This window comes from Triticum aestivum, chromosome 4A (assembly GCF_018294505.1).
Source record: "Triticum aestivum cultivar Chinese Spring chromosome 4A, IWGSC CS RefSeq v2.1, whole genome shotgun sequence".
In the NCBI taxonomy this organism is placed as follows: Eukaryota; Viridiplantae; Streptophyta; class Magnoliopsida; order Poales; family Poaceae; genus Triticum; species Triticum aestivum.
The window spans coordinates 595,541,586-595,606,339 of NC_057803.1; the positions used below are offsets into that span (position 1 = coordinate 595,541,586).

General features: G+C 44.4%; 6 protein-coding genes across 8 annotated transcripts; 4 read left to right on the plus strand and 2 right to left on the minus strand.

Moving 5' to 3' along the window:
* Nucleotides 1-1,651: 1,651 nt before the first annotated feature.
* On the plus strand, nucleotides 1,652-2,608 carry LOC123082465 (auxin-responsive protein SAUR71). The gene has a single exon (XM_044504795.1). The coding sequence runs from the start codon at nucleotides 1,943-1,945 to the stop codon at nucleotides 2,252-2,254; it is 312 nt and encodes a 103-aa protein (XP_044360730.1). The 5' UTR covers nucleotides 1,652-1,942; the 3' UTR covers nucleotides 2,255-2,608.
* A 3,967-nt stretch (nucleotides 2,609-6,575) lies between these two features.
* LOC123082466 (auxin-responsive protein SAUR71) lies at nucleotides 6,576-7,313 on the plus strand. The gene has a single exon (XM_044504796.1). The coding sequence runs from the start codon at nucleotides 6,750-6,752 to the stop codon at nucleotides 7,059-7,061; it is 312 nt and encodes a 103-aa protein (XP_044360731.1). The 5' UTR covers nucleotides 6,576-6,749; the 3' UTR covers nucleotides 7,062-7,313.
* Nucleotides 7,314-21,354: 14,041 nt separating this feature from the next.
* Nucleotides 21,355-29,702, plus strand: LOC123087342 (membralin-like protein At1g60995). 3 transcript variants are annotated; one of them, XM_044509336.1, is made up of 16 exons: nucleotides 21,355-21,753; nucleotides 24,024-24,086; nucleotides 24,238-24,400; nucleotides 24,494-24,660; nucleotides 25,044-25,125; nucleotides 25,280-25,341; nucleotides 26,503-26,597; nucleotides 26,807-26,886; nucleotides 27,088-27,171; nucleotides 27,436-27,552; nucleotides 27,634-27,719; nucleotides 27,818-27,924; nucleotides 28,170-28,261; nucleotides 28,360-28,436; nucleotides 28,794-29,053; nucleotides 29,192-29,702. In XM_044509336.1, exons 1-16 carry the CDS (start codon nucleotides 21,589-21,591, stop codon nucleotides 29,262-29,264), a joined length of 1,773 nt encoding a protein of 590 aa, XP_044365271.1. In that variant the 5' UTR covers nucleotides 21,355-21,588; the 3' UTR covers nucleotides 29,265-29,702. The 3 variants fall into 3 exon arrangements, with proteins under 3 accessions (XP_044365271.1, XP_044365270.1, XP_044365269.1); XM_044509335.1 differs by having other exon boundaries at nucleotides 24,238-24,268; nucleotides 28,794-29,702; XM_044509334.1 differs by having other exon boundaries at nucleotides 21,356-21,753; nucleotides 28,794-29,702.
* A 902-nt stretch (nucleotides 29,703-30,604) lies between these two features.
* LOC123087344 (uncharacterized protein At4g15545) lies at nucleotides 30,605-33,545 on the plus strand. Its single transcript, XM_044509337.1, has 10 exons — nucleotides 30,605-31,026; nucleotides 31,121-31,171; nucleotides 31,920-31,973; nucleotides 32,087-32,153; nucleotides 32,241-32,312; nucleotides 32,405-32,659; nucleotides 32,753-32,798; nucleotides 32,885-32,963; nucleotides 33,059-33,182; nucleotides 33,273-33,545. The coding sequence occupies exons 1-9, from the start codon at nucleotides 30,757-30,759 to the stop codon at nucleotides 33,149-33,151; spliced, it is 987 nt and encodes a 328-aa protein (XP_044365272.1). The 5' UTR covers nucleotides 30,605-30,756; the 3' UTR covers nucleotides 33,152-33,182; nucleotides 33,273-33,545.
* Nucleotides 33,546-33,730: 185 nt separating this feature from the next.
* Nucleotides 33,731-37,213, minus strand: LOC123087345 (LOB domain-containing protein 4). Its single transcript, XM_044509338.1, has 2 exons — nucleotides 36,878-37,213; nucleotides 33,731-34,328 (listed from the first exon to the last, which is right to left on the minus strand). The coding sequence occupies exons 1-2, from the start codon at nucleotides 37,052-37,054 to the stop codon at nucleotides 33,984-33,986; spliced, it is 522 nt and encodes a 173-aa protein (XP_044365273.1). The 5' UTR covers nucleotides 37,055-37,213; the 3' UTR covers nucleotides 33,731-33,983.
* A 14,801-nt stretch (nucleotides 37,214-52,014) lies between these two features.
* On the minus strand, nucleotides 52,015-55,557 carry LOC123087346 (pre-rRNA-processing protein TSR2). Its single transcript, XM_044509339.1, has 4 exons — nucleotides 55,174-55,557; nucleotides 54,421-54,512; nucleotides 53,223-53,336; nucleotides 52,015-52,512 (listed from the first exon to the last, which is right to left on the minus strand). Exons 1-4 carry the CDS (start codon nucleotides 55,367-55,369, stop codon nucleotides 52,336-52,338), a joined length of 579 nt encoding a protein of 192 aa, XP_044365274.1. The 5' UTR covers nucleotides 55,370-55,557; the 3' UTR covers nucleotides 52,015-52,335.
* Between the last annotated feature and the right edge of the window lie 9,197 nt (nucleotides 55,558-64,754).

Sequence of the window (64,754 nt, forward strand, 5' to 3'; positions counted from 1 at the left end):
GTTTCTAACATTTTTCGAGGATCGAAGCTAGCATTATGTTTGTACGTAAACTAAATTATCGTATTACTTCCATAGAAGTTAATAGTGTATGTTGCAAAACAACTTTACTTTCCGGGTCAAAGTTACCGTAGTATTTCCACGTAAATTAACGGGATCGCGGTGCGTAAAAATACCGTGATATTTACATAGAAGTTACCCGGGTATATTTTCAACAACTTGATTTTTCTTGGGTCAAATTACCAATAAAATTGTTTGTATGTATGCCTAATTCCGCAAGTAATATGTACGTAATGATAGACTAAAAAAGCTCAACAAAAGAAAGGAAAACGGAAAAGCTATTTTCCTCAATAAAACAACTAGTCTGATGGTGTATAGCTATTTTAAAGCCAGACAGGTCAATAAAACAACTAGTCTGATGTTTTCCTCAAATTCGTATTAGAAATGATATACAAGAAGTAAGTTACCTACACCTAGTCATCAAAGGAATTTAGTCGGCCTGGTTGAGATCCTAGCAAGTCATCTAGTAGTAACTCACAGGCTTAAATCCAACTAGCATCCACTTTTTCTCTCGCATTTAGTATAGCTGGTCAAATAGTACACTTGGTTCAAAACTTGCATCGACGACGCATTAGCGGGCTGGTTGTTCACCATGTAGTCTTTCGAAGCGGTCATGGTTCGAATCCTACAAGAGGCATATATTTTTGCGGGCGAGAAGCTGTCACCTGACGATGATGAAATCGGGGCCGTGCGATCGAAATCCGATGACTCTGGCGTCGTGTGGATCTGACGCGAACTGCCAGTCGGCAGGATTTTAGCTTTCTCGAATAATTATTGCCATGAAACTATCAAGTACAGATGTAAAAAGGTGGAGCAATAGTTTAGTTGTGACTTTGGAGACCTGGTTCGAGCTAGGGTGCGAATGGTCCTCTCAGGATTACTGTTCAGTTGTTGGCCTAATTGCCGTAGAGTTTGCTTGACAACATGTCATGGTGCATATCTTGATGAACAGTATCAAAGATCATGTGGCTAGGGCGTATGGGTCAGCTGATTATACATTTTCACCGGACGGCGGAAAACAGCGGAGGTACAGCGGGTGGACACCGACCGAGCCCATGACCACTGGCCGAGGAGCCACGGACGTACCCCGGCAACAGTGGTAGTAGCAGGAGTAGTTGTTCGGCCGGTCACGTCGTCGCTCACCTCGATGGTCAGCTCAGCTCCTGCATGCCCATGTTCCTCCGCGCGTCAAGATTGAAAAGAGAGGCCAACATCTCCGTCGATCGGGGCCATGCCATGCTGGTGCGGCGTCGCGCTCCCGGCGCTCGACACGCACGTCTCTCAATCATGGGCCCTCTCCTCTCCTGCGGGAGTGGCCGTTGTTGTACCTGGGGTGACAGTGGCACTCCACATGTGCGCACAGTGCTCGCGTACCCGTAGAGGTAGATGGCCGGCCGGCCATGTCTCCCAAGCACTCGGGCACGCCGACGCTGCTGGACAAAGCAAAGCATCTGGACGTGCAGTCTCCCACGTTTACAATGAAAAGAAGCCGCAAAGACAATGGGAGACACCGTGAATTCCGCACGCCTGAGCACCTGTCGAGAGACGCAAAAAGTAATAATCCCCGACGATCAACGAAAAGAGGAGATCGTACCGGAGCACGTCCGGGCATGGCCATGGCATGGCAGCAGTCCCACTTGAGCTTGTGCCCTCCACCCGCCCCCGACCCGAGCAGACAAACCCAGCTGCGCGCATCAGCCGACCCGCCCAAACCCAACCTCCCCTTCCCCGCCGCCATAAATAAGCTAGCCAGCCGCGGCGTCTCCGTCTCCGTGCGTGTGTTCCACTCCGCTGGTCACCTCCGCTCACTCTCGCGCGCGCGCAGGGCACTGAAGCAGCAGAGCCAAGTGGAGACGCAGCGGGGAACGACGCTCCGATCATCGGGATGAGGCAGCTGATCAGGCGGCTGTCACGCGTGGGCGACGACTCCTCCCCTCCCGCGTCGTCGTCGAAGCGGCGGGGAGGGAGCGGGAGCGGGAGCGGGATGCCGGTGCCGGAGGGCCACGTGCCGGTGCACGTCGGGGACGGGAGCGAGACGGAGCGGTTCCTGGTGCGGGCGGAGCTGCTGGGCCGGCCGGCGCTGGCGGAGCTCCTCGGCCGCGCCGCGCAGGAGTACGGCTACGACCACCAGGGCCCGCTCCGCATCCCCTGCTGCTCCCCCGCCGCCTTCCGCCGCGCGCTCGCCGACTGCTGCTAGCCATCCAGCAGCCAACGGAGGGGAGCTCGGTCCGAACCAACCCCAGGCGCACGGGCCGGCCGGCTTTGGATTTGGCCCTGTTTTCTTTTACGTTGTTATTATTACCGTTCGGTGTAATGTACCACCTGAAACGACGCGTAGTGTACTACGTAGAGTACCAGTAGTTGTAACTCTACAGAACTGGAAGGCTACTGGCTTATGGAGCGCTCTGTAGTTTCCCTTCAAATTCGGTGCTGCTTGTCTCCCTTCCGTAGAGTGTAAATGCTTCGTGTGTTGCCTGGAAAAATATGGCGTCGGAGAAAGTGGCAAAGCAATGACAGTCTATAGAGAGAAAAAAAATACGAAAATCAATCTCTGCACCCGAGCTCATCTGCATCCGCGCTGATCAAAACAAATGCTAGAAAAATTCAAAAAGTTCCAAAAAAAATTTATGTGATGGAAAATTTGATGTGTGAGGTACGCTTCAATTTTCAAATCATTTGGACATCGGAGGTGCTCTCAGCAAAAAAGGCAAATAGGGGATCTGTAAAAATGTTTACTGTTCATATATTGTTTTGGCCCGATTTGTCTATTTTGCTGAGAGCTGCTCAGTTGTCCAAATGACTTGAAATTTGAAGAGGGTCTCATGCATCAAATTGTCTATCGCACAAAAAGAATTTGAAATTTTTCGATTTTGTTTTGAATTTTTTACGAATTGTGTTTCTAACCAGATGGAGATGAGCCTGAACACCAAAACGCCCTACTTGAAAAAATATGCATAGTTTTTGCAATGGCGCCTGGCTACTTTTGTAACACACTCTTTTCTTATAATTAAAGACATCGCTCACAGTTTCTCGGAAAAATGGTCGAGTAGGAAGGAAAGGTACACAATACACAAACTTGTCAGTTTTTTCTTCGATAAAGGACGCTTTTATTATCTCAAAATGTAGTATCAAAGTGATACAAAGCATTAAGAGTATCACCCGGCCCCTGCATAATTAGGATGCACACAAACTTGTCAGTTAAATGATACTCCCTCTGTTACAAAACATTGTGCATATAGACTTTTTGAAAATTCAAACCTCATAAATTTTGAAAAAAAAATATAGAGGAAAAATATTTACATCTTGAATGCCAAATATATATCATTAGATTCATCAGAAGAGGTAGTTCCATATTTTACATATTTTATATTGTATATATAAATAGTCCTTTCAATAAAAAAATTCAATGTTTGTAAAGTTTGACATTTAAAAATTCTATATGCACTACGTTATAAAATGAAGAGAGTAGGCGACAGTGCGCTGCGGCTCCGTGCTCTCGATCGACGGGCTACCCACCCAGCAGAAAGCAAACAAAAAAAAGGTTACGGGCTTCCAGGACGTCTACCGTGGTACATGCACGTACATCGGCAACGAACAAAATGCAGTGCATGCGTGCACCGGTTGCTATTAAGAATGCAATAGTTGGAAAATTCTTGCACGTTGACTGGACGACACTCAGCTTTTGAGCAACGCACTTGATAATCAAGTCTACATACTGCATATCTTGAGCGAACTTCTAAAGACACTATGACAGTCTGCATATCTTTTTGTGTTGGAAACTATTTCCTCCGTTCCAAATTACTCGTCAAAGAAATGAATATATCTAAAACTAAAGTACATCTAGATATATTTATACTTGTAACAAGTAATTTAGAACGGAGGAAGTAAATGCCACTGGTGCGAGACGGGTAACACTTTGAGCTTCCGGGCCGAAGACAGCCCGTTTTTGTACCGTGCAAAAGCATATGGACTACTAGTGGACATGCCCACATATAAGACGACACAATAAGGTTCAAAAATTAAGGCTAAGCTACCACGCACCAAGCAGAAATATTTGACCAAACACAAACCACCACTTCAATCTATTAAAAAAACGTTAAAATGTTCCTTTCTGCAGCCATACTTTTCTCGGCGTGGGCAGTTCTCGTCAACAACAACTCGTCAAAAAAAAATTAGCGTAAAGAGTTTTATTCCATAAGAATAGGGTTACTATCGAAAAGCAAAAATTCCTGTATGCACGATGGTCCACGATCTAGTCATATAGCAGTCACATTCTCAATACGACTATACAAAGCACGTCTTAGATTCTCAGGATTACTGTTTACTGGTTGGCCTGAGTGTCGTAGAGTTTATATTTAACATGCATGAGGGCATCTTCAACGCCGACTTTCAGACCGCCCCGCATACTATCGAAACCATGAGGTCCGAACCCATGAAGGTCATTCAACATGGGTATGTACCGGTCCATTCGGCGGTCCGGACACACTCTTTCCCGCAAAGTTGAGACAAAAAATGTGTGTGTGGGGGGGGGGGGGGGGGCGGGGGCGGGGGGGGGGGGGGGGGGGGGTTGTCGGAGTCCGGACAAGAGCCAAGTTGGACACGAAAACCCAGGCCCACTAAATCCCCCCCCCCCCGTCTCATTTTCCTCCGCCGCCACTGTACCTCTCCGGCACCCACACAAGCATTGCCGGACGTTCGCAACCAGCACCGACGCGTCTGCTCGCCTTTTACAACGGCGCTGTCCACCCTGGAGCCGTTTGTACCCAGGTACACCCGCCACCCTATCGACGACCTGGCGGCCACTACGCCCGGCCGGCAGGTGTTCTGTCAAATGCCATTGAGCTTATTTTCGGACGTCACGTCGTTTTTTTCAGAGTAAGAAGGATGGGGGTTTGCTCAACCGTGGAGGATGAGTTGTTGTGTGATGCTGGATTGGTCGTATCTGTGGATTTCGTTGACAGGAGCAGAGGGTTGACCTTTTGGCAGCAAGTGTACGAATCGTTCCACGCACGAAAGCACATTACGCACTATGACATGCACATTATCCATGATCGCCATATGAGTCCGTTATCATATCGATGGTACGTCATCCAGACCATCGTCACCAAGTTTTGTCACGTAGTTGCTTAGTGGAGGCAAGATGACCATTGCACGCGGCAGAGGAGAACATATGTTTTACTTCTTCTTGCTCAACTTGTTGATTGAATCATTCATTTACTCAATGTTGTTGTGCACATTTTATAATCTGTATGCCTTGCCGTGACGTACCACACGAGAGAAGGATGAACATTTATGTACATGCATTGTTGGATGAAACTGAATGGGCGGTATGTGTGGGACGATATGATAGGTTGGAAAACTTGGTGGACATCAAATTTGAGGCATTGTTGTACTAGGCTTATTTGCATGCATGGATGATTTATGCTATTTTCTTTTCGAATTTTGGTGAATATTAGTCGGTTTACATGACTTTCATCTGCTAAAGCGAAACCTGGTTTGAAATGTATGCGGACAGTGTTGCATGACCGTCTCCCGCATTCGTATCTACAGACTGGTCTCCTGTTATGGACGGATGCGAGAGAAAATTTTCGGGTATGACGTATCGCGTATATATCTATGAGAAGTATGAAGTACTCCCTCCATTCCAAAATATAGTGCGCCCACGCTTCCCGAGGTCCAACTTTGACCATAAATTTAACCAACGAGACCAACTGCGGCGGGAGAAAAAAAATATATAATTGAAAACTTCTTTTGAATACGAATTCACTGATATAATTTTTGCTCCTGCCGCACTCGGTCTTGGTAGTTAAATTTGCGGTCAAAATTGAAGCACGGGGATAGAGGAAGCACTACATTGTGGAATGGAGGGAGTATGAAGTATCCTGTGGCTAGGACGTATCGCGTATGCTTACATGAGAGACTTGTTTAAATTTTACTAGTAGTACAAGAGTGGACGGTCCATGTCAGTTCCAACGAAAAGCTCCCACGGTTAATGAGTAACTGTAACCGGTTCCTCGCAATAGAAAAAAGTAACTGTAACCGGTAAGCACGGGTTGAGACCAGACGGCCGGTACAGCGGGCGGACACCGAACTCACAAATCACTGGCCGAGGAGGCACGGACGTACTGTGCTGGCCGGTCACGTCGTCGCCCACCTCGTCAGCTCCTGCACCCGCCGCTCGACACGTCCGCCGGGAACGCCTGTTCCAGATTGGAAATCAATGGCGACGACGGGTCCCGCCGGCCGGAGTGGCCGCTGTTCTCCACACGTGCCTGCGCACAGTGCTCGCGTACCGGCCATGATGAGCCTGTCCGTGATCGTGCGGAATGCACGTCGAAAATTTGAAATGAATACAGGCCCGAGCTAAGCACAAAGCAGAGCATTTCAACGTGCAGTTCTCCCACGTTAATCGTAAGAAGAAACAACGAAAAATGGCACGGCAGCAGTCCCACCTGAGCTTGCGCCCTCCACCCACCCCCGACCCGACAAACCTCACTGCGACCGGGGACTCACACCTCCCCGGCGCTATAAATAAGCGAGCCAGCCGCGGCGTCTCCGTCTCCGTGTCCGTGCGTGTATTCAACTCCGCCGTCAGCCCCACTCGCGCGCGCACCGGGCGCACGCAGCTGCAGCAGCAGCAGGCAGCAGACCACGCCCGTCCGGCGCTCGGATCGTAGCTTAGCCCGGTCGGGATGAGGCAGCTGATCCGTCGGCTGTCACGCGTGGGCGACGACTCCTCGCCGCCCGCGTCGCCGTCGTCGAAGCGGCGGGGCGGGGGCGGGGGCGGGAGGGCGGTGGTGCCGGAGGGGCACGTGCCGGTGCACGTCGGGGACGGGAGCGAGGCGGAGCGGTTCCTGGTGCGGGCGGAGCTGCTAGGCCGGCCGGCGCTGGCGGAGCTCCTGGGCCGCGCGGCGCAGGAGTACGGCTACGACCACCAGGGCCCGCTCCGCATCCCCTGCTGCTCCCCCGCCGCCTTCCGCCGCGCGCTCGCCGACTGCTGCTAGGCACCCGAACCCAGCCCAGGCACGGCCCGATTTAGTCCTCGCACGGGCCGCCTGGAAGATTATTAATTAGCTTTGGGCCTGGCCTTGTTTTCTTTTTCCGTTATTATCGTTCGGTGTAATGTACCACCTGTAAGGACGGGTAGTGTACTAGAGTACTGCCAGTACTCCAGTAGTTGTAGTACTCTACAGAATTGGAATGCTACTGGTCTATGATGAGTGTGATGCTTGGAAGAAATATATGTCGTTGCACAATTGGCAAAGCAATGGCAGTGAGTCTATGCATGGCCGTCTTGCTCTGTTTTTGCAATGGCACTTGGCTTCTGCTCAAACTACGAGCAGTTTGGGGTCCATCATGCAGCGGTCAAGACTCGACAACGCTCGTAGACTCGTAGTCTCTCATCAAAATAAAATAAGAAACCATATCGACAAATTTGGATACAGAAACCCTTTTTTTAGGGGAACACTGTCACTGTGACGCTGTGAGCGGCATGGTGTTTGGGAGTCGTTGGCCCGGTCCACCCCCACATCAAAGCGACTCCTCGAGCGGTGAGAGGCAGCGAGGGAGGCTAGGACCTAGCTTTGGCTTTGGGAGGAGCCAACAACCGATGATCTTGGCCGGTGGCTCCGGTCACCGACGGGTCTTGTCACTTCGCTTTGCTTGCGACCGTCGCCAGCGAGCGCGGAAAGTAACCACGACGTCCGAGGCAGCAGAGCAAAGCATACAGTATCACACTTTGGGTGGGCAGATTTCTTATTTTTGATGATGATCCGTCGTCCCTTTCCACGAACTGTTTTTGATCAGGGCCGCCTTTTCTCTTGTCCGGCTAACCCTAATGGTGCAGCTTAAAGTAGTAGTACGATATTGCCATGCACCCAATCTGCTCCCTTCTTTCCATCGTGCATAGGATGAGATGCACCATCACCATTACGAATTTACGACCTCACTCTCGCCGGAATGAGGGGAGACGAAAGCGACTGCTCGGAAATTACCGCCCGCTCCGTCTCGCTCGCTGCTTGTGCGGTCTATCGGGAAGGGCTTGTCGTTTCGCAACGCAATATTTATCTCCTCTCTCCCTCCCGGCCGGCGTCGTCCGTCCGTCCGTGCGTGGCTAGTGGCAGCAGGTTTACAGGCATCGCATCGATCCTGTCGTCGACGGGACGGTGAAATCGGTGGCGTCGTCGCGATGCTGCTCGCTCGCTCGGTCGTCGCCTCCCCTCGTCGGTTTCCCCAGGCCTATGGCACGTAGGTGGCCGTGAGCGATCGTTCTCGGCCAGTGTGCACGCTGGACCTCGTTGTCTGGCTTGTTTGTTGCCGTTTTTACCGTCTCGTTGGATTCGACCGTGCTACACTGGCCGGAGTCGCCGGGGCGCCGCGACGGGGCCGCGTGACCCCGCTCGTAGTCCGTCTCGCCCGCCCGCCGGTCCCGGGCCGTTTTTTGGCCGGTTGTTGCGCTGGATGCGTTCGTGGCGGTCGCAGCGGCGCACAGGACGAATCCCGGCGAGATTCTCCGGGGCCGGCTGGTGGTCGCTCCCTCTCTCCCGCTGCTTGGTCGGGGGCCGCTGGCGGTGGGTCGCGCGTACTGCTCCGTTGATGCGCGGCCGCATGCATGTGCACGCTTGGGTTGAGTGCTGGGCGTACTTCATATCACATGTGTCCCGCTCCTGATTTCCTCCGTGCTGTACGCGGAGTACTGGTCCGCGCATGATACTCCCACTCCCTCCTACAGCAAATCTGTCTAGTACTGCTGCTACACTCCTTCTCAACTCGTACCCCTCCTGTACTCCACTGCTATTTCGGATCCGTTACGTGTCACCAAATCACAGAATAGCCGGACACGGAGTTTCTTAGCCCGAGCTCATATATATGAGCCCGGTGAACAGTAAAAAAATTAAAAACCCTTTTAACGCTTGCAAAATTTTGAATTTTTTAGAGTTTCTCAAAAAACAAAATCGATGCTCCAAAACTGCCATTCAATACATTTTTTTAGTTTTACCGTTCACCCAACTCATTTTAGCTCGAGACTAGAAGAGTATTTTCGCAACCAGACTGCCAACTCTTGCAATTTCTTTTATGGGGAAATGTGAAGGCATGCACCAATAGCCCATTACTGGTGGTCCCCTAGACCATCGCTGGGCTAGTCTTAGATCATGGCAAATCCTAAATGGCGCCTATAGGGTTCGTTATAGGGTTAACGGTGCAAAGCGCACCCCCCCCCCCCCCCCCCCCGACGGGCCAGCCCACATTCCTTTTTTTTTCTAAGCTGATGCAAAAAAAAACGGACTGAGGCGGATTCGAAACCACACCACAGCAGTTCAATGCACCACACGGTAACCACCCCGCCACTTCACCTTTTGCGATCATGTACATGTTCTTCCTCTTTTTTTTTCTTTTTTCCCTTTTTCAAATTCGATGAAAAAAGTTGACTGGATTTTATGAACTTTTGTCCAACTTCAATGAACTTCTTAAAACTTTGATGAACTGTTTTTCAAGTTCGATGAACTCTTTTTCAAAATCGACCAACTTTTTCCCAAATTTGATGAACTTTTTTCAAATGTGATGAACTTTTATTTCAAATTCGATGAACTTTTTTCAACTTCTATGGACTTTTTTTAATTCGATGAACTTTTTTGAAATTCGATGAAATTTTTTCAGACCCAGTGAACATTTTTTAAGTCAATGAACTTTTTTCAAGATTGATGAACTTTTTTTTTCAAATTCAAGAACTTTTTTGGAAATTGATGGTTTGTTTTTCAAAATCAGTGAACTTTTACAAATTTGTATACTTTTCTGAATTCAAAAACCTGAGGCCGGTTTTTTCGTGAACCAACAGCACAATACAGCTGGGAAAACCCCAAAATGCGAGCAATGTTATCGAGCGAAAGAAGCGAAGCGGGAGCAAAGCGAGGGAGCGATGGTTTAATGGGCCGGCCCATGAAGGGGGCGCCCGTGGGCGCTGGTTGCTCGCAGTGGCGCTTAAGGCGCCACTTAGGAGTTCCCATAGATCATGACATATAGGCACCTAAGCACACTAGGCCTAGTCAGACTGATGGAGGCCAACCATGGGTTTGGAGATACCAAGCCTAGAAGCTTAACCTGCTTTTCATTTTTCTGCCAACGAGAGTGTTTTCAAGGCGTGAGAAATATATCTCGCTTATAACGAGTTTAACTCTCGCCCCCCCCCCCCCCCCCCCCCAAAAAAAGCACGAGCATATAGAGCTGTCCCAGTAGCTCAGCTCACTCGCTCACTCATCGGTCCACGTACTGGTTTTTGGTCCCTTTTTCTTTTTGTCTTTTATTTTTCCTTTTGATTTCCTTTTGTTTCTTCATCTATTTTTATTTGATTTTATTTTTTCCTTTGTTTTTTACACCAGTTTTCTTTATTTCTTTAATGGTTTTTATTGGTTCTCTCTCTTTTTTTTTCTCTTTTCTGTGTTTTCTTTCTTGTCTCGCCGGGTTTTTTGGTTTTCTTTTTTTTGGCTTTTTTTTTCTTTTCATCCGTTTCTTCTCTCGGTTTTCTTTCTTTTCTTCCCAACATTCACTTTTTCCATTCCCTTGCATGGGTGTTCTTCGGTTTCCATTTTCTTTTCCTGGTTTAATTCGTTTTTCTCGGTTTTCTTTGGTTTTTTAAGTATGTGATTAACATTTTTTTCAAATACATGTTTTTGATGACTACTTTTGTTTCATACATACTAAACCATTTTTGTATACATCAACCATATTTTTTATACATGCTTTGCATTTTCAAAAGCATGATTAATTCTTTTCTAAAATACACGAGTTTGACGACTACATTCTTTCATACATATTGTATATTTTTTGTATTAATAAGGAATATTTTCTACACACGTTTAACATTTTTCAAATGCATGATGAATATTATCTCAAATGCATGATGAATATTATCTAAAAATATATGTTTGGTGACTACATTTTTCATATACATTGTACTTTTTCATATATATCAGAAGGAAGCGACTAACCACCAGTCGACTGGTTGCTAACCATCAGATCCGCATGATACTTTCGATGGCTGAAACAACGCTTCACATCTAGGTGCAATCTCGCATGCAGCGTTGCGGTGCAATCTCCCATACACATATTTTGGTTTGCATGGAGTGCACGTCCTATTGAACCCAATTAACAATGCATGCATGTAGATAAGAAAAGAAGATGATGTCAGCAAAGATTCCATTAGAAATTAAACTTCAAAATGTTTTGTAGCTCAAACCGTTGGTCCGATTGAAAAACCATTTTCACATAAAAGATTCGTCGCGACGAAACCTTCAGAACTAGATCACATGTTGGTATGTTTTGATGATTTTTTTGGGTGAAAAGTTACCAGACCTAGGCTAAGTAAGTTATCACCTGTGTGGTACGTCAGTTACCATCATGTTTACATGGAAATTACCGGGGCGTAAAAATTGCTCCTCCAACATTCTCTCCTCATGCAAAAACAGTAGAGCACAGAAAACTTGATGTAATTGTAAATCCTCACTATTTCGAAAAATGTTTTATAGCTCAAACCGTCAATTTTGATTGAAAAATCATTTTCACATAAAAAATCCACCACGATGAGAACTTCAAAACTAGATCTCGTGTTGACATGTTTAGATCACTTTTTTGGTCAAAAGTTACTGTAAAGTTATCAGTTATGTTATATGTATATTAACATGTTATTTATACAGAAGTGACCGGAGATGTGTTTTAAACGACTTCTTCCCCCTGGGTCAAATTTACTGTGGTATTTGTATCTAAGTTATCAGCTCCCGGATGCATACATTACCGTTCTATTTGCACATAATGAACCGGGGTATGATTCAATAAATTTTTATTCGGGTATAAAGTTATCGCGTTGTTTATACCTAAGTTATTAGGTCTATGATGTGTGAGTTACCATGATATTGACAAAAGTTAACGAGGTATATTTCATCAACAACCCTCCAGCACTCCTCACCATCGTCGCCAAACTTACCAGGACTGGGGCACATAAATTATCTGATCTGCGATGTGTGAGTTATCATGTTATTTACACAAAAATTACCATATATTTCATCAACCACCCTTCGCCCACCCAGTCACCGAATTTACCAACGAGTGGGGTACATTAATTATCAGGTCTACAAGGTGTGAGTTACCGTGCTATTCACATAAAAGTTATCGGGGATATATTTCATCTCCCCTCCCTCGTAAAAAGTACCAGGACCGGGATGCATAAGTTTCGGGTCTCTGATGTGTGAGTTACCATGCTATTCACACGAAAGTTACCAGGGGATACTTGATCACCACCCCTCACCCCCACACACACACCAAAGTTATCAGGTCTATGATGTGTGAGTTACCATGATATTGACAAAAAAGTTACTAGAGGTGTATTTCATCAATAACCCTCCCCCACCACTCACCACCGTCGCCAAAGTTATTAGGACTGGAGCACATAAGTTATCAGACTGTGATGTGTGAGTTATCATGTTATTCACATGAAAACTTATCAAGGATATATTTCATCAACCCCTCCCCCCCAAAACAAGTTATCAGGTCTATGATGTGTAGGTTACCATGATATTGATAAAAAAGTTATCGGAGGTATATTTCATCAACAACCCTTCCCCACCCCTCACCATCGTCGCCAAAGTTATCAGAACTGGGGCACATAAGTTCTCAGATCTGCAATGTGTGAATTATCATGTTATTCACACAAAAATTTACCAAAATGTATATTTCATCAACGACCGTCCCCCCACCGAGTCACCAAATTTACCAAAAGATTGGGGTGCATTAGTTACCAGGTCTACGAGGTGTGAGTTACCGAGCAATTCACATAAAAGTTATCGAGGGCATATTTCATCACCCCTCCTGTCGGGGATATACCCCGCGGTGTAAACCGGCCGGAAGGATAATCCGGCCGGACTTGGCGATTCACCGGCGGCCTGCACAGACCAGACGGTTTATAGTTCATTGGTAATCCGACAGGCAGGCCAGAGGAGCAACAAGACCCGGCGGCCTGTCTGGCGGTTCATGAAGGCCGGTTCAACCATTGTGGGCCGGTCCATGAGGAAAGGAATATTTGCCTTACAAGGAGTAAGACTAACACTTGTATCCGGTTTGTATTAGAGATAGACTAGTCCTAATCCTAATAGGACTCCACATGTAAACCGCCCCTTCAACATATATAAGGAGGGGCAGGGCTCCCCAAAGAGGGACAAGCTACAAGCAAGAAGAAACAATCTTAGGGCTAGACACAAAGAGGAGAGCCGGTTTACCGCGACTCCCTCGTGATGATAATGATACCTAGCCTCAAACAGCATGTAGGGTTTTTACCGGATGATGTTCCCCGGGGCCCGAAGTTGTCTAAACCCTTGTCTCGCGTGTTGATCCGCCCTGCGTCTCTCGTCCCACTCAACCCCTCTCAAGCTACCACATAGATGCATTGGCCTCGCGACTAAGTCCTGACACCAAGAACATCTGTCGTGACAAATCCACGACACCTCCCCCACGAAAAGTACCAGGACCCGGGGGCATAAATTATCGGGTCTCCAGTGTGTGAGTTACCATGCTATTCACACGAAAGTTGTCGAGGGATACTTGATCACCCCTCCCCCCTGCCCCCGACAAATTTATCAAGACCAGGGTACATAAAATTATCAGGTCTGTGATGTGTGAGTTATCGGGGTGTCTGTATGTAAGTTATCAGGTTCGCGGTGCGTTAGTGACCACGTTATTCACACAACATTATTGCGGGATGTTTCAACAAAAAAATGAGGTCAAAAGAATCACGTTAGTGGGGAAATCATTGACCGGACCACTATTTTTTAATGTTCAAATTCGTATTAACCAAGAACAAATATCATGTAAACTTGTTTCAAAAACAGCAAGTCTGAAGCCGGGCTAGTGGTTTGTGTCGTAGAAATTACTACTTGAGGAACAGGGTTCGATTCTTATCCAGCACAGAAAGCTATCAAATTTTTTTAAACGTGGGCAAGGATGCGATCGGTAAATGGTCCTCTTAATTTAGGAACATGGGCCGATAGGATGTGATGATGCGAGGAAAAAAAAGTAGTGGGAACGAGCCTGCATCGGGGAAAAAGGAAGAGGGAACGGGCCAGCGTCGGGATATACGTGGGTTGTGTGGGCGATTCGGACGGGCTACTTGGGGTCGTGCGATCCACAACGAGCAACGATCAGGTCGTACAGATCTATCGCTAACTTCCAGTCGAGCTTTAGGAATTGGCACAAGTACTATACCATGCAACAATTCTTCAAAAAAAAATTCATGTCCCTCGTCACAAATCTTGAGTCTGGAGTTTGACTCTAGCTCCCAGGAAAAAAATTCTGGAATTAGCACAACTCTTATTTTGATGCTATGAGGTATAAATGGGTTAAGTTCTCATGTTTTCCACTTTCAACAACTAAGAGGCTGTAGCTTGTTGGTCAAAGGGAGCATGCGGAGCCTGTGCGTCCTGGGTTTGATTCCCATCGGGCGCTTTATTTTGCTTCCTCGAAAAAAATAGCCAGCGATATACCAGTGTGGGAGGTCGAACATGGATCGTGCGTGCTTGTCGCTAATGACCAGTCGGCAGGTATTTAGCTTTGTCGATATCAGAAACATTATTCATAGAAGTTTAACATTTTTCTATACTAACTCCATTTGGAAATACTTGACATGGTCCTAGTTTAATTTGAACTAAAACCACATCAAGTGTTTCTCGGCGGAGGTAGTATATTGTTAAAATTCTTTTATACACAATCACCATTTTTTAAAGATTTTTTTTGAAACTATGATGATTTTTATAGCAAATTCGGAAACTATACACCCTAATGCAGAAAAATCAAAAGTATCACCCTGTCGACTTCATGTTGGCCGAAGAGAGACTTTTCAGCCAACCGTTGGCCAAAAAGGACTTCTTGGCCAACCGTTGGCCAAAAAGGACTTTTCGGCCAACAGTTGACCAAAGAGTCCCTCTTCGGCCAACACCTGCTCTACTGTTTTAGAAAATTCATATCAATTAGGATTTTTAGTATTTTAATTTGATTCTTTTTGCATTAGGTTAGAAATTTTATGAAGTTTCTGTAGATATCAAGTTTAACTAGATTTGAAAGTTTGAATTTGAATTTTCATGAATTTGCTCAAATCACTAGATTGCCTGTAATTTGAGCTGGGAGTATTTTTTTAGATGATTCTTTTTGCTACTGGTTCTTTGTGACTTTGTTTATCAGTAGTAATTAATTGGCGAATTTCATAGTTATTTAAAATCATGTTTTTATGAAAACAATCATGTTTTAGTGTTTTATAGGTTTTATGCCATTTCTTTTAATTTTAATTGCTTTAAATTGTTTTCTTTAGTTTTTTGACATATTCTTTTTGTTTCTGTTTAGTTATCAGTAGCTATTTTATTTGTAGTATTTTTGTATTTTATTCCTTTTATCCTACTAGAAAACTTGTTTTGAGCTTCATAGGAGTTTATATTTAAAAGTTCCTTATAAATCCTCTACAACCATTGCCGTTTTATACATGAAAAAAATACTTTTCCACAATCTTTTTCCCTCCATTTTCTTTCCCGCCATCTTCTTTGCCGCCATTTTCTCCCGCCATTCTCTCCCGCCACAATAAGGAGTGTTGCATCGACGGAGGATGACTATGATGCCTTCATGTGGAGTGTGAAACACTATGTGAGAGAAGTCATAGGTGTGAAACACTCTCCGATGATCATGACGAAGCTGTAAACACTTATGACTTCTCTCAGACAGTATTTCACACTCTACCAGCAGCATCGACGCAGGAGACACAGACCGTGTCAGACGATGTTATCTATGGTCGTGGACAACATGAGCTCGTTTTATAAGTTGAGAAGTGAAGATGGCGAGAAAGAAGATGGCGAGAAAGAAGATGGCAGGAGAGAATGGCGGAAAAGAAAATAGCGGGAAAGAAAATGGCGAGAGAGAATGGCATGAAATAAAATGACGGGAGAAAATGAAGGGAGAGAATGGCAGCAAATAAAATGACGGGAAAGAAAATGGCAGGAGACAATGGCGGCAAAGAAAATAGCGGGAGAAAATGAAGGGAAAGAACGACGGAAAAGAAAATGGAGGATAAAAGAAATAAAATACAAAAAGATACTACAAATAAAATTTCTACTAATAACTTAATAAAAACTAAAATAATATGTTCGGAAATAAAGAAAACATTTAAAAGCAATTAAAATTAAAAGAAATAGCACAAAACCTATAAAACACCAAAACAAAACTGTTTTCGTGAAAACCTAATTTTAAATAATCCTAAAATTCACCAATTAATTACTACTGATAAACAAAGTCACAAAGAACCAGTAGCAAAAAGAACCATCTAAAAAGAATACTCCTAGCTCAAATTATAGGCAATCTAGTGATTTGAGCAAATTCATAAAGATTCAAATTCAAACTTTCAAATCTAGTCAAACTTGGTATCTACAAAAACTTCATAAAATTTCTAATCTAATGCAAAAAGAATCAAATTAAAATACTAAAAATCCTAATTGATATGAATTTTCTAAAACAGTAGAGCCGGTGTTGGCCAAAGAGGCTCTTTGGCCAACCGTTGGCCGAAAAGTCCTTTTTGGCCAGCGGTTGGCCAAAAAGTCCCTCTTCGGTCAATGGTAGGCCGAAAAGTCCCACTTCGGCCAATGGTAGGCCGAAAAGTCTCTCTTAGGCCAATAGGAGGCCAACAGGGTGATACTTTTGATTTTTCTGCATTAGGGTGTATAGTTTTCGAATTTGCTATAAAAATCATCATAGTTTCAAAAAAAAATCTTTTTTTAAATACACATTCTACATTTTTCGTGCACATCATAATATATTTTTATACAACTTCAACATTGTTTTAGGAGATGATCTTTTTTTGTGTTTGACGACTACTTTATTTCATACACATTGTACATTTTTTCTTTATATAGGAACATTTTCATGATTTTTCTAAATATATGTTGAACTTTTTTTGATACACGGTCATTTTTTTAGAACTAGCAAAACAATAAAAGATTTACCTACATATATGTTTCTAAATATGTGTTGAACTTTTTTTTGATAGCCGCCTTTTTTTTGTTTTGTTTTTTCGTTTCTTCATCGAATTTTCTTCTGCTTTCCTTTTTTTTGTTATTCCACAGGTTTTCTTCATTTCGTTTACATTTTGAATGGCTTCTCTTTTCTTTCCTTTTCTTTGTTTCATTGATTTCTTTTCCTTATTTTCTTTCTTCGTGTTTCTTTGTTTCTTCTTCTGGTTTTCGTTAGTTTTCTTTGTTTGTTCGCCGCTTTCACTTTTTCCATTCCATTGTACGGGATTTCCTTCGTTTTCATTTTCTGTTTTGGTTTTAGTTGTCTTTCTTTCCATGTTTTCTTCATTTCTTCAAATACATTATTAACATTTTTCAAATATATGTTTTTGATGTCTACTTTTCTTTCATGCACACTATACATTTTTCATATTCATCAACAACATTTTTCAAACACGTGATTAACATTTAAACAAAATTATGTTTGATGTCTACTTTCCTTTCATTCATATTGTAATTTTTTGTACATGTTTAACATTTTTCAAATACGTGATTAACATTTAAACAAAATTATGTTTGATGACTATCATTTTTTCATATACATTGTACTTTTTCTGTATATATGGGGAACATTATTTATACAAGTTTAAACAATTATATGTTAGAAAAATCGGTACACTATCAGTATTTTTTAAAATTGACTTTTCGATGTTCAATTTTTTATATACACTTTCTACATTTTTATATGCATCGATAACATTCTTTTATACAGTTCAACATTTTCTAAACAGATCATTATTTTTGTGTTTAATAGCTACTTTTTTTTCAACCACATTGTACATCTTTTGTGTATATATATCATGTTTTGTGATACATTTTTCAAATATATGTTGAACATTCTTTTTGATACAAGATCATTTTTTTGTGAAACTTGCAAAAGAATAAAAGATTTAAGTACATATATGCTTAACAGAAGAACCAAAAAAAGATTAGAAAAAAGAGATAGCTGCATTTTTTTGGATTTCTTTCGTTTCTTCATCGGTTTTTCTTTGGCTTTCTTTTTTCTTTGTTTTTCCTCCGGTTTTCCTTGTTTCTTTCATGGTTTTTACTTGTTTCCTCTTTTTCTTCCTTTTTTCTTGTTTATTCTTTGTTTACTTTCTTGATTTCACTGCTTTTTTTTCTTTCCCTTTTTTCTTTCTTGGTTTCTCATTGTTTCCTCTCTTGGTTTTCTTTCGTTTTTTTCGTTTCGTTCTCGTGTTTCACTTTTCCTTTCTTTTGAATGGGTTTTCTTCGATTTCAGTTTTTTGGGGGTTTTATCTATTTTTTCTTTCTCGGTTTTCTTTGAGTTTTGAATTTTGTTATTAACATTTTCAAATATATGTTTTGATGTCTGCTTTTCTGTCATACACACTATACATTTTTCATATACATCGGAAGCATCCCAGCCCAAGGTGGGGCCCGGTAGCACGTTAGGAATGTAGAACCATTCCTCTTGCCACTTCTTGTTGGTCTCTGTGAAGGTTCCGCTTAAATAGCCGAAACTAGGAACCTTGCTAATGGATGCGGCACCGCACTCGCATGGCTCGGAGCATTAGCCAGGAGCTTGACGCAAAAAATATTTGCGCCAGAAGGCCGAGGTGGGGCGTGCAGTATAAAAATGCATCACACAGCGTGACGAAACAGACGATGTGCAATATAAATTTTGGGGCAAGATGGTGAAGTTGAAGGCCATATAAATGAAGAAGGCCCCTGAGGAGGCGATGGATTAAAAAGCTGAGGCCGTGCAAAAGGCGGGGAATGAAACATACCCACTTGTTCTCAGCTGCGCGCGACTTGGGGATCGCGACGGACCAAGAGCCACCGTTCCTGGTGACCAGCGAGGAGCGCGCGGAGGTGCATTCCGGTGACAGAAGATATGCTTCGGCTAGCCAGTTTAGCCAGGCTTGGTCCATGGTGGATGGCCTCCATTTCCCATTTGTGAAAGAAGGGTCATTGGGCCTTGTTGCCTTTCATCTCGGCGGCTGTCGCCTTCCCTCCCTTGCTAGGTTTCCCTGCTCCGGCCATGCCATTGGGGGTGAGGACAAGCTAAAATGCTACTCCTGGGTGAGGAAAGTGGGAGGGCACGAGGGGTCTAGGCGTGAGAAAGAATAGGGACCGAGGAATGAGAGCGTAAAGTTTTTCCCTTGATGCCTCCCTTTTGTATGTAGGGTAAAAATGAAACGAGGGGTTAAATCCGTCGCATGGCAGTAAATTGTCCTATTTACCCACATCTATGCGTTAAGTACGCCCAGGGATAGTGGAGGCAACTGTTTAAGGCTGGTCACAATGGGCAAGAACATAAGCTAGTAACTTACACACTTCCCTAGATTATGTTATTACCTCCATAGTGGGTAGGAACATCTATGTAGTGTCATGCAACGATGTATTTATTAGGTTATAGACTCATTGTTTCTTGGAGTGTGTGATGTTCCGGTAACTTAGCTAGTTACCACAAGCACCTCTCTCTTCATTAAATACGTGCCACATAAGCAAAGTTGTATTGGAGTGTGTGATGTTACTCCTAAGTTCCTCCCCACTGTGACCAGCCTAATCACCAGGCGTTTCGATAAACACGATCTCTCTTGATGGGACGTGACCTCGTGGGTCCCCCACCATGTTTGCATGTCATATTGACAGTTAGGTCAAGAACGCCACACGATTAGGTGGGACTGTGGACAAGACATGTCTATATGGTCAGAACCAGGTCGTATATTTATCATGTTGGAAGCGCGGGAATACTCCGACACTGATCAGTTGCAAGGGAACACATGCAATGTGCAGCTCGGGTCCAATTATAATGGCACCAATCAAAGACCCAAAGTGGTGAAGGGCCCAATTATAGCCGCACCGACGACAGGAAGGGGAAGGGGCTGACGAGGAAATGGTGATTTCCTTTTCCCTGCTTTGTGTGTCTGTTTTATCTACCTTTTTATGTTTAAAACTAGTACTATTCGCCGATGAATACTTATTCTTTTGAAATATGTTGAATTTATGTCTGAATTATGTTCATTTGTTTCTATTGTGCTGATCTGCACAATTTTATGTTTTATGTTGCATGAATTGCATGGATATGAGGGTTGAGATACGAGAGAGATGCTTCCGAGGCAACAAAATCCAGAGTGACTGATCATGGTCCGTGGAACATTTGAGGGACCGCATTAGCTACTCGCGGTTGTAGATGCTCTAAGTTAATATTGGTGAGCTTAAATTACAAGCATCGAGTTGCAAGTTAATATTTACAAGAGATTTATAGTAAAAGGGGCATGTGTTAGATTTTCTATTTATCACTATTGTCTATATATGCCGCAATGCCAACTCTTGTTGGACAAGAAAAAAAATGAAGCAGAAGCTCCATTGCATTGCTTGAAATACTTGATGATCAATGAGCAGAGATTTGTATGCTTGTACGACAAGCATCGGTGCCCTGGATATTTCTCCTATACCACTACTAAACAAACACCTTGGACCCGTCCCAATCAACCAAAGGAGATCTGCATGGTTGTGCCACCGTGTAAACAAACACCTTGGATCTGCACGATCAACTTTTAGCAAATAAGTTGAATTGGTGAGAACATTTTTTTGTTGCAAGCTTAATTTTATTCATATTTGTACAAAAAAAAATAGGACATTTCGGAGAGATTAGTGCACTTGAATCCACAACCTTTTGTTGCTGGCACCACAAACACTCACACCCTCGAGCTCCTTGGGAAGAGAAACTTATTTGTTCGCAAAGACAGCGACGAGCATCATCGAGGTAAGATTGGTGTGTATACATCAGGAGGGGACACTCGATTTTAGCCCGAGAGAGTGTCAATAGAAACTTCTTTCGAATACGAATCCAACAGTGCTATGTTTGTGACATACAACTTCTATTTTGCTTGTCAATTCTACGGTGAAAAATCGACACAAAATCCGATGGGACCGATAAACCCAGATGAAAAAAGTACTCCTTCTCCACTTGACTAGCTAGTATAAAGAACTTGGTGAAAGTTCTTGCTGCCCTATAACAAGATGAACATTACCAAGAAAATTTACTTATTTTTATAGAAAGAAAAATCACTTAATTTTATATGGGAAGAAAAAGTAACTAGTAACTCCTCGCAGAAGAAGAAGCGATGTGCGCCGCCGGCAGTACGACTTGCCGTGTGCGTGCCGCCGCTTTTACACACGCTGACACATGCCACTGGCCCCTTCCCCAAGAAAGTCCCTCCCTGGACCTGGATTATCATCATTATCATCGGCGCAGGAACGCAACCAACACAAACAAACCGAAAAAAATATATCCAGGCATCACATGCGAACTGCCCCGCAAAATTCAAATCCCCAACCGATTCCCCGAGGCCCGGAGGATTAGGAGAGCGAGGAGCTCGCTCCCGGAATCCCTTCCCGATCTGCCTTCCCCCGGCCGAATCGAAGCTTCGGCGCCGGCGCGGCGGGGCGGGGAGGAGGGGGAGGGGGGGAGGGGATGGATCCGGAGCAGACGTTCCTGCGGGTGCACGCGCGCCTCTCCGGGATGCTCTCGCAGCTGCTCACCCCGCGGATCCGCCTCGCGCTCGAGTACCTCTACCTCGCCGGCGCCGTCGCCCTCTTCTGCCTGCTCGTCGTCATGCACACCAACTTCGTGCAGCAGGTGACCCACCCCCCTCGCCCCCTTGCCCCTCTGTTTTGCCGAAGGAGGAAGAATTAAATTCCGTGCCCTAGCTAGCCTTCTCATCTTAAATTAGAACAGGGCTTCTGTTGAATTCCTGCTCGCCGCCGCGGTCGATTCAACTCGACAGTGCTGCTATTGCGCTGCCAATTCAATTGGTACAAAATTGGTCAAATCGGCATGATATTCTCATGCTGCTGCGCTGACGATTTCGTGTCAAGGAACTTATGAACCATCTTCATTTCCTACGAGGGTCTATGATCTGTGGATAGTTGTTGCTAGACTAGTCCAGTGTTGGTTACTGAATAGGCTGCTTTAATAACTAGAACCTCACATCTCATATTCTCATGTCCTGTTTTCCATGTGTTTTGGTCAAGCGCTCTCCCTGAACACCAAGCATTCTGACCTAGTAGTCCAGCAGAAAAAGCCTCGGATGTACTTTTATTTTCGCCTTTCGTCAAATCATTAGCGCCTTAATTTCATATATATATATATATATATATATATATATATATATATATATATATATATATATATATATAATGCCCTTTGCTTTCGTTCCCTCGTTTGCATTCATGGCAAATGTTTCTTCAAATTTCTCTGCCAACTGCTTAGGTTTTACTATGATACAGTCTGCACCTCAACGAGAAGGTTTTAAGTACTGTTGCCTACTTCCTCCGTTCCTAATTAGAGGGCGCTTAGAGCATAATTGGTTTGCTACCAATATTTTGCTTGCCAAATGTTGGCACTGACAACTATTGGCAATACCGAGACTTGCCAACTATTGGCAACTTTATGTGAGAGAGGCAAAACAACTCGTAGCCAACCAAGTAGTTGCCAATATTTGGCACAATGCCAAACATTGGCATGCCAATTTTTGGCAGCAAACCAATTATGCTCTTAATTTTCTATTTTGTTCTAGTTTAGAAGGCGCCTTCCCCTCCCGCGGCGCTATTTCCCCGTTTATACCTTGTTTGCCAGCACGCAGCAGCGCTTGCGACGCTTGGCCTCCAGGTCGCATTAATTGCTTGAGCCGTTGCATCGAAATCAACTTGACAGTACTGCTATTGTGTTGCCAATTTGATTAGTACAAAATTGGTCAAATTGGCGTAGCATTTTGACGATTTCGTGACAGGGAACTTATGAACCACCTTCGTTTCCTACGAGAGGGTCTATGGACGGTTGTTGCCAGACTACTCCAGTGTTGGTTGCTGATTAGGCCTCTTTTATTCATCCCATGTGCTGTTTTCCATGTGTTTTGGTCAAGCGCTTTCCCTGAATACCAAGCATTCTGGCCTAGTAGCAGTCCAGCAGAAAGTCTCAGATGTACTATTATTTTCGCCTTTCGTCAAATCATCAGCGCGTTAAATTCATATCTATTATGTCCTTTGCTTCCATTCCCTCTTTTGCATTCTTCATGGTGAATGTTTCTTCACAATTTTCTACCAACTGCTTAGGTTTTACTATGATACAGTCTGCACCTAAACGATAAGGTTTTAAGTACTGTTGCCTACGCCCTCTGTTCCTAATTAGAGGGTGCTTAATTTTCTGTTCTGTTCCAATTTGGAAGGCGCCTTTCCTAATTAGAGGGTGCTTTCCAATTTTGAAGGCGCCTTCCCTCCCGCGGCGCTATTTTTCCGTTCATACCTTGTTTGCCAGCATGCACGCAGCAGCGCTTGCGACGCTTCGCCTGCTGGTCGCATTAATTGCTTGAGCCGTTGCATCGAAATCAATCGGCCACTATATAGCCCAACCAGCTGCAACCCAAATGCGAAATCAGTCGGCCAGTATACATAGCAACTCAAATACGAAATCAATCGGCCACTATATAGCCCAACCAGCTGCAACTCAAATGCGAAATCAGTCAGCCAGTATATGGCCCAACCAGCTGCAACTCAAAATCTCAAATACGAAATCAATCGGCCACTATATAGCCCAACTAGCTGCAACTCAAATGTGAAGTCAACCAGCCAGTACGTTGCCCGCCCGCATGTGGAGAGCTCATCACGCCCCGATTGGCCATGCTGCTGTATGCACTGGAGCGCGAGCGTTAATTGCTGCAGTGCCTGCGGCTTGACGCGTGTGAGGGGCGAGATGGCCTACGCTAGATTAGTAAGAAAACGACAAGAATACCAAGCCATTCTATTTGGTGCTCAGTAGCTCATATTGTTCCTTCTGAATTTTTTTGGGTCCATAGTTGTCCAGTGTGTATGTGTAGCCTCTAATCTTTGAGTTGTCTTTTCCATGCGAAGCCGGGCTGCTCAAGTGAGTTCACTGGGATTGAATTTGGTGAAGCACAACTTGTCCAAATCAAGGTATGTATTTATGCTTTTCCTCCTTGCACACTTGGATTTCCAGTATAATAATGTTCCCCGTGATTGTTGTTCCTATTTGCAATACATGTCCATGTTTCCTATTGGTGTTATTGTATCGTCTGTAAAGTGCTACTCTGCTTTTGAGTTGTAGATAATCAGTGGCGGACTATGGGCCAGCAAAGGTGCGTCTTATATTATGGATCTCCAGAACCTGGGGCGTTCAGCTGAGAAAATTCTAGAGGTTAATGGTGATAAGTTCAATGTTTTGGCATCTAAGTTTTTGTCAACTTGGGTTGGTCCTGGAGCTAGAAGGAGTAAGATTATGTTTCAAACTTGGAATGGAGACAAAGAATTTGAACCACTGTCAGAGAATGCAGCTGATGCAATTGTTACTGCAATCATTCCAGGGGTACCGGAATTGAAGACAACCGGAGAGGGTTCTGTACATCATCCTTTATCTGCTAAAGAATCAATTAAAGCAGCGGTTACGTACTTATCCAGAAAGTGGTACTCTCGTGCTGCCTTATTTTGGAGGAACATAAAGCAGGTTTCAGATAATGCCCTCCAACTAATGGTAAGAAGTTTGATCAGTGTCATAAACTATTTGCATTTGTAGCTCCTTTCCAAAATTTTCTTCTACAGCTAGTCTTTGAAGGATCATGTTTGCAAGTAACAGAACTGTTAGGTGCTATTAAAAAAAAACTCTTAGTCTTAGGTGATTCGGTTTATTGTATGAGGAGCACTTCTGGACATGCAAGCTAGCAATATCATTTGATTAATAAAAGGGATACTTATTAAGATAATTCTCCATGTTGAATCCCATAAAACGAGATCATGATTTTCTGTTTTGGAGTTGCTCTTTATGACTGGTGCTGTGCTGATATTTGTGTTTCGTTTATTGGTCATGCATGTATTCTAACTAGGGGTTGATATTTTCTTCCCATATATGAATGACAGGTCAGATCGAACTGGGATGACTTTCTCCACCTCATTAAGGATCTTCAATTACCAAGCATGGATCATCTTCTTTCGAACATTGGTAATGTTTTCACTTTGCTGTAAAATGGCCATATTCTCTGGTTCTTCCTCCTACAATGGTGCTTGTAGAAATTTTAATAACCCTTTCTACTGGTTGCTAAACTTCGAGTATTTATTTTCTCGGACTTCTCACTAGGTTATGTTGTTTGTTACAGTGAAGTGGTTTGAGAAAAGAAGCAAATCGTTTGAGCCTACCTATTTATATGGTGTGGAGAAGGTAAGGTTCTTGGCTTATTGGTGTCATCTAGTCATTTTATCAGTGCACCGTGGTGCCTGACGACTTATTGAACTTCCTAGCTGCAACTTTTACTGAGAATGACTGGGTTTGTAGTTCGTTCTTAATAGAGAAAAGGGCATCACATCTCCTTAAAGTTGTGTGGTTTTCCACCTACCTCTCAAAACTTTAATTGATATTCTGTGCTTCATACATTTGCATTCGTTTTGATAGGTCCAAAATGTCTCTCCTAAAACTAACTCACACACACAAATATGATTTGCTAACGGTCTATGTGATCTGGGTGCTGGCAAGGAACGACAGGAGGGATATACCTTCTTTCTTGAGACAGGCATCACAGTGGCAAAGATGGTCCTGTTGTGGATAAGACACTACTGTAGTTTAGGAAGAGAAGTAATTGCGTGGAATACATGGGGATAGCAACAAGAATGCTCACATGTAAACTCCCGGCGGTGATGAGTCGCACCGTCTCCTCCACTTCATTGGGCTAGTTGATCATGGTGCCACACTGACACGGCTCTCCGCGACCTCGCTGTCGAACTCCTGCCCGCTGCTGTTCATCTGCATGTTCATTTCGGCGATGATCTGGTGCACGGTGTTGAGGCCCCCATGCTGTGCGGCGAGGTAGAGTTTCGTGTCGCTGTGCTGACTGGTCGCTTGCTTGACATACTTATACTTGGGAGTATGGCTCAGATGTAGTCAATTTGAAATCTTAAATTAATACAGTTGTAAATTTAGTGTCATGACTTCTCTGCATAGACCCCTGTGTGTAGCCACATCATACCATGTGATGCCACAAACTAGGCTCATTGGAAGCCATGCCAATGAGATCTGTTAGTTAACTGCAGATGGCAGTTATGGAGCAAAACAAAGCAAGCTTAGGTGCGCAGAATGTAAACTAAGTATTCGGGAAGGAAAGTGAGAGGATCACAACAGTTTAGAGAGCTCCAGTGCATTTTTCTCTTCTTAGTATAACTGCATGAAGGCATTCATGGGTTGGGGGCCCATTACCATTAACTTCAATGATTGATTGATTGTACTTTCAGAAGAAAAAAAATCAATGATTGTATACATGTGCTGGCTTTGTAGTTCTGCTGTTATTCACTGTAAGAGCTTTCTTATGTCTTACTTTGTTTCCTGCAGGGATATTTCTTGCTTTCTGAAGTAGCCAAAAATAGTCATGGTATCCGAACTATAAACATCACGATTTCTGCTCGAAATCCTTGCTTTGGGAACAGGTAATTATTAAGCACTTTACCCCCCGTATGCAGGGTTAGTATTTTTTATGCTTAATACACAACTTGCATGTATGACAATAATATCGTTGATCATCTGATAACCTTGACAATTGTTTTGGTAGGACACAAATTTCGGGTAACACATTTATTTAAGATGAAGTGAACTGCAAGCGGATATTTACATCTCCTTTCCCCCTTTTTCTTTTCAGGTGGCAGCAGCTTTTGATAAACAGCATTGTTGGTTATGATACTATACTTACAAACAGCTTAGTGAATTCTCCTGGTCAGGGTATGCTTCTGTTATGACTGCTTATGCTGGTCTTAAAACTGTCATAGTTCCTCTATGTAATGTTTGCTAACTTAGTCCTTGATAAACGCACAGGACTTGCTTGGAAGCATGTCAAATGTCAGATGTTAGCAGTCTATCTTTATTTGTTCTTTAAGACAACCCATTTTGATAGATGGGTTTCCCCCTTGGTATAATATGCAGGTTATCTATATAACTTTCAGACAAAGGAGCTTTATGATCTTAGTTATGGGCATGAACCGCCAACAGGTCCTACAAGATTCGGAGGTCTGTATATTGTTTTAACCTGTTCTCTCAAAATTGACCTGACTACACATTGTGTCTGTCTTTACGGTGTATTAGTGGCATGAATGTTTTTGTACATGATGAGATTTGGACTGCTAATCTTGCAACATAATGTGATTAGAAAATGTGGAACCACAATATTTTCAATTTTTGCAACAGCCCTTTTATTGCTTTACATGTCTCACAAGATTCCTTTCTCATTTATGTCTATTGAATTCTGATGTCTTGTACATTTGCTGTTTGCAGATTACTTTGTGACGAAATGTGGTGTCCTTCTAATGTCACTCTTTGTATTCTTTACAACCACCATGTCTGTTTCATTTACCCTGAGGGAAACACAGTCCCGCATGCTTAGATTCACAGGTTTGTGTTTCTTGCTGTAGGTTGCAGAAACTACTTTCATGAATGGATAATAAATAATGCATGTTTCACTGGAATTTTCAGTGCAGCTTCAACACCATGCACGCCACCAGCTGCCCACATTTCAACTGATATTTGTGCATGTCATTGAATCACTGGTTTTTGTTCCGGTATGGCAAAATAGTAATGTATTTAACTAACTTAAATTCTTGTTGAAAATGTATAACTGTATACTTAACACGAATTCTTGGTACTCTTGTCTCTGCAGATCATGATTGGGATCCTCTTTTTTCTGTTTGAGTTCTACGATGACCAGTTGCTCGCATTTCTTGTTCTGACTCTTGTGTGGTTATGTGAGCTGTTCACAATGATCAGGTGACCATAGTGCTGGAATGCTTTATATGATTACTTTCGCAAAATTAGGATCTTACTATAGTATGCACATGTAAATTTGTGCAAGTAATAACTAGGATTGTTCACTGAACTACTGCCAGAGCAGTTAGATTTACTTCGAGATAGAGAAAGCTTTACAGGCAGTGTTGGGATTCACTCACAGGCAGTGATGTCATGCATACAGAGTAACTTTAGACTAAACTACTTTTAATTCTTTTTTTTTGCAGTGTGCGCACATCTATATCAATGCAGTTCTTTCCGCGCTTTTTCTTGTTGTATTTCCTGGTTTTCCACATCTACTTCTTCTCATACACCTATGGTATGTAGTTGGATATGTTTTTCTGGAACATACTATTGACAAACTAATTTAGGTATCCTATAGCTACATGACTTGCATATTTGTGTTTTCTTTATCAGGCTTCTCGTACCTGGCTTTCTCTGCTACGGCAGCATTCATGCAGCATCTAATCCTGTACTTTTGGAACCGTTTTGAGGTGAGTTGATCTGACTGTCTCTGTAGCGTTGTACTTTCATCACTCTTCTTTGTTCAGGGCTTGTTATTGTCTTGTTTCATATTTGTGCATGTAAATACCAGTTGACATTTTGTTCTCTCCCGCACGATGAACTTTTCCATTAGTAGATTCTGAAAACTGCTTAAGATGCATCTCTTGTCACACTTTTCATTCATTATAAATCGCAAAGATTGCTTTGATCTCATATAGCTACCGAGCTAGATAGGGTGCACATAGGATGGTGGGAAGACTGTATAATGGCTAATGGGTTCAAAAGCCCCGACAGACGTCTCCTTGTCACCCATGCTATTTACTTGAGATTGGCTTGTTGCGTTTCAGGTGCCAGCCCTCCAGAGATTCATCAGGAGCCGAGCTCACATTCACCAACAGACTGGTGTTCAGATCACATCCTCTACCATCTACACTTCAACATTACATATCGCGAGGGTAAACGTGAGGGACCCCGGCACGATGAATGACGACGTTGGTGCAGCTCGTGAAGCAGACCCCCTACTGGCCCAGGGCGAGCCCACGAGGAACCAACAAGAGGGTGGCCAGCAACTCAATGAAAACGCCGAGGCAGCCACCAACCCTCTCCAGTACGAGGATCAAAATCTCGAGCAAGCCGGCAACGCCCCCGCAGCCTCGGGCTCGTTGAACCCGTTCGGCTCCCTCTTGCTGTGGTTGTTAGGAGGCGGTGCTTCTGACGGCATAGTTTCCTTCTTCTCCATGTTCAGGGACGTCCGTGACCACCACGGCGGTCAGGACTACGCCGAGCCGCCTCGGAACGAGAATGAGCAGGTGACATAGAAAAGAGATGAATCTGAAGGCGGACTATATAAAAGATGAAATGCCGAAGGCGGCGGCGGGTGACTGGGCAGATGGATGGTCCTGTGTTGTTAAGCTGATGATACTAACCCACTCATCAAAGGATAATGACGAATATGCATGCATAGCAGCTTGCGGGCCGGCGTCGGCTGGAAATGCCATGTTATCTCCCATATATGTCTCTCTCTTTTTGGTTGCTGGGTAAGGCTGCATGCCTAATTGTGTCTGGCATATGTAAATTCCTAGTACCGTTCGAGCCTTGTACAAAAAAACGCTCTTGATAGTGAGTGTTGTGCGATTCTTTTTGTACTCCAGTGGGTGGGTGGGAGGTGTACCATGTAGTGGTAGTAGTTCCGAATGCTGCAGACGAATGGAATGACCTGTTGCACATGTTGTCCCTGCACAAGTTTCTTTTTTGAGCATAAGTTGTCCCTGCACAAGTTTAGGCCTCCTTTGGTTTGGAGGAATTTTATAGGATTTTCATAGAATAGGATTTTTATAGGAAAAATTCCTTCAGAGCTCTTTGGTTTGTAGGAATGAAATCATATTCCTATGGAGGAATTCTTTCTATCCTCCACATTTCATAGGAAAATAAACATTAGCCTGAACTCAATGGAAAAAATCCTATGATGTGAATCAAAGGGCATCTCCTTTTCTATTCCTATGCATAGGATTTGAGATGCATGTCATTTCATTTCCTGTGACTTTTCTATTTCTATGATTTTTCAATCTTATGAACCAAAAGAGGCCTATTATTCACCTGGAAAGGGTACCGACTGACTCGGTGTAACGCGTGCTGCCTCGTGGAAACTGAGAGAGGTCTATGGTTCATCGGGAAGTCGAAAGTGGCGCGTCTCAGGCCAGTTGCATAACCAAGCACTGCTATGACAATTTAGTGATCGAATAAATGGCCTGGTGAAAAAGGCCATTTCATCTGGGCATATCTGTAATCAGGAGCATTTCAAAAGTAAATCCTTCCCCAAAATAAATGGAGTTTAAACCAGCTTCGAGGCGAGGGGGACATGGAGGACACCATCACGAGCGCCGTTCCTCCGTTCCAAAACGATTGAAGTTCTACGTTTGTCTAGAGTCAAACTTGTTTAAATTTAACTAAATTTATAAAAAAATATGGTAAGATCCACGAAATGTAATAACAATATACATAGTATGAAAGTATATTTTCTTTAAATTTTTGATTTAAGAAAAAACCTAAAACTTTGCTACAATGGGGCTGGCGTCCACCCAAACACAAACAAGAAACAAACACAGGACCGAGGCGAGGCGAGGTCCCTGCCCCGCCCCGTGCCCACCCCAAAACAAACAATTCGAAACCTCGCTTCCGCCGCCGAGACCGAGCCCCCCAATTTCAAAATCGAAACTTTTCCACGCGCAGCGGCGAGGCGGCAGTGGTCCCTTTCGGCCAGCTCTCCTCCCATCCCCTCCGAAGCGGCCGAGATCTCGTCGCGCCGCGGCGATGCCACCGGCGGAGGGCGCGGAGGGGCTGGGGGTCTCGGAGTTCGCGCTGCCGGACGGCGTCCTGGCGGTGCTGCCGCGGGACCCCTACGAGCAGCTGGATCTGGCGCGCCGCATCACCGCGCTGGCCGTCGCCGGCCGGGTGACCGGGCTCGAGCGGGAGGGCGCCGCCGAGCGGGACCGGGAGAACGCCGAGCTGCGGGACCGCGTCGCGCTGCTCGACCGCGCGCTCCAGGAGACCAACGCCAGGCTCCAGGCCAGGACAATGTATGTGGGTTTTTTGATTCCCGTTCTCCTCCGCTCTCGTTTGGTTCCGCCTCCGTTGGTTGGCTGACGAGGCTTTTGCTGTTCGCTTGAGATTGCAGATTCAGCTGAGCAAGGAGCGGGACTCGCTGGCGCAGACCTCCAAGAAGCAGGCGCGCGACCTGCACAAGTTTTGGCCCTTGCATCTTTTTTCTTCTCGCTATCCTTGCAGTAGATGTTGGTGTATGTAGTGATGTGCAACCCTGGGAGGGAGGTCGGGACTTGGGTCAGGTGGTGCAGCTGAGATCTCTGGTCATGTGATCGGTTTAGTGGTGGATGATGGCTTGTAGTACGTAGTAATGTACTTGCTCACTGGGATTGTATGCCTGAAACACGTTCACTAATCTGGAGTAGTACTTAGTACACCAATTTTGTTAGTACGAGTACCAGGGAAGAGCGAATTCTAACTTGGGCAGGTTACAAATGAGAGTCAGGTTTAAGTTTAACAGAAAATTGGGATTCTTCACATATTTAATGCCATGTGCAAACAATGAAAGAAAATCAAGGTCGGCCCCTCTTTTCTTTCAAGAAAAAGATAGCGAATCAAGGGCTAGTAGGAAGGTAATCAACTGCATTTATTCTTGTGAAACTGAAATGCATTTCACCAAATTAGCAACTATGTTCATTGGCATTGTGGCGTGCCAGAATTAGGAAGATTGGAGCCTTACAGGCTTGCAGAAATGCATGCAAGGGCTGAGCAAATGTGTGCATTTTTATAAATTTCCATGACAAATGAAAGGAGAGGCACTCTTTGCTAAGCAAGCTATTTAAGGAATAAGTCACATGATTGCTTCTCAGTTCTATAGATCCTTCAACTTTTTTTTATTCGACAACATTCTGAACTATTTGCTCCATTATCAGCTGGAGTCGTTCAAGAGGCATCTGATGCAGTCACTCCGTGATGATAGTACATCGGTGCGTAATAATCACATTATTATCCAATCTCTGTCCGTATGTGTTATTTCTTGCTAGTCTGCAGCAATGTTTGACTGTTTTCCCTTGATTCTCTGCTGAATCTTTCCAAGCAGCCGCAAGAAACGGTTGACATTACAACATGTGATCAGTCAGTATCATCCAAAACATCGTCCTGTGGAGGTTTATCCCAAAAAACCTTGTGTTATATTTATCATTGGAAATACCTGACATGAATCCCTGACTTCTATTATCTTTTAAATATTGAAGACGGATCTATCAGCCACACTGCAGCAAATTTGTTGAATGGGTCTGGGGATCTTGGAAGCACGACAAGAGAAGGTCTTCTTAGCTTCCCATTGATCGTCTATTTTGATGTTCTCAAGCTATCTATGATTTAATCCTCTGCATTTTGGCTAATCTGTTTGGTACAGTGGCAAGGCCTCCACTCCAAAAGTATGCCCTCTCCCCACACATCAACCAACGCCTTACGCCAGAAGCCACACCAAATATAATGTCCACCTCTGCTTCTCCAAGAGGAATGTCTACCACAGCAACACCAAAGTTGGTATCTGGAGCTACCTCGCCTTCAAGAACTCGAATTGAAGGACACATGTCAATGACACCATGGTATTCAAGCAAGCAGTCGTCTGCAGCTAACTCACCTCCAAGGGGACGTCCTAACCCAGGTTTCATTTATTCTGAACTCTGAAGATATGGTGTGCCTTAAATGATTGTGTACAACATGATATCATTAATATGGTTGATGCTTGGGTTTTCAGGTCGCACTCCTCGTATTGATGGAAAAGAATTTTTCCGTCAGGCCAGGTCAGTTGATCTCCTATTCTTTACATCTTCAACATCAGCTAAGATGGGTGTATCAAAATCCCTAAAGCACACAATTATTATTGCAGGAGCCGTCTATCATGCGAACAGTTTGGAGCGTTCTTAGCGAACATCAAAGAGCTGAATGCTCATAAGCAGTCACGAGAGGTTGGTTGTCTGCATCTTTTTGCTAATCAATGAATTGAGTCTATGTTGTGACCTGAACCTCGATAAATAACTTACCATATTGACATGTGAACCAGGAAACCCTCAAGAAGGCCGAAGAGATATTCGGTCCAGACAGCAAAGATCTATACCTCTCTTTCCAAGGCTTACTAAACCGCAGCTTGCCGTAGGGTGTAGGATTCACAAAGTGCTCCGCTTCTGGTAAGGCTTCCTACAAAATTAAACAGTTCCATGACCTATGCGCTGAGAGAGTTGTGTGGTAACAAGTATTTTAATCTGTTGGGGTTGCAGACAGTAGGAAGTCACCACGGTGGATAACTTATGTCATCTAGAGTGGTATGCAATGTTCAATTGCATTTTTGGCATTAGATCGTGAAATGGTTGGATCTGCCCGAACTAAAGCGGTTTACAAGTTGTAATCTGGTAAAATTTGGTTCTCAACCTTGTTTCTTCAGATCGTTCATTCTCGGGGGCCAGTACTGTAACAAAAAACAACCTGAAGCTATTTCATGCCTTGTGATAACTTGAGCTGCATGCAATATATGGTTATCTGATATCTACCAGATAGAGATGTTTCTCTTGTCGTGCTCGGCATGAACTAAAAATATAGCACTGTGAAATTGCAGAAAACCAGTGGGATATTAAATTTCAGCTGCAATGCTCATCATCTGATAAGAAACAATTGAGACAAGACAGGCATAAACATGGCAATCTGCATTTCTATAGCGGAGTCCGACTGTCCAACTAAATAGAATTCAAAGGGCAGCAAGGTTCTTGCAATGGGGTAGCACAAAGCACACACCAAAATACCAAATGTCTGTAGCCTGTAGGAGTGTCTCTTCTACCTTGTCAACACAAGCACAGCCAAAAATCCCCGGACATGCTGGATTAAGTATAGGTCACCATTTGCTACTAAATTTACTGATACTTCTATATATACCAAACCATCACCTGATCACGCACTAAATCAGCCTAAGTAGTAATATAGCTTGTCGTCCAGCTTCAGTAGGCCCAGAACCTGGAGCACTCCAGCTCCAGCTCCATCACGCCGGACTGGTCCACGGCCATGTCGTGATGGTCCGCTGTCTTGGTCGGCGACGACATGGAGGACGGCGAGCCGCTGGCGGTGCTTCCACCGCCGTTGTGGCGCGCCGCCCCGTAGGCGTTGGCCATCCTGAGCCTGACCATCTCGGCCTGCGCCAGCGCGAGCTGGGTCTGCAGCGACTCCACCTGCCGCTGCAGCGACGTGATGGCGCCGACGCAGCCGTAGATGGGGTCGCGCACGCGCGCGTTCGCCTCGTACACCAGGCTGCTCACCGTGTCGCCCCGGTGCTCTGCCGGAATCTCCTGCAGGTTGCACACACACACACATCATGCTTAGTTTCAGACGGAAGAAGAAACAAAAAGTGGTTTCCTACCTAGTAGTGATAGATAGTACACACGAACGGTATGGCTCTAATAAGTTGAGAAAGATGATGGTTAGAACATGTTTGGTGCAGCCGAAAGTTTCTGAATTTTCTGTTGAGGTGGGAGGCATGTGCAGTGGTCGTCTGAATATGACTGCTGTAGAGGGAGAGAGAGCTTTACTGTCGGGGTGGATTGTCATATGGGAGGGAGAAGCTTTCATTTGGAGACATAGCCAACACTTTTGTAGATTTAGTTAGGGATGGCAATGGGTAGAGTATGGGCAGGTACGAACTTTTTGTGCCCAAACCCATACCCAAAAGTTTTTTCTATACCCATCCATTTTAATATTCATGGGCACAAATTGGTACCCATGCCCATGCCCATCAGGTATCTTATACCCAATGGATATCCGGTGGGTATAATATATAACATTGGCATGATAAAGTAAGACAAGAAAGGGCCTAAAACTAAAGTTAGGTACTCGGCCATCACAATCTGGTTTGCACTTACATCAAAGTTTCACAATGACAATTGACGCACAAATGTCTTAATCTCCATTACAAACTAACTTTGAAGAAAAATCAAGTTTGTAAACTTGCAATGATAATTACTGTAGGTTTACCCAGATATTATAGGGTTTAATTTTTTTATTAATTTTTCTGGGTATCCCTTGGGTTACTTCTGTGTATAATTTCATACCCATACCCTATCCATGAATTTTGCGGATATGGATACCCATTACCCATGGGTATGAACTGGTAGAAAGTCTCACCCATGCCCAATGTTTTTGGATAGGGTACCTACGAGTACCCATACCCATAGGCAAAACTGCCATCCTTAGATTTAGTGAGATCCTATTAGCTGTAGTGAATAAGCATGTCTATGGGAGCATTAGTGATGGAAAGTATGGAAAATCTTATAGTACTCCCTCCGTTCCTAAATACTTGTCTTTCTAGACATTTTAATAAGTGACTACATACGGAGCAAAATGAGTGAATCTACACTCTAAAATATGTCTACATACATCTGTATGTAGTAGTCATTTGAAATGTCTAGAAAGACAAATATTTAGAAACGGAGGGAGTAGTAACTAGGCATGTCTTTGGGCAATCAATCTAGTTTAATTTGACTACCTTTATCGAGAAAAAGTTTAAATTGACCACACTGCACATGTAGGGTTGCTTCTGTGAGCAGTGAAAGTAGGACGTTGCTGCCCATGCTTGATGAACGTTGATACATTTTTTCTTTTAAAAGGAGTAGTACCCCGGCCTCTACACTAGAGTGATGCATGCAACCATTTTATTAAGCAAAGTATCCGAAAGATGGGACAGGGTTCATTACAAGCTCGGTCAGGGGTGACAGGGTAATCAAAAGGTGAAAAATAGCGCCACAACCGGCGAAAGTAGTACTCCCTCCGTCCGGAAATACTTGTCATCAAAATAAATAAAAGGGGATGTATCTAGATGTATTTTAGTTTTACATACATCCCTTTTTGTTCATTTTGATGACAAGTATTTTCGGACGGAGAGAGTACAAGATGACTAAACACCTAGCCTATTACTTTGATACATACTGATGTTGTCGTCAGGCATAGCATAACATAGCATAGCAAAGAAAGTGCAAATGTCAAAACTCTAGACGCATGGACTGCAACTAAGCAAGCAAGCGTAAGAGCAACATTTTTTTTGTCAAATATCGGCATGAGGCGTATGCCACGTTCCAGGCCTGGCCTCTTGTGATTAGATTATTAGACAGCACATGGTGATGGTCTCTATTTTTCTTTCTAAGTGAAGAGAGAGCAAGGAAGCTGCGTGATCTTCTTGTTTGTGATCACACAGCATAGCACATGCTAAAGAAACAAAGATGACCCTCTCTCTTTCTCCTTGTCTCTGGACGAGACTTGCCTGCTTCCCCGGCGTGCGTCCATCCGTGCTCCCGCATACGTGACATGCTTTGATTGAAACAAAATAAGGCCTGGTCCCACCCCCTTAAAATCAGAAGGGAGATGATTAGATTAGAAAGAAAAAAGAGAAAAAGACAGTTGTAGGATGGAGTGGGAGCACGGATGGGAGCAGGCCAGACGATCCCTTGTCTCTTGTAGCATGGCCATTGCCACTATGAGAAACTTGCTGATTATACATCCATGGGCGTGGTATATTTGGCAAAGTGTAGTGTAGTGTAGGGCTACTAAACAAGGAAGAAAATAAACAATAAAAACGCCGTCTGAAACTGAAGCATCCTCGGCAGAACAAGGAAGGGAGGAAGGAAGGAAGGAGATGCCAAACCCACAAAGCTCCTCCTCTTTGGTCCTAGAACTGGCGAACAGGCGATGGGATGAGACGCAGACACGATGGCAGCAGCAAGCGAACAAGTCCATCCATGTTGATGTTGGGATGAGACGCCGAGCACACGAGCGGAGCGGAGTGGCGTTGTAACGTCGTGCGTGGGTGCGGCGAGCGGTAGGGGTGGTGCGGACGGACCGGACTGACCTGGAGGAGCTTGCTGATGTTGCTGGCGCCGAAGACCTTGTGCACGCTGGCGAAGCGGTGCGGCTCGCCGGAGGGGAAGTAGGGCGCGAACACGCACCCCGGCGAGCACCGCCGCCGCAGCAGCTTGCACGCCGCGCACGGGGACACCCCCGCTCCCGCCGCCGCCACCTCCTTCATGCCTCGCCGCTTCTTCCTCCCCGCGATCGCCAAATTCGGAGACCAGAGAGACGAGAGCAAGTGCACCGGCGGGTGAGCGCAATGCCGCCTGGCCTGGGTTTATACTTTATACGCGTAGAGCAGAGCGAGGTAGCCGGGCAGGACGGCAAGGGAAGGGAAGGGGAAGCCTTTTTGAGAAGTTCGAGGAGCACAGAGGCTGACTGTGAGCAAGGAAAAGTTGGGGAGGCAGAGATCGTGCCGCGGCTGTACCACCAATGCCAGTATGATGCATCGGCCGGCCCCCTCCTTGATTCTGTTCCTCTCCTCTTGTTTGCTAATTGATTGCCTTTGACCCCCATTGTTTCAGTGCAGAGACGCTGCACGGCGGGTCCGGGGAGAATGAGCATGCTAATCGATCGTGTCTGTGTGTGTGTTTTTGTTTTGCGGAATGTGTCTTCTTGTGTTGGCGGCTGAATTATGCTACGATCATGACCGGGCGACCCTCCGAATTACTGCTTACCAGCGGTAACACTGGACAGAGCCGGCCAGTTACCTCTGCTGCGTGCGGTGCTGCCCCGGTCGTGTCGTGGCACAGCCCGTGCACTGTGATGCCGATAGCGTGGTTTTGTCGGCTCATCCATGGACGTATCGCCTGCTTGGTTGGTCAATGGGCGATGGATGGGCGGACAAGATGCGTCAACAAAAATAGAGGTCTTTTTGTCTGTACCGATTCGCAGGGGGCGGGCCGTGCCCATCATGCCCACTTGATCTGCCCGTGCCCTCTCGCTCCGCCCTTTGGGAGACACTACTCATCACTAGGCCAACTCCACCGCGCGACCCCAAACGGACGTTCGTTTTGTCCGGATTCTGTCTGTTTGGGTAGCGATTTGGGGTCGTGTTCGGGCGTGTCCTGGGATGCGGTGGCCGTGCGCCCAGCGCGCGGCCGCATCCATTTGCCCTATCCTGTCCGCGTCCATTTAAAAACACCAGTAGCAACGTTTGAAATGGCAAGCCCTAGTTCAGGCAAGCGACGGCATTGACCTTGACGGCTGCTCTCCGTTCCCTCATCTTCGCCGATTCCGCGTCCAACTTGGCGATCTCCTTCGGCGTGCACTCCGACCGCAGCTTTCTTGGCGCCTTCTTCTTCACCTTTGTGGGCAGGTCGACGGCCAGGCCGCCGGAACTCGGCGGGCCGTCGGCCATGGCCGTGGGAGAGAGGGGCGGCGGGAGGGACGTGGAAGGGTTTGGGGGAAATGGCGGCAAATGGGCGTGGGTGGGTTTTGGTTTCTTCCACCGACAGGCGGGCCAGGGAAGGACAAACGCGCGCGTCCCGCCCGTCCGCGCACTGTTCATTTCACCCTAAAACCGGCGCAAACTTGGGCCGGGGATGGGTCGAAAGCGAAAGAGTTTGGCTGACAAAGCGGACAAAAATCCATTTACGCCCGCGCGCTGGGCCGTCTCGTTTGTCCGTTTTACCCCAACGGACAGGGACGGACAGGATAGGATCGCGCGGTGGAGTTGGCCTCCAACCCAACCTTTGGGAGGCCCCTCTCCAACCCAACCTTTACACACACACAGTACACATGGTGCATCCGCCTTGCTTGCTTGCGTGCTGGTAAAGGAAGCCATCCATCAATGTCGGTTTTGCCGTCACGAGATTTAACAATGAACATCACCATCGTCGTCGTAAATGGACCAACAGACACCAGTCTGTTTGGCGCTGAAAAACTTGAGCTGACCGCCGTGGCTCCAAGAACCAGAGGTAAAAGCACCAGAGATCCTAAAACTTGTCCCATATGTGATCATTTAGTCTTAGAACTTGCAAAAGTGAGCTATATAGTCCTAGAACTTGTACATAATGTGCAAATTTAGTCCTGAGCCAATCGTATAGACGGCCAAGTGGCGCTAGCTGGACCGAGTCAGCCGCCCGCTGGACATTTGTAGATAGAGGCCGTCGAATCGATAACACCTAAAGTTAATTTGCCGGCTTAATCATTGTTCTTGTCTGGGCGCCGGGGATCGTTGGCTGCTGACGTCAGCAACCATGGCTACGTTGCTGGAGTTCGCTTATGGTCTGCGGCCGCCTCCTTCCACTTAACTAGTCCGCCTGCATGGTGTCTTCACTCCAGATTATGGTGCGTGTTCCTCCTTTGCTCATTTCCGCCTCCGCTTACTTCCTCCTCTGCTATCGTCCGCAACATCGGCGGATCGCTCTCTTTGGAGAGCGATTCCTAGCTATTGGGTGGTAAGTTGTGGCTATGGTGCTTCCCTCGCATTAAAGCTTGGGTTTTGGGCGATGAATTTAGTCTAGGGTTTTGGGTTGTAAAGTAGACGATTTCGGCCAAGAAAGCTAGGGTTCTTGTGTGGATGTATCCTTTGTGCAAATTGTTTCCCAATGATTGTGAAATTGACCCTAGGGTTTTGTCCTAGATCTGGTTTTAGCCAATGTAGTGCTAAAACTCTAAACTTTGTTGTTCATTTATGCCGATGTTGTGTTCAGTGGTGAAATTCAGTTAGCAATGCAATGCTTTTCAAGAAGAGTATTTGAAAATGGCAGTGACATTAGGCCTAGGGTTTGAATAAGTAGTTCAATAATGCCACTACATCAGTGCTACAATACTACCGATTTTTTGTAGTTAACTGAATTTCTTCAGCTAACTGAATTCAGTTTCCTAGAAGCAGTTAACTCAATTTCTCCAGTTCAGTGTTAAAAATTCAGTTTCCTAGTGTTGTTTGAGTTGTGTTGATGCTCTTTTTTGTGCTTACATTCTGCACTTTTTGGATGTAGTGTGTGATTCAACAATGGGACAAAATTTGGACATTCCTTTTTTATTACACTGGAACTTGAGCATGGTGGACTTTTCTGTGGACTAAGCAGTAAAATGGAGCACTATAACTCTTATGTGAAAGTGCTTGACTATGTTGATGTTTACACATTCTCATATGCAGTCCTTGAAGAGCACCTTATTTGGTTGAGATATCCTGTGAGTGGGCACATCATTTATTGGTGCAAACCTGAGAAAACAATTTCAAATGGGATGGTGAGAATTAGAGGTGATGATGATGTGCACAAATGATCAGAGCTAGTGCTCAGCATAAAGTGTTTGCAATCATGGTTGACCATTCAGATTTCATCAGTAATTTCAGAGAAGATTTGATATGTACAGTGCCATCAGTTTAGAGTCCTGTCAAAATGGCCAACTCAATTGTTGGCGCAGCCAGTGCAACATCTTCTCACATCCTCATTACTCCCTCTGTACCGATGCATAAGTCACCTTACGAGGAGCTCCGCAACCTAGGTGCCTAAGGATTGGACAAGGCAAAAAAATACAACATGGAAACCATCCAATAGCTCTACCCCATAACCAGCCAAAAAATTAGCAATTAATTCTTAATTGATAGGGTTGACTGTTTGGCTAGCCCATGCAAACATTAAATCCCTCGCATGCAAACTGGCTTGAGTCCCTCGACTAACCAGTGCCTTCTTACTGTGCATGCATAGGTTGTTTATTTACAAATTAATTCCTAATGAATAGCCACATGAGAAAGAGCGTGTGTGGCCAAACGAGGCGGAAGGATCTGAGGAAACAATTAATGTTGCGCGCCTAGGTGATTTGGAATTATCTGGTTTTCATAATGTGCCTAATACACCGGCATGGAGGGAGTAATGTCAATGTGGAAGATCCAATTTCAGAGATTGTAGCAGATGAAACAGTAGCAGAGAATTTACTGACTGATGGTGCGGAGCCTAATTTGCAGTCTAGAGATGTAGTGCTTTCAGATTCAGATTTCAGTGACAATCATTATGACATAGATGATGATCTTTATGAAGACAATATTGACTTTCATGTTGATGAAGAAGCTGAGCAAGAGGAGGAAGAGGTGGAGCTTGACTATTTACTTGAAGATGAAGATCTCAACCTCTTCATTGAAGAATAAGGCAACTTAAGTACAAGTTCAAAGCTTTCAATACCAAGGTGGACATGAATTCCCCTACATTTAAAGTAGGGATGGTATTTGCTAATGTGGCTGAGCTCAGGAAAGCCCTTGTTGCATATTTAATAAGGAACAAAGCTCTGGATGAAGAATGACAAGATAATATTAGAGGCAGTATGTTAGAGAGGTTGCGCATGGCTGCTTGAAGCTGACAATGACAGCAGGACATGAGGATTTGTCATCAAGGCCTACAATGCAGAGCATAGGTGCCAGAAGAAATGGAAGTTAAAGTCACTGACAGATAAGTTCCTGTGCAAGTTTTTCATAGATGTGTTCGAAGATGATCAGAAGATGTCACTTGTAACATTTTCAAGGAAAATCACTCTTGATAACCCATAAGTATAGGGGATCACAACAGTTTTTGAGGGTAGAGTGTTCAACCAAATTTGTAGATTCGACACAAGGGAGCCAAAGAATATTTGCAAGTATTAGCAGCTGAGTTGTCAATTCAACCACACCTGGAGATTAATTATCTATAGCAAAGTATTCAGCAGCAAAGTAGTATGATAGTTTTGATAATAGTGATAGAAGTGACAGTAGCAATAACAGTGATATCAATGGTTTTGTAGCAAGTGTAACAGTAACAACAGTAGTAGTAACTTAGCAAGAGCAATATAAGAGAAATTCGGAGGCATTGGATCGGTGAATTCGTTGCATGATATTCATCATATAACATTCATAACCTAGGGCGATACAAAATTAGCTCCAGTTCATAAATATAATGTAAGCATGTATTCTGTAAATAGCCAGACGTGATTATGGAAAGAAGTTGTATGACATCTTTTGTCCTACCCTCCCATGGCAGCGGGGTCCATAAGGAAACTAAGGGATATTAATGAAGGAAATATGCCCTACAGGCAATAATAAAGTTGTTATTTATATTTCCTTATATGATGATAAATGTTTATTATTCATGCTAGAATTGTATTAACCGGAAACTCAGTACATGTGTGAATACATAGACAAACAGAATGTCCCTAGTATGCCTCTACTTGACTAGCTCGTTAATCAAAGATGGTTAAGTTTCCTAACCATAGACATGTGTTGTCATTTGATGAACGGGATCACATCATTAGAGAATGATGTGATGGACAAGACCCATCTGTTAGCTTAGCATAATGATCGTTTAGTTTTATTGCTATTGCTTTCTTCATGACTTATACATGTTCCTATGACTATAAGATTATGCAACTCCCGAATACCAGAGGAACACCTTGTGTGCTATCAAACATCACAACATAACTGGGTGATTATAAAGATGCTCTACAGGAGTCTTCGATGGTGTTTGTTGAGTTGGCATAGATCGAGATTAGGATTTGTCACTCCGTGTATCGGAGAGGTATCTCTGGGCCCTCTCGATAATGCACATCACTATGAGCCTTGCAAGCAATGTAACTAATGAGTTAGTTGTGGGATGATGCATTACGGAACGTGTAAAGATACTTGCCAGTGACGAGATTGAACTAGGTATGATGATACCGACGATCGAATCTCGGGCAAGTAACATACCGATGACAAAGGGAATAACGTATGTTGTTATGCGGTTTGACCGATAAAGATCGTCGTATAATATGTAGGAGCCAATATGAGCATCCGGGTTCCGCTATTGGTTATTGACCGGAGATGTGTCTCGGTCATGTCTACATAGTTCTCGAATCCGTAGGGTCCGCACGTTTAACGTTTGATGACGATTTGTATTATGAGTTATGTGATTTGATGACCGAAGTTTGTTCGGAGTCCCGGATGAGATCATGGACATGACGAGGAGTCTTGAAATGGTCGAGAGGTAAATATCGATATATTGGAAGGTTATATTCGTACACCGGAATGGTTCCGAAGTGTTTCGGGTATTTTCCGGAGTACCGGAAGGTTACCGGAACCCCCCGGGAAAGTAGTGGGCATTCATGGGCTTTAGGGGAAAGGAGAGAAGGGCCTCAAGGGGTGCCCCCCCATGGATGGTCCTAATTGGACTAGGAGGGGCGGCTCCCCCCTCTTTCCTTCTCCCCTCTTCCTCCTTCCCTCCTTCTCCTTGTTGGAATAGGAAAGGGGTGGGGGCGAATCCTTTGGTGCCCCCCTGGGCCGGCCTCCTCTTCCCCCTCCTTTATATACGTGGGAGGGGGCACCCCAAAGGCACACCAAGTCTTTTCTTAGCCGTGTGTGGTGCTGTTGGGGAACGTAGTAATTTCAAAAAAATTCCTACGCACACGCAAGATCATGGTGATGCATAGCAACGAGAGGGGAGAGTGTGTCCACGTACCCTCGTAGACCGAAAGCGGAAGTGTTAGCACAACGCGGTTGATGTAGTCGTACGTCTTCACGATCCGACCGATCAAGTACCGAACGCACGGCACCTCCGAGTTCAGCACACGTTCAACCCGATGACGTCCCTCGAACTCCGATCCAGCCGAGTGTTGAGGGAGAGTTTCGCCAGCACGGCGGCGTGGTGACGATGATGATGTTCTACCAACGCAGGGCTTCGCCTAAGCACCACTATAGTATTATCAAGGTGGACTATGGTGGAGGGGGCACCGCACACGGCTAAAAGATCAAATCAATTGTTGTGTCTTTGGGGTGCCTCCCTGCCCCCGTATATAAAGGAGCAAGGGGGAGGTGCGGCCGGCCAGGAGGTGGCGCGCTAGGAGGAGTCCTACTCCCACCGGGAGTAGGACTCCCTCCCTTCCTTGTTGGATTAGGAGAAGGGGGAAAGAGGAGGGGGAGAGGAAGGAAAGGGGGGGCACCGCCCCCCTCTCCTTGTCCTATGGCCCATTAAGGGGGAGGGGCGCGCGGCCCTGCCCTAGCCGCCTCTCCTCTTCTCCACTAAGGCCCACTATGGCCCATTAAGCCCCCGGGGGGTTCCGGTAACCCCTCGATACTCCGGTAAAATCCCGATTTTACCCGGAACATTTAAGATATCCAAATATAGGCTTTCAATATATCAATCTTCATGTCTCGACCATTTTGAGACTCCTCGTCATGCCCGTGATCACATCCGGGACTCCGAACAACCTTCGGTACATCAAAACTCATAAACTCATAATATAACCGTCATCGAAACTTTAAGCGTGCGGACCCTACGGGTTTGAGAACTATGTAGACATGACCGAAACACGCCTCCGGTCAATAACCAATAGCGGAACCTGGATGCTCATATTGGCTCCCACATATTCTACGTAGATCTTTATCGGTCAAACTGCATAACAACATATGTTATTCCCTTTGTCATCGGTATGTTACTTGCCCGAGATTCGATCGTCGGTATCTCAATACCTAGTTCAATATCGTTATCGGTAAGTCTCTTTACTCGTTCCGTAATACATCATTCCGCAACTAACTCATTAGTTGCAATGCTTGCAAGGCTTATGTGATGTGCATTACCGAGAGGGTCCAGAGATACCTCTTCGACAATCGGAGTGACAAATTCTAATCTCGAAATACGCCAACCCAACAAGTACCTTCGGAGACACCTGTAGAGCACCTTTATAATCACCCAGTTACGTAGTGATGTTTGGTAGCACACAAAGTGTTCCTCCGGTAAACGGGAGTTGCATAATCTCATAGTCATAGGAACATGTATAAGTCATGAAGAAAGCAATAGCAACATACTAAACGATCGTGTGCTAAGCTAACGGAATGGGTCAAGTCAATCACATCATTCTCCTAATGATGTGATCCCGTTAATCAAATGACAACTCATGTCTATGGCTAGGAAACATAACCATCTTTGATCAACGAGCTAGTCAAGTAGAGGCATACTAGTGGCACTCTGTTTGTCTATGCATTCACACAAGTATTATGTTTCTGGTTAATACAATTCTAGCATGAATAATAAACATTTATCATGATATAAGGAAATAAATAATAACTTTATTATTGCCTCTAGGGCATATTTCCTTCAGGTGCCCCCCTCCACAGTTACACACCTCGATCATATCGTCATAGTGCTTAGGCAAAGCCCTGCGCCAGTAACTTCATCATCACCGTCAACACGCCGTCGTGCTGACGGAACTCTCCCTCGTCGTCAACTGGATCAAGAGCTCGAGGGATGTCATCGTGTTGAACGCGTGCTGAACACGGAGGTGTCGTATGCTACCTCTTGAGCATGCGTTTGTTTTCCCTTGAAGAGGAAAGGGTGATGTAACAAAGTAGCGTAAATATTTCCTTCGGTTTTTTAGAACCAAGGTATCAATCCAGTAGGAGACTACACGCAAGTCGCCTAGTACCTGCACAAACAATCAAGAACCTTGCAACCAACGCGATAAAGGGGTCGTCAATCCCTTCACGGCCACTTGTAAAAGTGAGATCTGATAAAGATAATAAGATAAATATTTTTGGTATTTTTGTTGTATAGATTGGAAAGTAAAGATTGCAAAGTAAACGACGACAGAGATAGCTAGTTGACGGGAGACTAATATGATGTAAAATAGACCCGGGGGCCATAGGTTAACTAGTGGCTTCTCTCAAGATAGAAAATATTACGGTGGGTGAACAAATTACTGTCGAGCAATTGATAGAAAAGTGCATAATTATGAGAATATCTAGGCATGATCATAAACATAGGCATCACGTCCGTGACAAGTAGACCGAAACAATTCTGCATCTACTACTATTACTCCATACATCGACCGCTATCCAGCATGCATCTAGAGTATTAAGTTCATAAGAACAGAGTAACGCATTAGGTAAGATGACATGATGTAGAGGGATAAACTCAAGCAATATGATATAAACCCCATCTTTTTACATTCCATAGCAACAATACAATACGTGCATTGCTGCCCCTGCTCTCACTGGGAAAGGACACCGCAAGATTGAACCCAAAACTAAGCACTTCTCCCATTGCAAGAAAGATCAATCTAGTAGGCCAAACCAAACTGATAATTCGAAGAGACTTGCAAAGATATTAAATCATGCATATAAGAATTCAGAGAAGAATTAAATATTGTTTATAGATAATCTTAATCATAAATCCATAATTCATCGGATCTCGACAAACACACCGTAAAAAGAATTACATCGAATAGATCTCCAAGAAGATCGAGGAGAACTTTGTATTGAGAACCAAAGAGAGAGAGAAGAAGTCATCTAGCTAATAATTATGGACCTGAAGGTCTGTGATAAACTACTCACACATCATCGGAGAGGCTATGGTGTTGATGTATAAGCCCTCCGTGATCGAATACCCCTCCGGCGGAGCGCCGGAAAAGGCCCCAAGATGGGATCTCACGGGTACAGAAGGTTGCGGCGGTGGAAAAGGTGTTTCATGGCTCTTCCCGATGGTTTCAGGGTATAAGAGTATATAAAGGTGAAAGAAGTAGGTCGGTGGAGCTGCGTGGGGCCCACGAGGGTGGGGGCGCGCCCTCCTGCCTTGTGGCTTCCTCGCTGCTTCCTTGATGTCCACTCCAAGTCTCCTGGATTGCATTTGTTTCAAAAAAGATCCGCGCGAAGGTTCGTTCCGTTTGGATTTCATTTGATATTTTCTTTTCTGCGAAGCACTGAAATAGGCAAGAAAACAGTAATTTGCAGTGGGCCTTCGGTTAATAGGTTAGTTCCAAAAATAATATAAAAGTGCATAGTAAAGCCCATTAAACATCCAAAAAAGATAATATAATAGCATGGAACAATCAAAAATTATAGATACGTTGGAGACGTATCACCGTACGTTCGGTGCTAGGATCGGTTGGATCGTGAAAACATTCGACTACATTAACCGCGCTACTAAACGCTTCCGTTTTCGGTCTACGAGGGCACGTAGACACACTATCCCCTCTCATTGCTATGCATCTCCTAGATAGATCTTGCGTGATCGTAGGAATTTTTTTGAAATGCTGTGTTCCCCAACAGTGGCATCCGAGCCAGGTCTATGCGTAGATGTTATATGCACGAGTAGAACATAAAGTGTTGTGGGCGATAATAGTCATACTGCTTACCACCAACGTCTTACTTTGATTTGGCGGTATTGTTGGATGAAGCGGTCGGGACCGACATTACATTACCGCGTTCATGAGACTGGTTCTACCGACGTGCTTCGCATATATGTGGCTGGCGGTTGTGTGTTTCTCCAAGATTAGTTGAATCGAGTTTGACTACGGCCGGTCCTTGTTGAAGGTTAAAACAACAAGTTCTAGGACTACATAGTTCACCTTTGCAAGTTTTAGGACTAAAAACCATCTCATTTTGGACAAAGTTCTAGGACTGGTATTTTTTTTCCTCGGGACTAAATTTGCATATTGTGTGCAAGTTCTAGGACTACATAGTTCACTTTTGCAAGTTTTATAACTAAAAACCATCTCATCTCGGACAAAGGTCTAGACTTTTGGTGCTTTTACCTCCAAGAAAGAACAAGAAGGGGAGCAAGTTGGGGACAAGACAACAGTGCAGGGTATGGCAGTAGAAAGAAAGGACGCGACGAGAGGGGTGAAGAAGAGCAAATCGTATCTGCGGCAGACGCCGGAGCCCCACACGTCGCCGTGTCTGTCGGTCGGGGGCTGGAGCATGCAGGTGCATGAAGCTGAGCGGGAGCAGTTGGTCAAAACCGCCGCAGCCTGTGCGCGAGCGACAACAGTGGGGCGCGGCGCGGCCACACGACGGCCTCTCCCTCGCCTTGTCTCCTTCCTCCGTAGCTCCGGCCGATCCACACGATCTTCTCCAACGCGCACCGCACTGTGCAGCGTACACGAGCCGGACGCCGATTGTCAAAGCTTCATAGTACCACTACTCCACTGATTAGTAACAAGGACAGCTCGCCTTGTTATAAGATAGAGATGGGCAACGAAGGCTGCTGGTAGAATAGAATTACACGAGCTTTTCATCAACCCTAGAACCACTTTCATCAACCCAAGCCGAGCTAGTATTAGCAAGTACTGCCTCTTTGGGGATTGGCCACTGTTAGGAACTTGGGATTGGATGCTTTTATTTTATACAAACTTCTGTTCCTTCCCAACAAGCTAGCTCCTCACCTCACATTTCTCACAGCCGCTTCTTTTTCCACTTTTCACTTACTACTCCTACTAAATAAGGTGAAAGAAGCCTCTTGTCCAAAGCGAAAAGGCCTCCAAGACAAACATGTTTTCACCGGCCGGTCCTGATAAGTGGCCAAGCTTACATGAACCCCACGGTGCTGACCGAATTATGGGGGCCAATCATCACGCTGGGGGCATCCATCCGGATTATTATGGAAACTGGAAAAGGAAGGCTAGTGTGTTACTAGGCTCACTAGTTCATGAAATTTTGGCTCCTAGGTGTGGCCGCTGTGTAGGAGACATGGGCATTGATGGGCTACACGCTTTGCACTGCTTGACAACAGGATTAGGGCATCATCTTTCGGTTGGCGCCCGGAGAGAACCAATCATGGATGCTTCACACGCTGTCTGGTGGGTTCAAGGCCGGGCGGTCTCGGGCGCTCTGGAATGCTGTGGTGGTATGGTATATATCATTCCCGCATCATATAGTGGTATACAATTTAATACCATCTCCCTGGTAGAAGTATCTATATACTCCCTTCATCTCATAATGTAAGACGCTTTTCGGCAAGATAAAAAACGTTTTACATTATGGGACGGAGGAGTATGAAGTTACAAGTGGAACCACGTCTTTCTTTCCCCTGTCGCAGGGTGACAGGGGCAAAGCCTTTCTTTTCTCGATCTCCGCCGTTGAGCATGTGGATCCGTCTTTCCTCTGCATGTTGCTCCGGTGACCGATGCCGGTGAGGGGAATCCTGGTGCCTTGGCTCCGGCTAGCAGATAGGTTAGGGTTTTAGTCCTCGCAGGGGCGGCACTCCAACAGATGATGGCACTTCTTCTTCGAGCCAGTCTTTCGGTATTCAATCTTCCTCAAGTTCATCCTTTAGGCCTGATGAGAGCTCCGGCGTAGATTCCAGCCAGCCCCTTGGGGTGGTAAGGTCAGGGTTTCTCGTCGTGCGTATGTGACGACGGTATTTAATGTCTAGTTCTTCCGATCAATTCAAGTTTTCAACGACGACAACTGTGGCTCTGGGGCGCTGGTCCTTAAGGACGCGTGCACGAAGACTTCCCGGCTGTCATTGACAAGGACAACCCTACTTTTGACGGTGATAGTGGTCATTGGATGGTCTAGAGACTCTGATGTCATTTTTACTATATTTAAGATGTTTTGCACTTTTGGTGAAGTTTTATAATAGATCAGAGTTTTCATAGCAAAAAAATGAACTTACAAATTTTAGATAAGATATGTTTTTACATGAAAATCAAGACACAAATGTTGTGTCAAGATAACTGGTGTGTCATCGTCTTCTCCGACCATCCCTCTACCCCCCCCCCCTAACACCACAATTGTTGGGTCACTGGCGTCTCTGGTCATCCCTCTACCACAACCACTCATCATTTCCGACGCCAACGAGCTCGCACTGCACCCGAACCTGTGAACCCCTACCTCTCCTCCCTCGGTGACGTCCCGGCCAACCGAGGTGTCCCTGTCTCTGGCAAGATCCTGCAGAGCCCTCGGCGGGGGCGTCCATGTCTCCAACACGAGTGCAGTTCGATCATCGGTTCAAATTTTAATTCATGAATATTTAATAAAAGTAGTGACCATCTACGAAATGAACATTTTCTAGAATTCACAAACATTATTTTTGAATTCATGAACATTTCTAAAGTTTGTGAACATTTTAAATCTTTGAAAATTTTCAAATTCATGGACATTTTCAAATCCATGTTTAAAAAATCATGAATATTTTTAACACTATTTAAAAAATTCACAACAAAATTAAATACATACCATTATTTTTTATAATGAAGTTCTTCAAATAAAAAAATGATACCCTGTTTTTTTCCGAGCCAGCAATGAAGCGAGCGAAAAAGTTCATGAGCCGGTCCATATGAGTGTTATAGTAGCAATTCCACTGTTTCAACATGAAATAAAAATCCAAAAGCTCACACGATCACCGCCGGATGACATCAAGGCCCAAACATGTAATGATAGTAGAACCACGTACACTAAGTACCTAACAATTCAAAAAAACATCTGGTGGAACATGATTAAACCCAACTCAACTATAACAATCGTTAGAGAGAAAAAAGGTCAATCCCATAAATGATCGAGCTATAAAAGGCGCGGCGAAGCAACGAATCAAGTCAGGAAGGACGCTGGAAGGAGGTAGTAACCTGCACCGTTGATCCGCCGGCCATAACATACATCGAGTCGAGACCCGTCCATCTCTCTCACTGCTGGTGATTTAACAGGCCGCGCATCATGATGTTGGATGGATCATGTCTCTGTTACTTGACCTCTACCCAAAGAATGCCGAGAGTGGCGTTTTAGCACATGAAAGCATATGCTTCTGGATTTTAAAATGTGTTTTAAATATATTTTGAAATGCCACAATTTTTTTGACAAAATGGTTCTCGCGTACATCTCGACATTCTACGTGCATATAAACTCGTTTCGTTGAAAACCGACAACTTTTGTGTAACGTGCAAAAAAGACAAAATTTAGTGTTATAAAAGGCTTTTCATGAGACTTTTTTGTCTGTTTTACACAAGGCGTATAAAATGTCGGGGTTTTATGAAAAATTTGGCGTGCGTACATACAATGTTGAGATGTGCGCGTTAAATTTGTGTTTGGAATTATTTAACAGTTTGAAATATATTTTTCAATGGCAGGAGTATATGCTCCCATGTGCCAAAGTGAATTTCCGAAGAATGCTCTTTTTTTCCCGGAAATTGCTTTTGGAGGTCGAGCTTCATGGAGGCCTTCAAATGTAAAATTCAAAATTCATGCAAATTCATATTTTTACATTTCAAAAAAATCTGAAACGAAATATAGAGATAGATGAAGGCATAATGCACAAGTGTGTAAATTTTCAGGACGAAATACGTTGAAATAAGGGTTGTGTAAAAATAACAAATCTGGAACTTTTTAACCCATGATACTCTTCATCCTCTCAGACCATGAATTTGTCTTTTTTGTACAGATCTCATTTCAGCGTATTTCATCCTGAAATTTTACACACACACGCCTCACATAATTGTTTACTTGTACAAAAAAATTCAGATTTTTTTGATGCAGAAATTTTCGAATTTTGAATGAATTCGGACTCCATGGAGGCCGAGATCCAAAACGCCATTCTCCCTTTTTCCCTTGTAAAAAAACGCTGGGACTGTGTCTGGCTAGCGGCCTGGGGTCGGGGTCCGTGTTGTTGGAAATATGAGCAATTTATTGAAAGATTTAAATGAAAAAACAGTAAATAGAACATGACACAATAACAAAGGCAAGACTAGTCATGCAAATGAGTGGAGAGTAGGTAACTAGCATCTGAAGATGTGATCTAGAACATAATATATCTAGAAAAAAAACTAGACCAAGAAACTCTAGCATGATCTCGAACAGAAAAGACACGAACATGTACTGAGCAGTGGTTGTAGCATTGACATTGATGTTGTTGCCCATGTTGTTGAAGAGATTGTCAACGTCGGGGAAGAAGTTGTCGTTGGGGAAGTGGTCGTTTGCTACCGTGACGTCCGTGATGAAGAGGTTGTCACCATCCAGGAGTCCCCGTGTCCGTCGAGATATGGGCTGGATATGGGGGTTGTCGGTCAGTCCGGACGTTTGGGTCGGTTGTGGGAAGCCTGGTTGGGTGGCGTTTTTGCGTCCGGCCGCTAGCCAGACGGCTTGTCCGAGCAATTGGGGCAGATTTGAAGGCTCCGGGTCCACTTGCAATCTCTTCAGTAGTTTTAGTGGTATTTGATATTGCAAAAGATTGATACCATGGAGATCTCCAAGGGATTTTATTGCATTTCTTAGTCGTGAGAGTTACCATGTAATTTCTTAGATCTTAGATCTTACATTTTGTTACAGAGTGAGTACATGCTAACTATAGTCACAGAATTACACATAAACAGGATGCATCAGGCTGAACAATAACATAGGCAATTTAGATACTTGACATGTTTAGTTTTTAGATAAACAAAACCTACACATGATCTGGTTTGAGCGAAACATGAAATAGTAGCTGAATTCAAATGGGCATTACGACAACATAGATAAGCATCAGTTCAAAATGTGCATAAGGATATTTTAGACCAGTTTACAATCCAGATCTTTTGTTGCCAGGTCGAACACCAAGAGAGCAAGCAAGGAAAACATGCTACACAACCAACATTCCTGAGAAAATCCAAGTAATACAGGTGGAGTGCAACACTTCAAAACCTCCAACACCTAAATGGCACAAGTGGCAGGAAGTGGTTGCCAAGGTTTTGCTAATCACACTTCAAAGCCTTCAGACCAAAACGGCCTCTCAGATGGCAGTTTGTTGCCAAGGTTTGCTTCTGTGCTTAATTCTTGCCCCGGCCGCCGCGCTTCGGTGGCACAACAGTCCACCCATCAGCATCAGGGGCAGGCTTGGAAGGCTTTGGCTCATCCACCAACATATCATCTGCCCTGGCTGGTTCATCGCCGTCGTCATCGTCCGAGCTATCATCCGAGCTATCATCGCCTTCATCAGTTACCATCTGTTCATGAGAAGAAAATCAATTAGCTGAAGGCTGCCCTCGAAATTTGAAGTATACCGAAACAAATTAGAAGTTGTTCAACAAGGAGAATATGAAGAGACGAATATTAATAAGAAATACAAAATCAAGTTGTGGTTTTTTCTGCTGACTATTATCTCACCAAATATTCAGCATTTTGTCTTAAGTTGGCGTGTAACATTATTTCCAGCTATTCACACATTTATCTGATATGTATATGGAACAAACAGGACCACAATGAGGGGATAAATACACAAAACTGAGTCGAAGCAACCAGTAAACCCAATAGGTTAGCTTGAGCAATGCCGATACTGTCAGCAGTTCAGGAATCTCCACGAAATCAGTGGTGATGAAAGGATGACTTCAGGCAACAAGTGTATATAAATGGTTCCCAAAATATAAATATATCTCGAAATAGCACTGATTCCCAATTCTAAGTAGAAGACAACATTAAGATCCCCATGGTAAAGCAAAAAATCACTGAATCTAGCATTCTCCAATTATTCCCCAATGAAGCAAAATACAATAATGTCAAGAACGCCACGTAGTAATGAAGTACCAAGTCAATTTATCAATAGGAATTTGGAAGTGAACTTTGACAGAACATTGTTGAATCAAGTTGCAGCATTAGCGAGCTCAAATGTGAGAAGCAAGGCGGCAGAAATTACATAGCAAGAAAAAAGAGCACTTACCATTCTACTTTGGGAAACAGCATTTCCTTGAGCACGTGTGTTCCTTAGCTTCTCAATCGACGAATAGTTGTTTTGCAGGCATTCTTCATGCATAATCAATACCTGTTCAGCAACCTGTTTACCACAAAGAGCGTTGAATTAATAAACACACATGGTGCCATGTACAAGCAAAGCAAATACAGCCTTTACGTAAACCGAAAGAAGCAGTACATTCCGACTTAATTATGGTTAAGAAGTTCCAGATTTTCTGCTACATAACTAAATAAGCTTGGCGATGGGGAGGGTTGGTCCATCACCGCGCTTAACAGTCCTGTAAAATAGCAAACGAAGGGCAACAGTAGCAACCCTCAAGTACAATAGGTGAATTGGGCCAGGCAACTAAAGGTCCTTTGATCCAAGCAGGTCAACCCCTTTCACCCACAACATGTGCTGCCTCAGATATTCATTACTTCTCTACATTCGCATAGAGGATAGTCTCAAAGATTCTTAAAATCCGAGTCCTCACCACCATCCTCCTGATGTCTGCCATTGGAGTTCCACAGCCATTTCTGCAGCCAGTGGCCTTCAGTTCACATTTGCTACTCCGTTGCTGCTTTAATCCCCCCCCCCCCCCGGCTAGAGCAATGACCTTGTCTCCATTCTCTCAAAAGGTCACCAAGGTATATTGTAAACTGTCGGAAAAGCTTGCCGGATGTGGTGTATCAGTTATCTCTTCCCAGTTGTGCCGCTTGCCTCTAGATCTTGATTTGAACAAGTGCGATAATATAACTATTTCTTGATACACACGTACACTGAACAGAAAGAGAGAAGAGAAATTGGAGTAGGAGCTACCAAGAGTTGATTCAGTAAACAGCAGCCATGTCTATTATATTTTGTTTGCGTTTTTTATTTTCTTGCATTTGTAGTGTGAATTGGAAGGTTTTACCATCTTGATTCACTTCAAATGGCCTCTCTACTGTTTCAAGCTAACAGCAGTGTGGCTGTGTGGGCCACAACCGCGGCTCACTGGTATCACAAGAGGGACGCCACGTAGGCCAACTCACTGTCCTAAACTTCCCCCATGGTTACCAAGGGCCGGGTGCTGTCAGTCCAAATTTACTCCATTAGTACCAAATCAAGTCCCAGCCTACTTTTGAAGTAAGAAATTGTAAGAGACCTATGGCTGGTGCTAAACATGAAGGAAACAACAAATAATTACCTCCCCAACACTTCCATCCTCAAAGTCAGCGTTGAAGGATTCGGATATGCTGTCAAACATCATCTCCTCCAAGTCATCATAATAATATGGACCTGGAAAATAAACCTAAAGAATATTACATGCCTGCCCAGACATGAAAAATGAGCGACGAGGATAAAATCAAACATAGTAGAAACAAGTCAGCCATGCCAAAATCACATTTTGGAACAATTGTATACCAGTCGATGAAAAAAAATAGAGTACGCCGTAACTTCCTAAAATGAACAGTGGGTGCAAGAGATGTTGGGATTTTTAGTAACTGGAATCCACTGTTAATCTCAACTAAACATAAGCGTACGAATAAATAGAATGCTCTGCATGGATATGTAACTGAGAACTGTATAATTAACTGGTGAACACAGAGTACAGAGGCTCAAAGCTGAAATGCGCATCATTACAAAAGGTCACGCTTTGGACAATTCCCCTCTTGGTTAAACCAAGCTCCAATATATCAAACCCAAAGAAAATGGTTTCACCGATCATAGTATGGACATGTCAGGTTCTGAAAGCCGGTGAAAGCTCTGAACCGAAGCTGTCACAGAGCCCAGGAACGCAAATCCTCTCATCGAGAAAAAAAATGGACTTGTACCTCGACGGCGATGGCGACGGCGACCTAGGCGTGGCTCTAATAAATCCTCTCTGGGAGATTGGAGCAATTCGAGGACCTAAGACGCAATCAAAGGAGGGTGCTGGAGGGGACGGGTGAGCGGGCACCTTTGGAGTTGGTGAAGAAGGAGAGGACGTCGGCGGCGAGCCGGTCGGCCTTGGCGCGGGAGTCGCGGCCGCCCCACCCGTTCTCCACCGCCATCTGCAGCGCCGTCCACCGCCCGAACACAAGCCCGATGCCCTCCTGGAGCGCCGCGGCCGCCTGCGGCGAGAGCCCCCCGCCGCCGCTGGTTGACGCCGACATGCTGCGGAAGTTCTACGAAGACGGCTAGGGGTGCTCGCGTTGGACGGGAGCGAGATGCGGAGGACGACGAGGGAAGGATCCTCCTCCGGCGTCCCTTCCTGGTGCGTTTCCCGGCGGCGCGGAGGCGTTGGAGCTCGGGTGCCACGGCTGGTGGAGGCGAGAGACTGGAAACCTGGTAGGGGGGCGAGATTAGGGTTTGGTCGGAGTTATAGGCCGGGATTGTTCTTGGGCTGGGCCTCACTAAGCGAAAATTAGCAGATGGGCACTTTCCAGAAAACATTTTTCTGCAACACAAAACAAGATGATTTATTTTCACCTCAAAAAAAACAAGATGATTTTTGGGTACACACACAGAAATGTGTATATTTTTTATCTGCAAAATTTCATATCATTCTACTTTCACATGTATGTATTTTCAAATGGGCTTCTCTTTTTGTTATTGGGCCAGAAATTTGTTATTTTTTTTACAGCTTACAAATTACATTTTGTCAACATGAAATTTTATGGATTCATAGTGAATAAGTACAATTTTCTGCTGAATTATTTTTGAATTTTTTAAATATGTTTATTGATTTTTTTTCAAAAAAAGGGCACAAAGGTGCCCGAGCACTACAACTTCGCACTCCTCACTAGGGGCCTAATTGGGTTGTAGGATTTGAATACTAAGGATTTTTTTTCCTATGAAAGCCATTTGGATCGTAGGAATTTATTCAAAGGAGTTTTGTAGGATTGAAATTCTCCGACCTCCTTTGGCTTGTACGAATTCTACAGGATGAGGTTTTCAAAGGAAAAATTCCTTTGGAGCATTTTGGTTTGTAGGAATGAATTCTTATTCCTATGTAGTATAGGAACCACCCATTCACATTTAAAAGGGAAAAAATATTAGCCTGGACTAAATGGAAAAAAAATATTATTCTCTGCATCAAATGGATTCTCTTTTTATATAAAAATTATGTTACATGTCATCTCATTTCATATAATTTTTCTGTTTCTATGATGTCCCTATCCTATGAACCAAATGAGGCCTTACTAATTTTATCTACGTTGGTCATTTCGTTCGTAAGATTGTTCCATTAAATATTTCTTTCTTAAGGGATCCTTTGTACTATGTTCCATAACATCAACTCAAACCTCGAGAAAGAATCCTTTGTTTTTCCCGTAATGCAATAAAACAAACAAAAATCCTATAGGGTTTAAGTGGGCATGACATTGTGGACGTATGTTTTTCTAGTTCCTGCATTTTTAAAATCCCACAAATCAAACCAAATAATCCCCAAGGGACTATTTTCTTTAAATCTTTTTCCTGGAAATTTTCAAGAATTGGAATCCTTAGAAATTTTTCCCTACACCGGTCGTTTGATTTATATAATTGAATCCTATAGGACTTTCTTGAGTGATAAGCAAGGTAAAAAATAAGAGCAAAACCACAACTAGAAATATTATTAAGATATTGATCACTGGTCCGATGCCTAAAGAATCTAGAGAAACAAAGAAAGCATGATTTTCTTGTACTATGATCTCCTTTGGTGCGGGGGATACTAAAAACACACGAATAGAAAAAACACATGAAAAAGATATAAATGCATGCGCAAAACAGATGGTTGCTAAACATAGGAATTATATCCACTTTGTTGTTTGGTTTACAATAATTTGAAAAACACAAGAATTATAATAAACATGGTAAAACAAAGTCAAAACCACATGTACATTTATAATGTTATCATGCCACCATGGATCTTAGAATAGTTATTCGTGCGTATAAAAATGAAAAAGTAGTCCAAATGCATGTTAGAAACTCCTATTTTTTTCATCTGAAATTGAGTTCAAATTAAAATCTCCTTCATTTCTTTTAATCAAATTTGTTAATAGTGCCATCGTTGGAAAAAAAATCCTATTCCCACTTCTTTCATTCACTTTTCATTTGAAAGAAAAGAGCCCTTCAGTCCGGGCTCCTTTGGTTAGTAGAATTCTCAATATGTAGCAATAGGATAAAAATGCATGTGCAAAATAAAATCATGGAAAATAGGGTAATATTCAACTTGGGAGTCTGGTTCCCATGATTGCAAAGAACACAAAAATACTAATAATCGTGGTCAAATAAGGGTAAAATCATATAAAAATGTACAATTTAAATGTTATTATGCCACTAAGGATATTAGTTTGGTTCTTAGTGCATAGGAAGTTTAAAAAGAAGTCCGAGTGGGTGTTAGAATTCCCGTGTTATTCCTATGAAATAGGGATAAAAGGAATTTCTCCATTTTTCATTTGGCCCATTCCTTTTGACCAAAAGCATGATAGCCAACACTCGAGGCATCATTTTTCTAGAAACTATATAATTATATATTTGTATTTGTAGTACCATCATTGATTTTTTCCCTTCATATTCTTATATATTTTCTCCCACTTTTCCTTTGAACCAAATGAGTCCTCCATAGGAACTTGAACGTCGACTCAAACCTCTTAAAAAAGTTTTTTTTGAGAAGCAACCAAACAAATAAAAAATGCGGGACTCATATGGCCATAACATTGTAGTCCCATATTTTTACTATTAATATTTTTTAGGGACCTACACATCAAAAGATATTGATGTGGAATAGAACACAATTATTTCATAGGGTTTCTCATTTCCTATCGCGACTGCAACTATTCGGGCAATCATACCCTGTAACGCCCCAAGACCGGAGCTGCAGATGCCTTCCAGGGTTTCCGGGTTTCGTCGTGTGATTTGTTTGGTTCATTGCATTCATCATTGCATCCGGTGCATTGCATCATGTCATCATGCCATCATGTCATTTAATTTTCTTAACTCAACTAAACAAATGGCATGGATCTTTGATCCATTTAAATCGAGGGAATTCACATGGTGATTCTCTTTACAACTTATCCTCTCGATATTTAGAGAGCTATAGTAAATATTTCAATTATGTGGAATTACCATCACACACTTGCAAAAAATTTCCCCATGCCTTCGTCCCATTTTTTCTCTTCTCTATTAATGTCCATTCTTTTCCTATAAATTCTAGACTGTGCCAGGATCACCTCCTCCAAATTTCAGATCCTTTGAACTTGTTTTGGTTGGATTCAAAAATAGCTCAAGTTTGAATCTAATTCAAACTTGAATTATTTTTCTATCTCTAAAATATTGCCAAACCATGTTATTCTATTTAGGCAAAGTTTCGGCGCTCTAAGAATATTTTATTTCCTGAAATATTCTTTCCCTAACCCTCTCTTTATTTTTTTTCTTCTCTCTAGTTCTTTTTTTCTGTTAAAGCAAATTAGAGAGGAGTAGGAGAGAGTAAACCAGCCCAGGCCGGCCTCCCTGGGTCTCCCTAAGCCAAACTCTAGGTCGGCCCTTTAGGCTCAGCCAGCCCACCACCAAACCAACCTAAAGCAAAGGCCCAGCCGCACCCACCTAAACCCTAGCCCGACTCCCTTCTCCATCTCGTTTTTCCCCTCGCGCCGCCAGGAGAGACCCCGCGCTCGATCCCATCTTCCCCCTCGCTTAGCTCTGCTCGATCTCCCTGTCCTTTTCGTTTTTCCCCGCGCCGCCACTCACTCACATGCACGCATCGCTAGGGAGTGCAGACCCCCTCGCTCGTCCTCCTCCAGACCTCTCGCCCTCCCCTCCTGCCTGTGCTCTGTCTCCAGGCCACCAGGAGCTCGAGACGCCGCCGCCCCTCACCGGATCCTGCAGACCCCGCGCCGTCCTCTCCTCCGCTCCTTCTTCGTCCTCCCATGCGAGCTGCCGCAGAGCCGCATCTCCGCTGCGCCAACGCCACGGCGTCGCGGCCGAGTCCTCCCCGCGCCTTCACCCGAGGGGCCAACTCCAACGGCCCCGGCACCCGCATCATGCCGCCGTCAGGTCTCAAGTACCCCGCAGCAGCGTCCGACCCCGCGCTCGTCTCCTCGCCAGTAACCAGGCGCCACCAGCTACTCCGGCATGCCTCTGCTCCCTTCTCCTCGTTGTGGTTCCCGACCAGCGCCAGCCTCCTTCCTCCTGCCCGTGCCTTTCCTTTCGCCCCTGCCTTTGTCGTGCGAGAACGTGAGGAAGACGACCGGCGCCAAGTCCTGCTCGAGCACCTGCCTGCGTTGCTGCGTCGGTGCACCGCGTCGCCGCTCGTTGCCTGCCAAGAACGCCTCCACCGGAGACCGCCAAGACAGTCCAGGATTCGCCAAGTACCACGCCGTCGGTGTCCCTCCAAGTGTGATGTTGGAACATGCATGACTACGCGGATTCGCCAAGTACCACGACGCTCGAAGACCTCGGATTCACCAAGTTCCCACGACGACGAGTGTGACCCTTCGGATGCGCCAAGTTCGTCTACACGAAAATGCCAAGTACCACTCATGTCGGCAAGAACCGCAAGTCGGACCCCGAACGATCGACGTCCCGTGGACCGTGTACAACTACCGTCACCCCGAAGACGTTGGGATCATCAAGTACCTCTCCGAACGAACATGAACGACTACCGTCGCAAGAACGGGACCGGAAAGTCCGAAGACCCCAAGTACCACGACATCGATGACATGAACGTCTACGGAAACTTGTGCAACGATAAACATGTACCACTACCGCCGTCGCGAGAACGCCTACTTCCCTCTACGAACGAGAACCATCCCCTTTGCACGCTTCGAAGGTATAACCATCGAGACGACGCCCGTGAATGAACGCATGTGTGTTGTATGTTATGCTCGTGTTTGCATCGTGTCCGAGTTGTCTCTTGCTCGGTCCTCCTCGTTTGCCGCTAACCCGTGGGAACTCGGTAACCGGGAGCACCCCACCGTTCTTTGCATGACACGCTCCCGTCACACTTGTTCTTTTCCACCGGCATCTCAATCGAGTTCCGGAACCGGAACATTGTCATGGTACCGTTTCCGTTATCATCGCCGTGGCATCCTTTCTTTCCGCCATGATGACATATGCTCCATATAATGCTCTTATCAACATTTTCTTTAAAACTTGCATAAAACTTGCCCATGTCATCCGCACCATAATAACAACAATTAAAATGATTAAAAGTGTTGTTAGCTTAAATTACAAAATGCACATGAGGAGTTTCCGGACTTGTTGTTTTGTGGTTCCGGCCTCATTTAAACTTGCCTAGTTAGATAGTTTCATTATGTTTCACCTCTTGCCATGTTTAACAACATTTAATATTGTTAGGTACCTAAACGAGAGAGAACTAAATAATTATTGTGGTGTCCGTCAATATGCAACTCGTTGCATATTGAGCTCCACTTAACTTGTAGTGTTGTTTGTGCACTTTGCCATGCCATGCTTCATTAAACCGGACATGCATCATAATAGTTTGTGCATCATGCCATGCTTATGTGGTGGTTGTTTACCATGATTGTTTGCTTCTTTCCGATGTGGCTTCTTCGGGTTGGTTCCGATAATGTCGCGTTTGTGAGGACCCGTTCGTCTACGTCCATTTATCTTCTTCATGGACTTGTTCTTCTTCCTTGCAGGATTTCAGGCAAGATGACCATACCCTCGAAATCACTTCTATCTTCGCTTGCTTAGTTGCTCGCTCTTTTGCTATGCCTATGCTGCGATACCTACCACTTGCTTATCATGCCTCCCATATTGTTGAACCAAGCCCCTAACCCACCTTGTCCTAGCAAACCATTGTTTGTCTATGTTACCGCTTTGCTCAGCCCCTCTTATAGCGTTGTTAGTTGCAGGTGAAGATTGGAGCTTGTTCCATGTTTGGAACATGGATATTTTGTTGGGGTATCACAATATCTCTTATTTAATTAATGCATCTATATACTTGGTAAAGGGTGGAAGGCTCGGCCTTTTGCCTGGTGTTTTGTTCCACTCTTGCCGCCCTAGTTTCCGTCATATTGGTGTTATGTTTCCGGATTTTGCGTTCCTTACGCGGTTGGGTAATAATGGGAACCCCTTGACAGTTCGCCTTGAATAAAACTCCTCCAGCATGGCCCAACATTGGTTTTACCATTCGCCACCTAGCCTTTTCTTTCCCTTGGGTTCTGCAGACTCAAGGGTCATCTTTATTTTAAACCCCCGGGCCAGTGCTCCTCTGAGTGTTGGTCCAACTGAGCGATGTCCGGAGCTACCAGGGGCAACTCTGGGCTGGCCCACCCGACGTCTGGCTCATCCGGTGTGCCCTGAGAACGAGATATGTGCAGCTCCTATCGGGATTTGTCGGCACATCTGGGTGGCTTTGCTGGTCTTGTTTTACCATTGTCGAAATGTCTTGTAACCGCTAGAAGGAATATCCTTCGTTGACCGTGAGAGCTTGTGATGGGCTAAGTTGGGACACCCCTGCAGGGATTTGAACTTTCGAAAGCCGTGCCCGCGGTTATGGGCAGATGGGAATTTGTTAATGTCCGGTTGTAGAAAACCTGTAGTTGACCTTAATTAAAATGCATCAACCGCGTGTGTAACCGTGATGGTCTCTTTCCGGCGGAGTCCGGGAAGTGAACATGGTGTTGGAGTTATGCTTGACGTAGGTTGTTCTAGGATCACTTCTTGATCATACTTTTATCGACCGTGCCTTGCCTTCTCTTCTCGCTCTCTTTTGCGTATGTTAGCCACCATATATGCTAGTCGCTTGCTGCAGTTCCGCCTCATACTTTTTACCTTACCCATAAGCTTAAATAGTCTTGATCGTGAGGGTGCGAGATTGCTGAGTCCCCGTGACTCACAGATACTTCCAAAACTAGTTTGCAAGTGTCGATGAGTCCGTGCAGATGAGGCAACCAAGCTCAGGAGGAGCTCGATGAAGATCTTGTCCTTTGTGTTGTTTTCGTTCTAGTTGATCAGTAGTGGAGCCCAGTTGGGGTCGATCGGGGACCTTGTCGCATTTGGGGTTCTTCTTTTATTTTGGTTCCGTAGTCGGACCTTGATTGTATTTGGATGTTGTAATGCTTTATTCATGTAATTGTGTGAAGTGGCGATTGTAAGCCAACTATGTATCTTTTCCCTTATTGTATTACATGGGTTGTGTGAAGATTACCTCACTTGCGACATTGCTTTCAATGCGGTTATGCCTCTAAGTCGTGCTTCGACACGTGGGAGATATAGCCGCATCGAGGGCGTTACAAGTTGGTAATCAGAGCCTTCCCCGACCTTAGGAGCCCCCACTGCTTGATCTTTTTAGCAGCCGTTGTTGAGTCTAGAAAAATATATTTTGAGTCATTAAGAATTATATATCGGAGAGTTAGGATTTCTTTTTACTCCTCAGTCCCTTCGTCGCTCTGGTGAGGCATCCTGACGTAGAATTTTGACTCTTCTCTTCTCAAATTTCACTAAAAAAAATTTAGGATCTAGCGGGTATCTTGGAATCGTTCCGATGGTTTTGTGACGAGAACATTGTCTTGGTGCCTCCTGCCAGGGGTTTTGTGGAAGTGTCCCGGGGAGTTGAGCTCCGAGGTGTTGTCGTCACAATTTTATCGTTGCAGTTCTGGAATACCTGAGTTTAGTACGCCGACATCAAAAATCTCTTTTATGCAGTTCGTTGGTGAGATAACCTCGACGCCACCCAGTACTGAGGCGGGAGTTCGGGAGTATTGCCATAACTTGTATAACGGATGCTTTTCGAAGGTTGAGGTAGACGATTTCCGAAGGTTTCTTGGTTATGTGTTGAAGGATGGATACAGCTGGATGTAGGATTTGCTAGTTTTGGGTGAGATATTATGCTTCCCCTATATCCCCAACACCTGATTGCATAACCGGAAAGTTTTGGGAGTTTATAAGTGGGAATTCAAGTAGCTCTTAGGATATCTTTCCAACAAATGTATGATATGAAATTGGGGTTCGGCGTCTAGTGGTCCGCCTATTCACGGTTGGTTTTACAGTGGTCTCGTTGTGTCTTAAAGAGTCCTTGGCTATGCCGACTCGGGGACACTTCGTATGTCATGTGCACTGCCTTGTACATGATGGTGTTGTACGATCGAGCCCGTGTAGGCCCCAGCACAAAAACTTCGGACGAAATCTCTGTCATATGTTTGTTCTGGCTTATTCTGCAAGCCAATCCTTTGTTTTGTTTTTTGAGTTGTGGTATTCGAGTTGCTTCGAAGTCAAATGTTGATTCCATACCTTCTCTAAGGTTGTTCTCATACTCCTATGCAAATACTAATCCTTCAGTATAATCGAGATTGTCATGTAAATCCTTTTCAACCGGTGTTGTTTCTTTTTAAGTGGATCCGATCTTTTTCAACATCCGCAAGTTCAATTCTAAGCTTTCTCTCAACGGTGTTCATTTCATCCATCCCAAGTTGCCTTTGTTTTTCCCACCCGCCAACCTTTTTCCTCAAGGACTAAGATTTCTTTATCAAGTATCCTTTTATTCTTATGAAGTCTTCCTCTTCCTTTTCCATCAATATTCTTATCCGGTGATTCTCATGAAGAGTCTAACGGAGATTCAAGTTCATCATTCTTCGTGCTTTTTCTTCTCCGGTGGTTTCAAGTCAAGCTTTGTTGATCATATCTTTTCCTCGTTTCAATGCTTACTTATGCCAGTGCACCTCTTAATATTCCCCGCTTGCCATTCAATTGTTCCGGAGTGCTGAAGATATCTCGAAGATTCGTGTTTTCCACTCTACATTCGTTCAAGCTCTTTCGAGGATGTTATCTCATTCAAGTCATCTAATTCAACCGGTGCTTTCTCCTTTTCAAGTAATCTTTTCAACGATGTTTCTTTTGAGTGGGCCCTAACCCACAGGTCTTTTCCCAGGATCTTACCTGACTCTTCTAATTCTCCCAGAGATATCCTTAAAATTCTTTTCGAAGTTTGACGTAAGAATGAATTGCCATCAGTCAGATGCCCTCCTCTAAGATCTTTCAAATTCTTTTCATCATTGGCTCAACCTTTCCATTATTCATTCTGGAGTGCCTCAACAATTCACGGTGGTGTTTCTCGTCGTCATTTGAAGACCGAAGAAGTTTTTCTCTCAATCTTGCTCCATTCTCTTCAAGATTCGTGATTCTAGCTTGTTGCCATCCTCTCATAATTGTTTTGATTGTGAGAATTCTTTTCACCCATCCGGAGTAATTCAGAGTATTTTCAGTTTGATTCTCCGGAGCCCATCATCCCATAATTATTCATTCTCAGCTTTCAGCTATCATTCTCCAAATTTTACCGGTGCTTCGTTCAAGTGATCTTTAATCGGCTCGTGATCTCTTCGTTCTCATGTATCTAAATCCTCTCAAGCATCTTCGTGTATTTGCTAATTCTTCCCGGTGTTTCTTTATCTTTACTTCGTTCGTTTTCAATTCTTACGATGGTTTGCTCAAGATTCTCTTCCATGATTATCATATTAATTCTTTCGTTCTTTCAAATCCTACCGGTGGATCATCGAAGACCTCTTCAAGTTGGAGCGATATCTATCTTAATCCTTTCTACGAGAATAAGTAGTA

Bases quoted from the DNA above. Each gene is read 5' to 3' on its own strand.
- LOC123087345 (XM_044509338.1), bottom strand. From the start codon at position 37,054: ATGAAGGAGGTGGCGGCGGCGGGAGCGGGGGTGTCCCCGTGCGCGGCG. The intron at 34,329-36,877 runs GTCAGTCCGGTC...TGCAACCTGCAG, and splicing joins ACATCAGCAAGCTCCTCCAG to GAGATTCCGGCAGAGCACCG.
- LOC123087346 (XM_044509339.1), bottom strand. From the start codon at position 55,369: ATGTCGGCGTCAACCAGCGGCGGCGGGGGGCTCTCGCCGCAGGCGGCC. The intron at 54,513-55,173 runs GTGCCCGCTCAC...TTTATTTTCCAG, and splicing joins CTTCTTCACCAACTCCAAAG to GTCCATATTATTATGATGAC. The intron at 53,337-54,420 runs GTAATTATTTGT...TGTGGTAAACAG, and splicing joins AGGATGGAAGTGTTGGGGAG to GTTGCTGAACAGGTATTGAT.
- LOC123087342 (XM_044509334.1), top strand. From the start codon at position 21,589: ATGGATCCGGAGCAGACGTTCCTGCGGGTGCACGCGCGCCTCTCCGGG. The intron at 24,661-25,043 runs GTAAGAAGTTTG...TATGAATGACAG, and splicing joins ATAATGCCCTCCAACTAATG to GTCAGATCGAACTGGGATGA. The intron at 25,342-26,502 runs GTAAGGTTCTTG...TGTTTCCTGCAG, and splicing joins ATTTATATGGTGTGGAGAAG to GGATATTTCTTGCTTTCTGA.
- LOC123082466 (XM_044504796.1), top strand. From the start codon at position 6,750: ATGAGGCAGCTGATCCGTCGGCTGTCACGCGTGGGCGACGACTCCTCG.
- LOC123082465 (XM_044504795.1), top strand. From the start codon at position 1,943: ATGAGGCAGCTGATCAGGCGGCTGTCACGCGTGGGCGACGACTCCTCC.
- LOC123087344 (XM_044509337.1), top strand. From the start codon at position 30,757: ATGCCACCGGCGGAGGGCGCGGAGGGGCTGGGGGTCTCGGAGTTCGCG. The intron at 31,172-31,919 runs GCGCGCGACCTG...CTCCATTATCAG, and splicing joins CGCAGACCTCCAAGAAGCAG to CTGGAGTCGTTCAAGAGGCA. The intron at 32,313-32,404 runs GTCTTCTTAGCT...TGTTTGGTACAG, and splicing joins TGGAAGCACGACAAGAGAAG to TGGCAAGGCCTCCACTCCAA.